The 71746-nt window shown below is 44.8% G+C and overlaps 1 protein-coding gene and 1 long non-coding RNA gene across 2 annotated transcripts; one reads left to right on the top strand and one right to left on the bottom strand.

The window, feature by feature from the left end:
• Nucleotides 1-19235: 19235 nt before the first annotated feature.
• sox21b (SRY-box transcription factor 21b) lies at nucleotides 19236-20387 on the bottom strand. Its single transcript, XM_078545914.1, has one exon. It carries the CDS (start codon nucleotides 20034-20036, stop codon nucleotides 19302-19304), a length of 735 nt encoding a protein of 244 aa, XP_078402040.1. The 5' UTR covers nucleotides 20037-20387; the 3' UTR covers nucleotides 19236-19301.
• Nucleotides 20388-20977: 590 nt separating this feature from the next.
• LOC144682983 (uncharacterized) lies at nucleotides 20978-26265 on the top strand. The gene is made up of 4 exons (XR_013577149.1): nucleotides 20978-21018; nucleotides 21256-21378; nucleotides 24320-24778; nucleotides 25003-26265. It is a non-coding gene; the product is annotated as an uncharacterized LOC144682983 (long non-coding RNA).
• The last annotated feature ends 45481 nt before the right edge of the window (nucleotides 26266-71746 follow it).

Consider the following 71746-nt stretch of genomic DNA (forward strand, 5'->3'; position numbering starts at 1 on the left):
CAAAGACCCATCAAGGACAATGACCCAGGGAATATGAGTGAACCATATCCTGTGCCCATTAGAAAGGCATCAGGGCAATCCTTCAGGTAGTCAACTGATGGAGACAAGCCATTAAACCTAATCAATGGGACCTTAGCTGATAGGGGTTTCCCAAACATTGACTCATCAAGCTACAATGGGAATGCTTTAAACCCAATCACTTGAACAACGGGACCCTGGCTGAGACGGGGAATTCCCAGACATGAACTGATTAAATTACAAGGGCGAATACACTAGTAATTACCATGTTTGAATCACTGGGTGACAGGTGTTTTGTCATATGTTCAAAGTCTAGGCAGAGTTCTTTGGGGCTTGTCTATTCTGCCAAAGTAAGTTGCTCAAGACTGTAGTTTGTTAAAATCATTACTCTACTACATTTACAGCTACTATGTACACATTCGGAACCCTGCATGAGACTGGAAGTTCTCCTCCCTCCAGATCTCTGTTACTCAGTCATGTGATGTTACATCATCATTACATCAGCATCATGTGCTTCTGAAATTAACCATTTTCTCTACATCTCCTTGCAAGTCTTTATCCCTATCATAATTACATTCTCCTACATCTCCCCCCAAAGTCTCAGACTTCACAGTGTTAGTCTCTGAGGTGCCTTGCACCAATCTCTCTGATCTTGTTCTGATCTCTATCTGAGGTTGGTATGAGTGTTCTTCTCCTGGGTGGGTGTGAAGTTTTGTCTTTCTTCTTCTTTCTCATCAGGATCTGAGTAGTAAGCCCAAGTTTCTATTGGTTTTCTTTCCAAGGATATAAAGGTGCTGCAGTTTCTCCCTATGGTACCCTGGTCTGTCACAATCCTGTACGATCTTGATTGTGGAGTTCTTTAGATGATTGTGCCTTCTTTCTGTTGGTCTCATACCCATACTCTTTCCACAGGCTTCAGCACTGATAACTCATGTGCTCTGTGCCTGTGGTTAAAGTTACAGTCTGTTTGTTTCTCTATTCTTCCTCACGCTGTTTTACCCTCTTCTGGTTGTTCGTGGTTATTAGGTTTAAGTTTCTATGTCAGAGATGGAAGTTGTTTTCTCAATCCCCTTCCCATCAATAACTCAGGTGGTGAGAAACCATTTTGTAGTTTTGAGTAGTAATAAATGACAATAAGGAATGTTTTCCCCTTAAAATCAAATAAGTCCTTTCCCAGGCGCTCCTTGATAGAAACGTAGAAGGTGATAGTGGTTCTTTTTACTCTTGGCTGCACGTTTCTTCTATAGACTGAGTAATGCATGGCTACCTGGCCACCAGACTGATTGCTGGGCTCTCACATGACAGTTTGCTAACCTTAAATGATCTTGGTGAAGCCTTCGAAGGATATCAAGCCAAAGTTCTCTCGATATGACTATTCTCTCATTGATGATTAGTAAATTGTCAATGTCTGTGAGGGCTTGTGCTGTTCAAAGCATTGGCATAGTGCTGAATTACTGTGGACCATCCTTCCAGACAATATTTTCTTATCTGGAGACATTTGTCATCCTGCGGCTATGCTTGTTTTGTTTCCTGTAACTTTTTTGCAGTAGCTCATAAGCATTGAATAATTAGGACTGTATATGCTTACACCCCCTCAATGAAGTGTAAATCCTCTTTGGTTCCTTCTGATGGTATCTGTGACAGTGTGTCTCTTGAACATACGCTGTTATGGAGTCATATCTCATTAAACTTAATCTGTACCATTGGATTCTGGGAGACATCTCCACAACTTCTTTCATGATCAGAAGAGTGACTAGTGGCTTATGGTCTGCTTAAATTTTGAACCTCAATCCCATCATACAAGAATTTTTCACATGCCCATGTTGCTGCCGACACTTGTTTTTCAATTGTGGCGTATCTTTTCTCTGTTTCTAATCATGACCTTGAGGCATAGTAAACTGGTCTACATTTGCTGTCCCTCTGCACTTGAAATAATACTGCCCCCAGACCTGTTGATGATGCATCTGCTGCCACTATGGCCTGAGTCATAATGTGCCAAAATTTCAGAATAAATTAAAAGTTGTTTAATCTCTTAAAAAGCATTTTGCTCATCCATGTTCCAACACCACTGTTGATCCTGTCTCAACAGCTGCCTTAAAGGTTCATTGACCTCTGCTAAATTTGACAGGAACTTGCTTACTTGGTTGACCATCCCGAGGAACCTTTGAAGCTCTGTTATGTCCCTGGGTTCTGGAAATTCTGATTACTTTCATTTTTTGTGGATCAACTGTGGTTCCAGTGTCTTGTACTATGTGACCTAGAAATTTAATCATAGATTTGGCAAATTAACATTTTTTATTCAATGTTGGCTTGCATCCTGTAAGACTTTCAGGACTGCTCTGACTCTGTGATCATGCTCTTCTCTTATGAAGCCAATCTATATGACATATTTCTCTTCTGGGGTTGGGACATGGTTTTCTGGAAACTGTCTGGAGCAGACACTATTCCAAATGGTAATCTATTGAAACAATAATGACTGAATGCCATTATAAATATGGTCAGCAATCTGGATTCTTTGTCCAGAGACAAATGCCAAAATCCGTTGTTTGCATCTAATTTGATGAATAGAGTACTCTTGGTGAGTTTGGCAAGATTCTCATCCACTGAGTTCATCAGGTGGGTCTCACATTCCACTGATTTGTTTTGTTGAGTTAAATCCATGCTGTTTCTAATTGAGCTGTTTGGCTTTGGGACTGCAACCATTCCTGAACACCATTTTGTTAGCATGGTGATCAGTGAGATAATTCTTCGCTGTTGCATACTCCCAATTTCGCCTTTGACTTTGTCCAAGAGTGGATGAGGGACTTTCCTTGGTGTAAAGTGGCAAATTGGTTTAGCATCAGCTCATAGGGTGATGTGACCCTTGACTTTTAGCTTCCCTAGGCCTGTAAATAATTTGGGAAATTCTCTCCTGAATGTCCTGCTGTAATGCTCATTAGCAACTTCATTCACTTTATAAAAACAAAAAACTACTGCGGATGCTGGAAATCCAAGACAAAAACAGAATTACCTGGAAAAACTCAGCAGGTCTGGCAGCATCGGCAGAGAAGAAAAGAGTTGACGTTTCGAGTCCTCATGACCCTTCAGCAGAACTGAGTAAAGTTAGGAGAGGGGTGAAATATAAGCTGGTTTAAGGTGGGGGGTGGGGTGGGGGGAGAGAAGTTTGGGGGGGATGTGGTAGTAGGGACAAGCAAGCAGTGATAGGAGCACATAATCAAAAGATGTCACAGACAAAGGAACAAAGACGTGTAAAAGGTGGTGATATTATCTAAGAAAATGTACTAATTAAGAATGGATGGCAGGACACTCAAGGTACAGCTCTAGTGGGAGTGCGGTGGAAAGACTGACAGGGCATTACAGTTATAGATTTAAAAATAATGGAAATAGGTGGGAAAAGAAAAATCTATATAAATTATTGGAAAAAACAAAAGGGAGGGGGAAGAAATGGAAAGGGGGTGGGGATGGGGGAGAGAGTTCAATTTCTAAAGTTGTTGAATTCAATATTCAGACCAGAAGGCTGTAAAGTGCCTAGTCGGAAGATGAGGTGCTGTTCCTCCAGTTTGCTTTGGGCTTCACTGGAACAATGCAGCAAGCCAAGGACAGACATGTGGGCAAGAGAGCAGGGTGGAGTGTTCTGCAAAGCGGTCGCCCAGTTTACGTTTGGTCTCTCCAATGTAGAGGAGACCGCAACTTTAGATCTTGAACTCCCTCCCCCATCCCCACCCCCTTTCCGTTTCTTCCCCCTCCCTTTTGTTTTTTCCAATAATTTATATAATTTTTTCTTTTCCCACCTATTTCCATTATTTTTAAATCTATACCTGTAATGCCCTGTCAGTCTTTCCACCCCACCCCCACTAGAGCTGTACCTTGAGTGTCCTGCCATCCATTCTTAATTAGTACATTTTCTTAGATAATATCACCACCTTTTACACGTCTTTGTTCCTTTGTCTGTGACATCTTTTGATTATCTGCTCCTATCACTGCTTGCTTGTCCCTACTACCACCCCAACCCCATCTTCTCTCCCCCCACCCCACCCCCTACCTTAAACAAGTTTATATTTCACCCCTCTCCTAACTTTACTCAGTTCTGCTGAAGGGTCATGAGGACTCGAAACGTCAACTCTGTTCTTCTCCGCCGATGCTGCCAGACCTGCTGAGTTTTTCATCACTTTATAGATTGGCTTCAATTTTAAGCATACCTTTCTTCTAAGTAGAGAACTTTCTTGATTTTGAATGGTATAGAGAGGTTTGATAATTTCACTATCTTTATAATTCAACTTTGCCATGAGTTGCCTCTGGCTTTTAACATAGTCCCACCAGGACCCTGTAATTTGATCGATGAGGGTTGCCATTTTACTTTTTCTGATAAAACACAAACTCCTGATCCTGTGTCTAATTTTAAGCTCTGGGGGGTGTTCATCCACTCTAAGTTGAATACTCCAGTATTTGTTTTCAGTATCATTTACCTCCCCTAGGAAGATTAATTCCTTTTTCTGTGGTTCTTCCACTTCTTGTATGTTCTTTTTAATTCATTCATGGGATGTCGGTTTCGCTGGCTGAGCCAGCATTTATCGCCCAGCCATAGTTGCCCTTAAGAAGGTGGTTGTGAGCTGCCTTCTTGAACCACTGCAGTCCATGTTGGGTAGGTGCACCCATAGTGCTGTTAGAAAGGGAGTTCCAGGATTTCGACCCAGTGACACAGTGAAGGAACGGTGATATATTTCCAAGTCAAGATGGTGAGTGACTTGGAGGGGAACTTCCAGGTTGTGGTGTTCCCATCTATCTGCTGCCCTTGTCCTTCTAGATGGTTGTGGTTGTGGATTTGGAAGGTGCAGTCTAAGGAGCCTTGGTGAATTCCTACAGTGCATCTTGCAGATGGTACACACTGCTGCTACTGTGCGTCGGTGGTGGAGGGAGTGAATGTTTGTGGATGTGGTGCTAATCAAGTGGACTGTTTTGTCCTGAACGGTGTCAAGCTTCTTGAGTGTTGTGGGAGGTGCACTCATCCAGGCAAGTGGCTCTGCTTTAATATTTTCTTTACCCTTTTTGCAGGTTGTCAGTGTTTTTGAGCAATAGACGGTTTTGAAGTGGCCTACTTTTCCACAGCTGTGGCACTCTGCTCCCCCTGCTGGATGTTGTTCTCGCTTGTGCGGTTTGTTTCCACCACACCAATGACATTTCAAGATGGAGAAATGATAGAAAAGGAAAAAAAGACAAGAAATCAATATAGCTTGAAAAGAATAGGGAACAAAGTTATCTGAGCCATACTGCCAACGGGAGACACAAAGACACAAAGGTCCCTTGCCAAAGGAAGAGGACAGGAGGAAAATTCAGCCTATGGCTTCATTGCACATGTCCAAATGATTAGTTTCTGAGTCATTTGTGTTACTGGGGAGGAGGTCACCCACTCTCCTCACGTTTTTGAAGAAGAGAAGGGATAAGTCCCAATTTTCTAGCCAACATTCCTACCTCAACCAATACCACCAAAATATATTAACTGGTCATCTCGCCATCATCTGTGGGACTTTACTATTCAAATTGGCTACTACATCCTTCTATATAACAACAGTAATTATGGGCTGAATTTTTACCTACCTGACCCTGCAAGGAGTGGATGGGTCAGAAAGTTACGGGAGCCCAGAAGTTGGGACTCCCCCATAAGCTGAGGAATTTCAACTCCACAGCATGGGCATGATGTTAACGATCCTCATCTGGAAGGCACTCACCTCTTAAATCTGCCATGTCCTCACCTGGGTGTAGCTGTCAGGATTCCTCACTTGGGAATCCTGGCCAAAAATGAAGTTCATAGCTTCATTTTCAAATTTAAAGTAACAACTCACTCCTTGGAGTGGTTTGGCTGCCCGTCCACCTTCCCGCCTCCATTAAAGCCAAAAGTGGGTGGGTTGGAGATGGGTTTGGGTAGGGAGTCTGATTTTTAAGACCTTAACCCTCCCAGCCCAGTCTAAGCATGCCTGTTTTTAGTTAAAATTCACCCCCAACCCCCAAATTTCAGAAACAATTCAGTGGCTATGAAGTGCTTTGGGATATCCTGAATTCATGTTTAAGTATTGTTAAATACAAGTTTTTTCTTTTAATTGTGGAGATAATATATCATGGAGAAATCAAAGCAGAAAGAAGGAAGAATGATTCTGCTCGTGACGGTTCACTAAAATTTATGAACTGAGAAAAATATACACTTTAAAAGATATAAAGGGTTTCCCTATAAGAAGTTAAACACACACACGCATATATATATTTAAAGCTGCACACATATAGACTGTTTTATATATGGCTAGATAAATAGAATTTGGCAGGGACCATTCATAGATTAATTTGTTCCAGCAGTTTATAGCATCATTTAAAAGCCTTGATTAGATTACTGCTTTGAAGTCACTCCCTGGTATCCACTATTATCTACATGGTAGTTGAAGGGTGTCATAATTGCTTTATCAGGACAAGAGCTTATAATATGGATTTATTATAAATATGACTGAAAATTGAGAGCAGAACTTCTACTATTTATTTTTTTTATTTGTCACTTTGCCGACACTGAGTCTACAGAGGACAATGCTACAAGAGAAGTTCAAGCCTGGGGACAGTATGATGCTGAAAGGTTAGCCATTGTTGTCAATTAAGTTAACTTGTTTCAGAAGTAAAATGATATTCCTAAAAACTACAAAGAGGAATGTGTGTTGCAATGACAATGTGTACCATTAGGCAACCTCCCACTCCTGTTTCAAAAAGGCTAGTGCTTCTAAAGCTATTCTGCTTTGCTTCTATATTATGAGCTTGGAGATTTGCCTGGAGCCAGATTTCCCAAACATGGCTACCTTCTAACATGGGTGTTAACAATCTACAATGAGCCAAGACAAATATAGCATGGTTTAATGTGTCATTAAAATTTCCATAATAGTGACTAGTTTCAACTAGTTGTAAAGCTAAGCATTGCAATAAAGAATAACATTTAAACAATATCATTTAACCATTTAAACTATATTCTCTATAGCTCTTATTTATAGTATGGATTGCTTGAAGGAATCTGTGTGAAATTAGGTTGTGAGTTGTATTAGAAAAGGGCCACCAGCTAAATATTTTTAACACTTAATGTCAATCACATTTTAAAATTATAGCTTGCACCATGCTTTATAACTTTTCAAAAGTGAATTAACAATAGCCTGTAAAAATGTAAGACAATTGTAAAAGATTGTAAAACTCCACTGGAAACCTGGGCTCTGGGTGTGAAAGACCTCTTCAGCAGAAGGTTAGGTGGAGATATTAGCAGAAGAAGATAATACATTTGCAGACATAAAAAGTAGATTCACTTGGTTATTCTTTTTAAGCACATTTAGTTTTTGGTCAAATATATACAGCCATGCTTGAATGCTTCAGTATAAAGACTGCTATATTTTGAGGAATTATTTATTTTATGCAAATGTAATAATAAAACAATTTAGAAATGCTTCTACTGGAAAAATATTTACATTGGCTACACCCGGAAGGACAACTTATATGTGACACATATGTACATATGATAGTAATGAATATTTCAATTCGGAGTTGTGTTAAGCAGCTGTGAAAATTAATGAAGGATTCTTCTCAGTATTTTGTGGGTGTTTTGATTTGCCTCTTTTTTGTATTTCATGTCAAATAAAATGTTGCATTAATGGACCTGCTGATGACTGGGGTGATTATAAGAAAATATAAAAAGCACATTAAAAAGCTGATCAGAGGAGCAAAAATAAACTGGGAATAACTGAAGATAAGACAGTTAAAAAAAAACTACTGCAATATCACAATAGCAGGAGGGCAGTTCAGAGGAGTGAAAACCACAAAAGGTGCCAATTAGCTAAAACCTGGGAATGCGCTCAAAATGGTAAATATTTGGAACCATTACTGCCTCCAAATATTAACAAAGAAAGACTTGAGCACCCTGTCACCCCAAAAAAGATATCCCAACTAAACTCAATGATTTTGTTGTAAATGAGGTGGAAGTATGAGACAAGCTAATTGGGCTCAATAAAATAATCCGCAGGTTTAGGTGATATTTATCCCAGAGTGCTGGAGAAGACTAGGGAGGAGATTTCTGATGCAGTGACAATATTCATAAGGGAATCAATGGGAGGTGCCAGTAGATTGGAAAAATACTAATGTGATGCCTATAATCAAATAAGGTGACAAAACAGATGCAGGCAACTACAGACCCATGAATTTTACTTCCATTCCATGCAAAATCATGGAATTGGTTATGAGGAGTAAATAAGAGAATTATCTGTACAATTATAACTTAGTAAACAGCAGTCAGCATGGCTTCAGAAAGGGAACAGTCTGCCTGACCAATTTTCTCAATGGCAACCAGAGTGAACTGTGGTAAGCCCTTTGATGAGGAATGTCTAAATTTTCAAAAGACTTTTGATAAACTTCCAGGCAAAAGGCATTGTATTCAGTTCAAAGTAGAGGAGATACAGGGTAAATTCTGAGAATGGATTAAAAAAAACTGGCTGCAGAGTAAAAAACAATAAACCAGAATTTACTGTAAAAATAATGGTGAAGCTAACAGTGCTTACTGTTATTTATGTATAAATCAGACAGTAATTTCAAATGAGCACAAGGGCAGTTAAACACAAAAATCCAGAATTTTCTGTCCAAATGCTCCACTGTTGACTGTGTGAACTGCACCTCACCATCTAGCTCCTCATTCAAATGTATTGATAAGTGTGTGGTTCCTGTACGTACGTTGCAGATACAAACTAACCTCATCACAGAAAGTTCAGTCTTGTACATTTTAGTCTAAGTACCCTTTTTAATGGCATGATAAGTCATGATTACTACTAAATAACTTCCCTGGCAATTAAGATTATCTTTTGCAAGTATGGATTCTCATTCTACCAGCTTTTAATTGTTGAAGTTTTTTTAATTGCATTTTTCTTTTTTTATCTTCGCTTTCTGTCCATGGTTCTCTCTCTCTTAATCCAATCTCACTTTCCCTCTCTTTATTTCATTTTCTGTACCTGATTTGACACTGAATTTAATATTCTAACTGGCATTTTCTGCTTTAGACTCTGTGCTGTGCATTCTCAATTCTGCAGCCTGATTGGCTAAGGACATGCATCATTGCTTGCCTTGGTCCGGGATGCCTTGTAGAGGGCACATCACCATTTTATCTCTGACATGCAGCAACTTGCTGTCCAAAGGTCATGGGGCAGAATATTTCCCTTGTCGCGACCCAAACAGGAGAAAAATAGTGCATGATGATGCCGGAAAAGCGTCCCGACATCATTGCACATTCTTGCAATATTTTGCTCAGTGGGCATGCCTGAGAGGTGGCAACGCACCCGCCGAAATTAAGAGGCCTATTACGACCGGCCCTTAATCAATTAGTTAAATGGAATCTTTGCATTTTTTGCAAAACCTCGTCGACGAGGTTTCGACCAGTGATTAAAAAAAAAACTTTTAAAACTCATTTTTAGTGATGGAGTCATATGAGCGGGGAGATGTTTTCCTTATTTTTCAATTGTTTATTTTTGATGTTAAAAATCTTCAGCTCCCTGAGGCAGCTCTGTGCCTTCAGGGAGCTTTTTGTAAGTGCACCCGCGTGTATGCACTGACTTACGCGCTTGCCCTCCTCCCCCTCCCACCCAGGCAGCCCTGAAATTTGCAGCGTGCGATTCATGCTGGCTGGCTGTTAATTGGCCAGTCAGTGTGAAATTGTGGTCAGGGCTTGATCGTGGGTGGCGGTCGGTTTCATGGCCACTCCCTGGCCTGCCCTCCGCGCCTGCCCAATGAGGTAAAAATCCTGCCCATGGAAATTTAACAGGCAAGCCCAACAAGTGATGATTGTTTTTTGCTCACAAATTCCGGTAGCCTTTGGCCCAATGAGTGCTCATTAGAGGAGTTACGTCAGAGTTGGGGAAGTACTTGATGGGATGCCTCCAGCTCAGCTGAGATTGTTGCTGCTTATCATTTGCATAAATGACCCAGACTAAGAATCTCCAGGGAAAGTAGGCAAATTTTGAGATGACACCAAATGAGGAGAGGCAATGAAGTCAGAGGAGGTTGCTCATAAAATGTAAAATGAATTGAACAAGATATGTTGTGGGCAGAACAAATGGTAAATGAAATTCAAAACAAACAAGTGCAAAGTGCTACCCATGGGAAGAAAAAGTAGATGACATAAGTTCTTCATGAGCGGTATTAAAATGGATGAAGTACAAAGAGATGTGAGAATTTTATTAGACTCAAAGCTAAACAAACCAATGGAGAGTAGCAATCAATAATGCCAATAGGATGTTGAACTATATAGCCAAAACAGTAGAATTTAAGTCAAATGAAGTCGTGATCAAACTTATTAATGTTCTGGTCAGAGTGCACTTTAAATGTTGCATTCAGCCTGGTTGCTAAGTCACAAAAAAAGCATTCAATTGCTGGAGATCCCACAAAGAGTCCCAAGATTGGTCCCTGGTGGCAGGATATTGGGTTATGAAGGAACCTATGCATTCATGCCTAGAAATATGACATCTAAGCAATGGTCTTATAGAGATACATAGAATTGTTGAAGTGTAGGAAAAAATAATCTAAAATATGACTTTAAATTAAAATGCAAGAGTAGAACTTGGGAGCTCATTTCAAACCAGTAAAAGGTAAATAAAAGACAGATAACAGGAAACTCTTCACAGTAAGTGACTAAACATCCAGATCGAGTAGTGAAGGCAAAAACTTTGGAATCTTCTAAAAAATAATTGGATGCAGCAATGGGGCGGTGGGAGGGTGGGGGGTTGGTGGTGACACAGGGATGGTATGTTGTAGTGTTAAGTTGTTTCTGATGGCTGGATTAATTCAGATTAACTTCATCCTTCTTCATCCGTCATTATCTTGTGACCTTGAGGGAGCAGGCACAACTTAAATCTGTGTCACCAATTTGTCTGCTAACATAAGTTCAGTAAAAGCACTGTTGACCTTAAAGAAAAATCAACACCTTGTTTTTTCCCAAAACATAACTTCAACTCCATGTTTAAGGCAAAGCTAAAGAATCTTAATCCTGTATGTATGCATGCAATATTTGATTTAGCAGTGTTCGATGCTGGCACTAAGAGCACAAAATTGAAAAAATATTTCCTCACTTTGAGAAATCTGGAAATTCATCAAAAATGTAAATAAATACATCTTTGAATGGAATATCTTTAAATCAAATGTGAAACTGTATTTACTGGTATTGCTCCATATAAACTTAGCTGAAATTTTGGCTGCTGACAAGCTTGCTGGAATGCTGATTCAGAAACCAAGTTTATAATCCAGCACTTTTCACTGAAAATATTCCTGATCCTCAGGCTACACTGTAGTAGAAAAATGACAAATCAACATCAGCTTTTACAGAACACTCTATGTGCTACAAAGCTACAAACTATAGCATGTAATTAAAGGGAATGTATATGTATATATATATATATATATATATATATAAGACGAATAAGCAGTGAACCTGAGGGAGGGGTTTTTCTCTCGAGAAAAAATCCACTTAAGGTGGATAGGAAATTATCCATGTAATTGTCACTTAAGTGAAACAGACACCCTTGACTCCCTACTTCTAGGAATGAATTGAAAACAACATTTGGGGGGGTTGGGGCAGGGGAGGTGGATTTGATGGAGCCTGCAAGAGTGGGAATCTTGGTGTGCTAGTGACTGAATTAAGCAGGAGCTAAAATTTTGATTTCCCGACGGTGGGTTGAGATGTAGAGTTTAAGTCAGCAGCATGTGTGCGGCGTGTTGGGCCTCATACTATCCTGTGGTGGGTCCCCACTTATAATACATTTGCATGTGATGACTACTCATTAACATTAATATTTTATTAAATTATGTCCTACCTTCAAGATAAAGTCAGAAGTGCACAAGAATCTCACGGCATCCAGTTCATGTTCGATCGAAGTCGGCGTTGTGCAGTTATGTCAGAGATCAGCGGTTTTCTTTGTTGAACTCTGCGGCACAGGAGGGGAGCAGGAGAATGATAACTTGCATGGGAGTTCAGGACCAGAAAGGGAGGGTCAGTGGTGAGGTGGAGGGGGGAGGAGTGTGAAGTGGGGGGCAGGGCATGAAGGAGTGGATGAGTGAAGGGCCTGGAATCTTAGATGTGGTGGGGGTTGTGGGAAGGTGGGAGGAACAGTCAGTCGAGGTTAGAAAATGAGGGGCCTAAAGGGCAGTGTCAATACTGCCCAAACGTGAGTCCATCTCAGGGCTGACTGAGTCCTCACAAGGCTTTGCGTTCACCTACATTTCAATTACCCTTACTAAGAGTGATCTCAGGAACTGTTCTTTATAATGCATAAAAGGGATGGCTAGATGAGCCTGCAAGTCCACCCATGTCCCACAACATTGTTTCTTCCACAATAAAGAAATGTTCCTACCTCCCCTGTAACCAATAATGTGTGCCAACCATGAAGCGTGCCAATACATTTAGCTCTCTGACCAAGCTAGTCTCAACAAATAATGATGATGCACACATGAATTAAGATGAAACCAGTATAATGTGTTATGTTTACGAGAGAAATTTAAATTTGTAAAACACCTGTGCCACCTTTGTGCTCTCAATAAGTCTTATGTTAATGGGAATGGAGTTGGACAGAAAATTTGTGGCCATGATGAAGAGCCTCCCTATTTGTCCAGGAGACTCTTTTATAGCCCATTCATACCTGCTATACTGTCAGCTGACAATGGGTTTCACCCCCACTGAAAAGCTTCCCCCACTGCATGATCACACATGTCTCCCATGCACGCTGCTGGCACTTTAAATTTTAATTAGAATTGCATGGGAACGGGCGAAAAGCAAGAGAGCAGATGTGGCGCCCACTTCCTGTTCCACCGTTGGGAATGGCATGCCACAGTTAAAATTCTACCCCAGATTACATTGTAGGTTTTAGAGATGGTGCAATGTGCATAAATGATATTATTAGTTTCATTAACATCACGAGGGCTAATGTGACTGGTTTAGTTAGTCATAAGCTTACTAGTGTCCAATTGAATATTGGCTCCCTATGCAATTCTAATAAAGGATACCTACAAGATTAACACAAATCCTTTAGGATTTTACTGCAGCAATATAAGGGATGGTAAGTCAAAATCCTATAATTTGAAAGCACAGACATTTAAATAGCCTTGTTGAAAATATTTTTAAAAGATGCATGTTATTGCACTGACAGCACTATTTTGCTCAGTCTACACCATACAATTGTGGGATCTGAACTGATTCTTAGTATAGTGTTTAACCTAAGTAAGGCAATTTGTAAAGAAAAATGTTGTCTACCCTTGCATCAATTTTCTCCCTCTTTCTCTTTTTCTGAAAATGTTGACTTCTTAATGTGGTGTAGATCCACAGATGTTGATTACATTCCAGCACCTTGCCTAAGTAGCCTTTTCTCTGTGTGAATGTGAATGACAGTGAATGTCTGTAACTTGTACAACTATATTGTGGGTGTGGGCGGGCAGCCGTGAGGACATTACAGCTGAACCTGATCCTACCCTCAAGTACTTCCAGAAGGTGACCCTAAATAGCAATCAGGAAAGGAAGCCATCTAACTCTGTACAGTGAGGCCTACCTCCACTCCAATGAAGATTAGATAACACAGCACAGATTGAGGATTAAATCTAGGAGCTTCCTGAACTTTATGGTTCAAGCACCAAGTGGATTATCAAGGGGACTATTGATAATTTAATAGTATCATTATGTATATATATATATATATATGTATATATATATAGAATATATATACAGACAGATGCTCAGCAAATATATTAACCACTATAAGTTTCAGTCCACTGCCTAAACATAGGGATATTTTACAGAAATGTCTATTAAAAATGCAAATGTTTAAGTTTTTTGCATCCACGTTTTTAATAGATACTTCTGTAAAATATCCCTGTGCTCAGGCCTATTGCTGAAACTTTTAGCAGTTAATATATTAAGATCAACATAATTGATTTCAATCAAATTAGGAAAACACAAAAGCCATATTCGAGTCATGCTGCCTTCAACGATAACAGGTGTAATATTGTAAATGATCTTTAGTTAACACAAACATGGTGCAAAATCCAGTCTCTGTATTAACATTCTATAATTAACTTGATAACTCTACAGGGATTAGAATACTTGAGTTTTGTCGCAATAGTTTTAATCTTACATTACCATTTTCCTATCACGATGGTGGTTTGACAAGCAATTTCAGATTTTGTAAAACAAAATGGAAGTGTTTCCAGAAAGTTATATTGAGATTGCATGTCACACTAAGCTCACTGTTTAAATCAATGTGGTTGAACTAAGGGCAGCTAGTCAGTTTACATTTCTGATTCATAACAGTGGGCAAACTGATTATAATTTATATGCAATTTATGAGAAATTGCAATATTTTGTATTAAATTTAACATTTAAATGTTACAGTTAAACAGGTAACAGGTGAATGCAGCAAGCAATATGGAAAAATTGCAAGAAAAGATCATGCTACACTGTCATGTATCCAAATGCGCACGGATATAAAACCAACCCCCAAAATGCTTCTCTTTACACTGAAATGGATCACATTCATCACTGAGAGTTAAAATAAATGTGTTCAATCCAACTAGCATAAAACGGGATAATTATATAAGAGAATATGTGTGAGGTCTCCAAATAATGTATTCTCTTTCACTAAGATCATCAATATCCGTTTTATAGACAACCTGGATTGCAAGGCTGAATGAAGGATCCGGCTAACATTTTAACCACGGGTCTAGATTGTAATAAACCAATTGTCTGAATGTTAATATGAGATCTGACTTTGAAATTACTGAAGTCCATTCATTATTACTTGTCACATATTTAAAAAGTATATTACATGCAATTTTATTGTACTTTTACAATGTTAAGAAATTTGTGTGCTGAATATGTGATCAAATGTTATGATAGCCGTTATCATCGATTTACTTTAGTATGCGGCACTTCCTTCGTTTTTATTCTATTTTTGAAATTCAGTTGTTTTATGAATGTAAGTAATGAACTGATAATTGAAAACTAAAAGATGGTGATAGAAACATGTTAGGAAGTATTTGTGAGATAATAATTGGACTTATAAAGAGATATGGTTTGAAATTGCTTACAGAGAAATTATAGTTCCATTTTATATAATTTTGTAAGTTTGGAAATTTAGATACAGAAAAGCTATAGGTACTGAAATTCATACAGAAGTAGGACATCAGATGCATCAGGTCAAAGGAGTGAAAAAGACATGCTGATAGACCTGACACTTATAAGCAGCATTTTCTGTTTTTGGTTTGGGTAGATATAGAGAAGCTTCAGAACAGTATTACAATAAAATATTTATAACATTTTCTGTTTCCAGACAAGCCTAACAAATATGAAACATGAGCAAAAATAATACTTGGGAAATATAACGAAGAATGATCATCAAAACCTACATGTAACAACTCCTGCTCTTTTATCAGCTAATTTAATTACATTTGTAATTTTCAGTCAATATGAAATAAAGGCGTTGTACATAGTAAATGGTTTAAGTAAACGACATGTTGATGAAATGGGTCAATGTTTGATGCTATGAAACGCCATGCACGCATTTTGCTGTTTATAGCTACACCTACCCCATGTAACAGAAAATACTGCAAAGGAATAAACTGCAAGGGTTATAATGAGGGCGGACGAAAATCCAGGTTACAGGTTTTTAGATTTATTTTTTGTGTAATCATCCAGCCATCTGTCAAAACGTTTATTTTTAGTTTAAAGAAGAATTCTTCACCTTATCTGGCAACGGCCATTGTAATGGTGCTGTTCAAGTGAAATAAGCTTTCATGAACGAGGCGACTGTTTCTCTGAATAAAAGAGAAGCATTTATCTTGCTGTTAATGCTTAATTAATTTTGAAAATGTATATTACACTGAAATAAAAGAGAAAAGACCAAGGTAGACAATGAAGTTAAAATGTCCCTTCACAGAACGAGTTCCATTTAGTTCTTCCAATGTCATTCAAAACACAGATAACTTTTCTTACATGAATTGTTCTCATGAATGATTTATACGTGTCGTGTTATCTGAAGCTTTTTCGACGTCCCCTTGTGGATTCAGACAGACATTGGTTGCATAATTGTTAATTTTAACACCATAATAGCTTTTGATGAAGAAAAGATTAGACGATTGTGGCAGAATTAATTGAAATGTATCTTCCAATCACAAGGGTTCCATGATTACTTACCTCCTTAATAAAAAAGAGACCTACATTATATTCCATACAAAAGGATGAGAAATAGATTTTCATTACTAGCGCTGAGCTTTATGAGACTTTCCATTTGATTTTTTTCAACTGAAATTAATTGTTCTCTTCAAGTCACGTAGCTTTTTGTCTGAAATTAAAATGTGGTACTATGAATGATTATTTAATCATTTTTTCATTATCATATTTGGCCTTAGTAATAGCTGCTTTGAGGTATGTTCCTCCAATATACACAAGCTGACCAGCATAGCACCCATTACTAATGAAACAGTGAGTCATTCAGGCAAGAGTGATGGTGGATACATCCAGCATTGTACTTATTTCGCTACTGGTAATGCTGCAATCAAATATAATGATATACACGCGTTTTAGAATTATACACTCAATGAACTAATATTAAAATACTTATATGGATCTTTCCTATTCTCAAAAGTAAACACATCAGCATGCCCTTTCTCTTTTCGGATATCGGCGAACTTGTCGCCTATGCCCAGTAAAACATTCTCACTATTTTGTTTTAATATCTTAGGGTTCCAACATTAGCAGTTTTCTGCACCTTCATAGTAAAGAACTTTCCCTAAAAGTGCGGTGCTGAAGGGTTCCTTACTCTGCATAAGTTATAAAAAGGTGCCTTGAGTGAAAGGGAATGTCCATCTCTCGTCTCCCCACAATCACGTATTAACTAGTGAATAGAGTCGAGAAGGAAAAACACAAAGGTGTAAATGAGAAGTACCCCTCGGGCAGTCGAAAGAATTACAAGGATTTAACTAGTGAAACTACACCAACAGATCGACTCGATAGGCAAATTCAGCTTTTAAATGTTACTTGAATCAATGAACTATCTGTTCTCCTGAACAGCAGCGTTGTATTCAGCTCGGCTACCCTTTACGAATCGTGAATGTTTTTAAAAGACAACGAAATGGTTTTATCTTCTTTCCTATTCAGTATAAAAAATGTGATAAATCAGGTTTCTGCTCTGTGTAACAATGGCTTGATTTAGATTTCCGAGTAATTCTATTCAAAGCACGAACAAAGACACCCTTTGGAGGATACCTTACACTTCACCTGGACCAAGTACGTAAGGGCAATTCAGATACAAATCGCGTTACCAATACAAGAATTAGATTTTTCAGTGGTCTCTTCTTTATTAAAACGCTGTGTTCAACAAATGAACAGGGTAGTAATCAGACCCTAAAATGTACAAGAATGTTCAGCGTCTACTATTAAATTAAAAACAAAAATACCACACTGTTTAAAACTTCATAAAGATTCGCAAAACGCGTACTTTAAAAATGCTTTGTATGTTACAGAAACGCCAACATTTTATGAAATAATAACATGCTGGGACCACGCAACACTTGAATTACACATAACAGCAAACAACATAACAGGTATACTGAAATCATGTGGATTTTTAAATCAAGAAAATAATTTTACGGCAATGATCTTATTGCTGCTTTAAAATGAGCAGCGATGAGAATTCAACTGTTAGACTGTGCACCAAAGGATTCACAGATGTTAACTAACACTTCTATGTTTAAAAAGAAAATATTGCCGACGTCTGCATATTTTGTGCTGCTGAAGATCAAATTCTGTTCAGACAGATATTTGTCAAGAATTTTGCAAGACTTTAGCTAGCAATCGTCAGTGTTGGTTGTTGTTTTCAATCCGAGAAAAGTCAACAGATTCAGCAATTGTCATGACTCGGAAGTTGCTTTGTTCCTCCAATAATACTAAATACTAATAAACAATAACAAGAGTAGCACTAGATGGCAGTGTCAGAGGTCATTCCGGTGTGGTCCACACAGTACTCCCATGAAGAACTTCGAACAACTGTAGCGGCTATTCTAGTAACTATAGTGCACGTGGTATTTTATGTATTTTTCTATTTATTTGCACTTTTTTTGTTTGACCGTTACATTATATTGACCGCTGAGGTCTAATATTACCTTTTTAATGTGCAAACGTTACTCGAAAGGACTAAAAAATAGTCCAGTATCCGAGGGGTAAAATGCAAAAATAATTAGTCTAACTAAGCAATAAATACAAATATCAGCCAGTCAGAATAGTGACTGCTTCACACTGAAAGAGTGCCTTCGCCTGTTCCTTTTTGTTTGATGCTCTGGAGATAGGTCACGTTCTCAGGTAAGTTTACATTAAACCCAAGAAGTCAAGTATGCGAGACCAGGACCGGCTCGTGTGAGGGAAAATTATACAAAATGAGAACTAATCATGCAACAACAAACATCGAAATATACACATTTACAATCTATTTTTTAGCTTTCTTTTCCGTAATCTGCAACAGTGCCTTGAAGTAGTTAGGATGCAGTACAGTTCCACAGCTTCCATCTCTTGGGAAATTGGATGGTGGAGAAACCAGGTAACAAGTCGCAGGTTAAAAGCTACATTTACAAAATGTACAGTTCTTTCTTGTTGCCTGTACAGTTTGTTCAGGTCTCCATTTACACATTTCACCATATACGCACAGCTATAGACAAAGCAATCGTGCTTCTTTTTACAGATTTACAATTTGATTGAAAGTCTTATATTTAGGTCCTGTCGCAGTACAATGCAAAAAAGGATAGCAATTTACTTCCACTGATGCAAATATTGATGTGCAATATTCAGGAATCCGGCCATTGCGATTCTTTTTACACATTTACAATACTCCCTTCGACATTTCGCCCAATCGTAATGTGACTGCAGAAATTTAGCAGTTGTCTCTCTGGTTCATCCAAGTTTATGATTGGAAATATATTTATACACGCGCACACACACACACACACACACACACAGGTTTTAACAATCGATTAGAATTGGCGGTTTGTTTTCCTTTTACAAGCAATTACAGTCGTTCCCCGTCCCCCCCCCAAAAAAGTTTTTGTTCGCCCATAATCTGAGAACAATTTTCTGGTAAGCAGTTCATTCCAAGTGATCGCGTCACACAACAGAGTGTCTGTTTAGTTTTTTTAAAAAAAAAAATTCCTTTACAAACAACATGTGCGGTCTTGTTTTCCAATCAAATGAAACTTTTTGCCTCCTGTCATAATGCAGCTGCATAGGCAGGGTAAGGTTCTAGTGTAGGTTTGCTCATACCCGGGAGGAGGATATACGCGAGGGGAGGCTGCAGTCCTGAAGCCGGCCAGGCGGTGCAATTGCAGGGCAGCATGTAGCCTGGGTTGCCGGGTGACGGGTGTGTGTGAGTGTGAGCCCCGCTGAAAGCCGCAGCAGCAGCAGCAGCGGCCGCCGCTGCAGCGCTCGCCCCGCTCTGGTAAGCCAGCGGAGAGGCATACTGCAAGGAAGACAGGGAGCTCGGTGAGATCTCGCTCATTTTGGAGCCCAGGTGGCTCGCCTCGAAAAGTGAGTACGGGCTGGCTGTGGCATGCGGGAAAAAGAGCCTGGCTTTCTCTGTCGAGGTGAGCAGGGAGTCCGGCAGGACGCTGGCGGACAGGCCGGCTGACTTGATCCCGTCTTGATCCGCCAGGTAAGGCATGGGGAAAGCGAATTTGTCTTTCTTCAGCAAAGTCTTGGGCTTGCGCCTGGGTCGGTACTTGTAATCCGGGTGCTCCTTCATGTGCAGTGCTCTGAGCCGTTTGGCCTCGTCGATGAAAGGTCGCTTTTCAGATTCTGTTAAAAGTTTCCACTCGGCTCCCAGCCTCTTGCTGATTTCGGAGTTGTGCATTTTGGGGTTTTCCTGAGCCATTTTTCTCCTCTGCGCCCTGGACCAGACCATGAAAGCGTTCATGGGGCGCTTAACGTGATCCGCAGGCTTCGACATAGTGACAGCAAAACAAGTAAAATCAAATCACCCGCAGGTGCTTCCACTTCCCAAACTTCAGCGTAAACTTTTTGATCACTTGAGTGTTTTCGTCCTTTGTCAACAGATCAAAGTCATAACAATTCCTTTTCAAATCTGAGCAGCTAGATTTTAAGCAAGGGTAGATTCCCACGCCAGGTGTGTGCGAGTCTTTTAGTCGCGGCTGCTTGAAGTGGACTCGGTGAACTCAGTGAACAAGCTTCCTCAACGTTCCCGAGTAGTTCTTCCGTTGTCTGTTAAACCTGGCTGGCTTCTAAGTGGAGGATCTAGTTAGTTAGGAATGAGGAAAGTCTGCTGATCGCAGGAGACCATGTGAACCTAACTTCAAAGCAGGTAGACTCCGGGACATGCGCAGTCTTTCGCACGCAAGCTCTCATAATCACTAAGGCGTTGTTAATTAAATGTTTATCCAATCGCGAGCAGGTCAAGCACATCGCCAGGATTCTTTTAAATATGTATACATACATAATTATTTTTAATGGTCATATTTCTTTTATTTTTAAGGCTGGCCTGACACAATCTCGGCACTTTTTGCCTTTGTTTTATTGCTTTACATGTTTGTGCTCCTAATTTAATTGTTAACCGCCTTGTTGTTAAGCAGAGTTATCACAGTACCTGATTTCAAACTGATAAGTCTTATCGGAAGCTATTATTTAACAAACCAGCCCCAGTCATGTAGGAATCGGAGATCAACAGTAACGATTTTAAAAAAAAATTAATATCGATGGATTTTAAAATTCCAGGTGCAGCCTCTAAACTAAAGGATGGTTTATCAAGAAATCGCCATTGACAGGATTTGACAGATGTTCATATAAATCTGGGAAATGTTGATAGCAAAACAGTTAATGTTGAAGGGTGAGTTACTAATGATGAATGCGGAAGTAGTTTACAAAAGGGGAAAGTATACCAAACGCTTAAGTGTACAGACGCTTGATTGGAAAGTGTAACAGGATTAATTAGATGTGATAAAAAAAATCCTTTTGCTGGAACATGCATTCAAAATATTTTTAAAAATGTTTTAAAAAGGCTCTGTATCAATGTCCAATAATTGTCAGCCTTTCTTTTACAAAGCAAACATATCCTTCATTACTTTGCAAATTGCTTCAACATTGCAATCTGAAATTTTATTGATAGAAAGAATTAAGTTTTATTTTGTGTTAATTAAACTCTCAAGAATTAGATACAAGATGTACCCGCTGCACTCAGCACTAAATGATGCTTCCTAACAAGCAGAAGAAATCTGACCCCATCTCGTCTGAACGTGTTTATCTCTGTATGAACCAATTGGCAGTGCCAACAGGAGGTAAATATACTTTTGGCATAGAACAGAATCATGGTGTCCTGTCCATCACTGGGGACGTTCTAATCCAATTAGGAGCCTTAAAGAGAATTGTTACATCGGGGAAACGATGCTATTATGAAAAGTGTCGAGCGTACAACCAAGGAGGGGAGTGTACACTCTCCCAGTTAATTCCAGATATGAGTAAGTATAAAATTCGGTTCCTGAAACGTTTCACCCTATTTCAAAGAGTAACTAGGCCAGTCAGGTTTACACGTGTCTCCTTCGTATTATTTTTGGCATCAACACGCAGTAGGCCCTTACCCCATGAAATAATTTACCATTTAAAATCACCCATGACAATTGTGCTTGTACACAGTATCAGACATAGAATGCAGAATTTCATCTAATGGAGATTTAAAAGCTGTTGTTGTTCCTGTTTACTGACGAAGAAATGTCATGTAAATTTGACCTCCCAAATATGCTTAAGTAATTGCAATTTAGAAACATGTACAAACATGAGCTGTGTTTAGTCATTTGGCGACTATAATAATGCAGAAAACATGTAAAGTATGTCAACAGCATATAAGACGTGCTTACATAGGTGGAATAGTCGCCGCATTATATAAATAATATGTACATTCCTCAACATATGGAATTAGACGGTGGTATTGCGGAAATGTTTTGAACACTGTTTTAGATAAGCTGCTTTATATATTTTAAAATACTGAATTAAAGCAGCTACAATTTGTTTGCGAAGGGCATGATAAAACATGGAGGCCCATCACCTATCCACAGTGTCACTTCTCAATACATCGTTGTCAGGAAATGCGAATCTGAAAGTAATTCCTCTTGCTCAATTCCATTGTTTTAATTCTCATAGTGAGTATGTATAGTGTATTGTCAATTCTTCGCAATCTAGATATCTCGCAGCCCGGTATTCCACAGATATTAATTTCAATTGTTCAACCTGTAAAAATAATTCCGCAGCACGGATAGGTGACTTGTTATTTTGACAGTTTATTTCTGCGACCCGTCTTTGCTCTGGGCATTAAATACTTGCTCACATCTTGAGAAGATTAGGCTTTTGCTTTTCTTATTTTACTTTGTATTCAAAGCGTCTCCATGCAGTCTATGTATTATCTGACAATCCATCCATTGTATAGATCCGCAGCACCACTCCCACAGCACATTTTAACTATCTAATGTTGCCAAGTGCCAGGCTGCATTGTACCTTCAACCAGTTGATTTATGATAATCTCTATCTATTTTCTCGCCTGTCAGCTTTATAAGTAATATATAAATCTGTGTAATTTTAGACAATACACAGAAGGATTATCATAGAAGCCAACGTCACCAGGCGTGCATTACAGTACCTGTAACTTTTTGGGTTTCGTGTTTTAGTCTATGACTGTGTCTGCCTGTCAAAGGGAAGGGAAAATATTTGAAACCTTCAATTAATTCAGCTGTGTGAGTGGGGCTGACCTTTCGCGTGTCGTGGTGACGGGACGAGGGTTTGGGGTTTGGAGGAGAGCTGGTATTGAGGTATCCGGAATAGGTGAGCAGACGCAGAGGTTAGAGGCGGCGATGCCTGTGGACAGGGTTGCGGCGGGCGGTATCCCACAGTGATGGCAGAGCGTTGGTTTCGGGATGCGAGGTTCCCACCTCCCCGCCTACACCATCACAGCATTCAATAAATTCCTAAATCATAAGCTCCTTAAGACATGTGCACTCAAATCCTGCCGCTTTAAAATCAAAATCAGCTTTGAAACCTACCCCTCCATGAGGATACAAGATACATTTTGCACCGCCCCCCTTTTGAGTCCATGCACTTCACTATAGTATGACCAGGTCTGTGAAACGTTTTACTGACGAGCACATTCGGTGGTTGTATATTTCATCTGCAGTTACATAACACACAACCCATGGCAACACCACACGCTTTTTTTTATCCTGGCACCGATTCCCAGTCAGAACTTTATTTTCTGCACTTTGCTCCCCTCCATCAGGAGACGCACATGGCATCAACCATCTGAGAAGTTCATTACCTTTGAGGAGACTGGAATTTTAATAGCTCTGTCGGATATTTTGTCAATATTTGATTAAAAAAATTAAGGCGGGGCGAAGTATTTTGAAAAGCAAAAGGGAGAAGATAAGTTCTCTGTTGAATTTTAGAAGTGAGGATATACCAGCTCCATCGAAAATAAGGAGACAAATTCGAAATTAAACAACCCGACAGCGTCTTATTAATGCTGGAATTACATTTCGCGTAATCTTATAAGCTGCCATTTATTTGTAAACTATTATTGCAAAAATGCTACTTTATCTCGGGTTAGAGAATGAACTCCAAGTACATGCCTCGTGGATTAGCTTCATACTGATTTTAAAGCTCCATTTTCATCAAGATTTGATTTAAATATATTTCAAATAAAGATAATCGGCATATATCCTTTTGATTTTGCCAAATGTGGTTTAAAAATTTGTATCCATCGGGAATTTTAGACATTTTTCCTGCTTCTCTTTCTAGTATTAACGCTCGTCATCAACTGTCATGGAATGAAATGAAATGACCCCTGACCTGTTTAATATGGAGTTGGGCGATCATAGCGAACTAATTTCTGTGTCCAGAGTAATTATCTCCGACATGGTTAATTAAACCTATCAATTCCTCGCCACTTTGCAGTTGTCATACACAAGCACTTCGCCGCACGGAACTTCCTCTTTCATGGTGGCAATAAGACTCCCGGAAAAGGGGAGGGAAGCGAGCACTCGCTTTAAGTGGCGACTGTATACAGTATGAGAATGTGCTAAGAACATGTGGGAGAGAGCATTCGCCTCAAAACCCTGTCGGGGACAACAGCAAATCCTGTAAAAGGAAGTTATCTATTTGAAATACGCCTCCAACAAAGAACAAAATAAAACGTACTGAATCTGAGAACTAACAACAATCTTTTTTTTAAACCAGGAATTCCCATAATAGCAATACAGGGAAGAAGCCACGAACACATGAATTAAGATAGGACATCAACTAATGGGTTGTTGGGAAGGAAGTCGAAATGAGGGCAAGCCCCAATCACTTTTCGAAAGTTTCACAGTCCACTCTTTTTTTTGACTCACATTCTGTCTGACGCCCAGTGTTTGAAAATACTGCATGGCATTAAGCGAATCTGGGAAAGGATTTACTGGAACGCTCCCGCACTGCAAAGTTTGGACGTGCCCGGAGCCATTCGCCAGCAGTTGAGAAAACAGCGAGTTTGCAGCTATGTGTATGTGTGGACAGTAAACTCAAGACACCATCCTGCTCCCACCAGCCAGAGTAACTGGAGACTGCACTCCTAAAACTATAGCTTATTGTTATGACGGGTTGTTTTTTTGTTTTGACTTAGAGAGGGACAGAAGTAATAAACCGAGAAAACCCAATCAGGTTGGTTTAATATGAATATTGTTGCTTTTACATATGTTGGACATGGAAACAACCTGTTTCACTGAATATGGGTGAATACCAAAATAACTGTCTCATTGCTGCTGTCCCTTTTCTAAAACAAAAGTGCAGGGGTCAGCGAGAGTATAAAGGACCGATATTAATTCACCGTTTATTTCCCTCGTTTTCCCCTTCTCTCACTCTCTCCTTTTCTTTCTTTTCTACAGCAGACGTAGAAAACGGATCTGAAAAGAACTTTCGTTTGGCGCGTTTATCCAGTCGAGGAGGTTTTGTGGCTGAACAAAACCCTGGGTTGGGAGGTTTTGTGAGAGTGTTGTTTGTTGAAGTGGAGAAAGAAAACCCGGCGGCTTTTGCCTCATTGTGTGGAAACCAATCAGTGGTATTTGGAAAACTGTTAGCATTGTGCAGTTATTCTTGTCTTTTGTGAGAGGATTCTTTTCACAAGGTTTTTTTTCAGCCGATCCAGCTGGCCAGAATGAATAGCAGTGCAATGTGTACACGCTTTGTCCCGGTAGCCCTTCAAGTAGCCCTTATTGAATAGACTAAGTTGACACTGCATGACAGTGAAACAACATAATAAAAAATACATGAGCCACTGAATAGAAGCAGGCGCATAAATAAATAAATGGGTGACCAAAACTGGATAAACTGAATAACAAAACGGTGAAAGGAGAACAAAAAGATATTTAACACGCTAGATTAGCATTAGAATGCAATCTACAAGGCAGAACAATTGATGAATAGGTTTACCGGCCGAGAAAGAAATGGACTAAATGCCTTCTGAATAGATATGCTTTGCTGGATTGAATGGGAAAAGGTGGAGTTCGAGTTATGCAAATGAATGAGAGAGTGAGGGAAGTTTTTGAAAAGATAGAAAAGCTCCAGTTCAGGATGTTTACTAAAGCAACGCTAGCGTCCGAGCTATTTTCTTACTGCCATGCGCTAGCGAGGAACCAACCGAATGTACGTGTTGGAAGTTTAGTATTCTCAAGCCTCTGCCAATCTTTCATCAACATATCATTTAACGATCCCAGTTTTTAGTGGAAGGTAAATAGCATTTACTCCCATGGATATAAGAAAGTTGTAGCTAACTCTATTAAACTCAATGAAAATATTGTTACCTTGGTGTTCAAAAAGCGATGGCAAATGCCACCAGAGTTGAATCGTCTTATCACTGCCACTGATTTGATTTAAATTTCAGTCACAAAAGGACATGATGGTGAACAAATGCAAAGTGCAAGTGTGTGAATCGTACTGTATTCATGAAGACAAACGCTTGAATGCTGACGTTGAGATTTGTAGGAGTATGTTATATAAAGTTAATGGACCGTTTTTTTAACAGGTGGAGCACATTCACTTCTTTTGCAATTTATGATATACATTTGCGACCAACTTGCGCCACTGAAGTTTGAAATTTGTGAAATTATAATTCAAATTTACCAGCGAATAAAATATTAAAACAAAGGAAATAGCACAATTGTACCTAAACAATTTTTCACTTAGATTCATGGGGCATTGCTAACAGCTTTGCTGTTAGGAACAGTGAAAGAGGGTTGTTCTTACACCTGTGAGAAAGACCAATACAACAGTGACCGAATATCTCGCTTAACCATGGTGATTTTATACAAAAGCTGCTGGATGATATTTTTGTGTTGGAATGAAATGTTATGATATGACTTCCCTATCTTTCGCAATGTTTAGTCAAGTTTGAAGTAGTCAGAAGAAAGTTTGCCAGAAGCCTTTTGATGATACCTGTACAGCTCCTTTGAGGTTTTCTTAACAAAACAAAAAATCTTGACGAAGCCATTAACCTTCCTCTTTAAACAAAAGCAGCATGCAGTGTAAATCATAAAGTACACCGAGAAGGGATTGGTAACTATTACAGAAGAAAGGAAGTTTATATATAAATATATATGGACATGTTCATCAACACCTGGAAAGTGAAAGGGCAACTTATAGGGTGATTCAATATCTTCCGGTTTCAGTTCTCCGAATGGTCTATACCCAAAACATTACATTAAAATTAAGAAAAAAAACTCCAGTTTTTCTATTACTTCCCTCGTTAACTAAGTTAGGGTTGAAATTATTGTTTTTGCTAATTTTGGCAAGAAATCAGATAGATCAGATCAGTTATATTGGCTTCAATCCTGTGGTTAGACTCATGTACAACTTAACACAGATTTGTTTGGTACACATGGATGACTCAATCTCCAGGCTCAAGAAATGGAGGTCATATATTAGCCAACACCGGGAAAACCTTATAGTTTGGGTCATTTGCCACTTTAAAGACCGATTTATTCTCGTAAATTGATGCACTTCATTCTGCTAGTACAATTAAAAATGTATCTTCTCATGTGAATCGAACTTCCATGTGCTGGACACGTTCCCCAGTCTGCCTTCAGAACTTTGTCAATGCCAGAATGAGGTCAATCGAGGCGGAGGTATGGGGGTTGGAAGAATGTTTGTTCACTGCAATTAGGAACTTGTGGGAGAATTATGGGTGCAAAACTATATTGCACTTTTTTAACATACATCATTGAAAGATATTTGCAGATATGTAAGTTAAGAGAACATTGGTATCATTAAGCAATTAGCTATAGTCCGCAAAGGGCCATAGCTTTCATTATGGCTTGAGGGGCACCACTCTGTATCAAGCATGGTGACCAGGATCATCTCTTACACTCTGAACCACCTGACATAGGTGTGTTGGAAGGATTAGCAGGATGGTTATCAACCTTTTTGGCCAAGTCATGAACACTCCTTCCATGGTCAACAAGCCCCGGAGTAGGATTTAAACCTGCAGCTTCCAGCGCAGAGGCAAGGGCAAGACCCTCCTGAGCCACAAGACCTCTCAACTTGAATATATGTATTTACCAAGGTAACAGAAGACTGGACTGCTTTTAGCAGTTGATTCATATTAGAGGTGCATGGTCACGATATAACCACCTGATAACACCAGCACACCAAATTAGTGAGGGCAATGAGCTCACCATCAGACTTAAGAAAATGGCACTGGGAAAATCTTACAGGAACAGAAAGAAGCCATTCAGCTCATAAAGCCTGCTTGATCATTTTCTTAGCTATGGCAGCTCTCTATAATCCAATTGCTTGCCTTTTTACCAGATAACTTAATGGTGTTACTTATCAGGTAAGTATCCATTTCGCTTTTAAATAGCCCGGTACATTTATTCGTCCCAGTTACTCCCATTTCACACTTCAGCATCCACTCCACCCTGTACTCCATCTTATTCCTTACCGATGGCATAGAATTATGATTCAATTCACCCATTTGGGAAATTTGCTTTCTAGCAATGTAATTGATCAGGAAGTATGGGCCCATCTCAAAGAAGGTCTCATCAAATGGACAGCTACATGAGCATGAGTGGAGTCAGTATGTCATCATCTTGAAGACCACACTGAAATTCTTTAATGCAGTAAGAACATAAGAAATAGGAACAGCACTAGGCCATACACCCTCTTCATCCTCTCGATAAGATAATGGCTGACCTTCTACCTTAACCAGACCTTCCTGCACCATATCCCTTGATTCCCTTTGTATCTAAAGACCTGTCAATGTCTGACTTGAACATAATCGATGGCTAAGCATTCATGACTCTCTGCAGTAGAGAATTCAAAGACTCACAACCCTTTGCATAAAGAAATGTCCAACTGCTATTTTCAAGACTATGGCCCCCAGCTCAAGACTGCGAATCAGGGAAAACACCCTGTGAAGCCCCTTAAGAGATTTCACTGTAATCCTGATGCCAGTCCAGAAGGCACCTTTATGCATGTGCACATTTGTGTACATGCACCCATACTCTATTGCATCTGCCCATCCATGCTGTTTTTAAAATCAATAATGTCTTCAAAAGGTGCCTCTCAGCCCATCCACTGGTGCGAGTATCATTTTGCACAGGCACAATCAATTTGTAGGCATGTGTGGTAACGTTACCATGAACTATTATTCACTGGATATTCACTCAGCATGACTTCTGAAACTTTTGAGTTGCAGACTTTGCCAGAAAGTTATTGAAGATTTCAGATTTATTGTGAAACCATTACATTTTTTCAGGTGTGTGTACTTTTGAGCACTCATCTACAATTTATTTATCAGAGCTTTTAGTAAAATGCAATGCTATCTGTGAGAAGTTCCATCATTCTGGGGTTGGTGTACTTGTTTTCTGTGAATACAAATCCATGCCTTTCCATTCCTATGCTTCACTTCTTCCCTTGCCGATCACCTCTCTGCCATTGTCAAAGTCCCTCAGCCTTTCATGGCATATTGTAGCCATATTTAGTACTTTAATGTTACTTCCACCAGCCATGCCTCCATGAGGGTTCACCATTGCCCATTCCCCAGCATGTCCTGCTGGTTTATCAGTTTTATCTTCCAACAGTTTGTTTCATGGTTAAGAATTGACTTTCCAATGCTGATCGTCTGCTTATATTGACCACAAAATTCTGTACCATTTTTATCCCCTATAATTATTCCTGCATACCTCCTGGATCCACTAAGTGACACATTCTCAAATGCTTTATAAGAGATTTATGAAAAGTGAGAAATGATGAATGATTAGGTGCTTGTGTGCCTACAATTCATTGTCACACCCCACTCACCCTGTCTGTGAAACACCTTCTGCTTTCCTTCATTTGATGCTTCCCTTGTGATCCATTTGCAGCCTTCATGAGTTGCTGTCATGATGTCCATGATGGCAAATGCAATTGATACAACAAAGCAATTACTTGTTATTTTTACATTCCTGGAGTGCTTTTGTTTTATTTCTTCATGAGATGTGAGGGTGGCTGGCGAGGTCAACATTTGCTGCCCTTGAGAAAATGGTGCTGAGCCATCTTTTTGAGCCGTCACTGTCCATGTGGTGTAGGTACACCCACAGAGCTGTTAAGGAGAGAGTCCCAGGCAGTTGACCCAGTACCAATGAAGGAACAGTGATATAATTCCAACTCAGGATAGTTTGTGCTTTGGAGAGGAGCTTCCAGGTGCTGGAGTTCTCATGCATCAATCAAATTGTCTGAATTCTGGCATCTGTGATGCTGGGGCCCTCAAGAACAGGCCAAGAAAGATCATCCATTTAACACTCCTAGCTGAAGATAAGGGCACATGGTGTAGGAGGTAACATAGCATCAATAAAGATTGGTTAGCGAACAGGAAGCAGAGAGTAGGGATAAGTGGGTTGGCAAGCTGTAACTGGTGGAGTGCTGCAGGGATCAGTGCTAGGGCCTCAATTATTTACAATCTACATCAATGACGTGGATGAAGGAAGCGAGTGAAAGGTAGGCAAATTTGCCAATGACAGCACGATAAGTAGGAAAGTAAGTTGTCAAGAAGAAATAGAGAGTTTGCAAAGGGATATAGACAGGTTAAGTGAATGGCCAAAGATTTGGCAGATGGAGTATAATGTGGGAAAATATGAACTTGTCCACTTTGGCAGGAGGAACAGAAAAATAGTATACTATTTAAATGGAGCGGTGGTACACAGGGATCTGGGTATCTTGGTACATCAATCACAAAAACTTAGTAATGCAGGTACAGCAAGTGATTAGGAAGGCAAATGGAACGTTGGCGTTTATTGCAAGAGGAATGGAATATAAAAGTAGGGAAGTTTTACTGCAGCCATACAGGACCTTGGTGAGACCACATCTGGAGTACTGTGTACAGTTTTGGTCTCCTTATTTGAAAAAAATAATTGCATAAGGTTTACTTGACTTATTCCTACAATGAAGGGCTTCTGAAGAAAGATTTTTTTGTTGTTCTTTCACGGGATGTGGGCATCACTGGCTGGCCAGCATTTATTTCCCATCCCTAGTTGCCCTTGAGAAGGTGGTGGTGAGCTGCCTTCTTGAACCACTGCAGTCCATGTGGTGTAGATACACCCACAGTGCTGTTAGGGGGGGTGTTCCTGGATTGGAACAGGTTGGCCCTATGCCAATTAGAGTTTAGAGGAGTGAGAGGTGACTTATTGAAACATATAAAATCCTGAGGGGACTTGACAGGGTGGACACGGCTTGAAAATAAAATGGTCTCCCTTTTAAGACAGGGATGAGGGGAATTTTTTCTCTCAGAAGGTCGTCCGTATGCGGAATGCTCCTCCCCAGTAGTTGGAGGCAGAAAGCAGGAAACTATGGACCCCTCAAAGACTGTCATTGAATTTATTCAAGGCTGAGTTTGATAGATTTTTGATAGACAAGGGATTCAAGGGTTAGAGGGGGAACACAGTGAAAGTGAAACCACAACTAGATCAGCCATGAGTTTATTGAATGGCGGAGCAGGCTCAAATGGCCAAATGGCCTATTCCTGCTCCTAAATCCTATGTTCCTACATCCAAAATGGAACAACCGTGCTACTCCTGAAGTCTCATTGAAGTCTCTCACCCAGAGTATGTTTTGTGCCTTTGCTAGCCTCTGTCTCTTCCAAGTGGTGTTCAACATGGAGCATTCATCAGTTAAGGGAGGGCGGTAGGTGGTAATCATCAGGAGGTTTCCTTACCGTAACACTTCATGGGGACCAGAGGCAACGTTGAGCATTTCCAGGTCCGCTCCCTCCAGATTGTATGCCCTGTGCTGCCACCTCAGGGATGGTGATGGAAGAGTCTGGAACATTGGCTGTAAAATATGTTTTGGTGACTATGACTATATCTGGCCGTTGTTTAACTAGTCTGTGGAACAGCTCCCTCAATTTTGGCACAAGATCCCAGATGCTTGAGGAGGACTCTGCAGGGTTTACAGGGTAGAGTATGTCTTTGTTGTTTCCGGTGCTTAGGTCGATGCCAGGTCCACTGTCCGGTTTTATTCTTTGAATTTTTCGTTGTAGTTTATAGAACTGATTGGTTTACTAAGCCATTTCTTGCTAGGCCATTTCAGAGGGTAGCTAAGAGTCAGCCACATTGCTATGGGTCTGCAGTCACATGTCGGCCAGACCAGGTAAAGATGACAGATTTCCTTCCCTAAAGGAGATTAGTGAGCCAGATGGGATTTTACTATAATCCGGTAGTTTCATGGTCGCCATTACTGGAAGTAGCATTTTTTTTTCAAATCCAGATTTGTTAATTGAGTTTAAATTCCACTAGCTGCTCTAGTAGGATTTGAACTCATGCCTCTGGAGCACTGGTCTGGGCTTTTGGATACCTAGTTTAATAACATTACTACTATACTATCATTCCCAATTTGACAGGACAATTTCAGCAGTAAACCGGAGAAGATTCAACAAGTGGTCTGTAGGCATACCCTTGAAGTTCCTTTGGACATTTTGATATATCAAAGGCACCATTTAAATGCAAGTTGCTTTTACAACTATGGCGAGTCTATTTAAGAAGCTCAACAGCCACACGTTTGAGAAGGAGAACAAGAAATGGAGGACCCAGATTCCTAACCACTTCAAGCATACCTCACTGAATTTGTGCTGTGTCCTCGAGGAGCAGCCATGGATCTGTTATACTGGGTGAGGCTGAATCAGCAGTAGTGCTGCAGTTGTATATTCCTAATAGTACAGTGTGTAATCCTTCTAGCACTATGGGAAGAATTTTCCCAGAATTTCAATAAGTGCGGGCAAAATGGAGTCCTACCCACCGATGAAAATGGCAGGTGTTCATGCCGTATCGTCCTGAGCCCGCCTCATTATCTATTCACTCTCGCGAAACACGCCATTTCCATGGCGAGAGAGCTCTCATTTGCCCACCCAGCATCACCCCACTATTGCATCACACCGGCCGCCATCTTTAAAAAGCAGCCACCAGCAATGCTCTCATTGCCACCAGCTCACCACTGCTGCCCGGGAGACATGGTCAGTAAAGGAGAAAAGACTGCAGCCCCATGCTTAAATGAAGGGTCGCTTGAGCGACAGCTGGAAGCCATGGAGGCCCGTCGGGATGTGCTGTAACCCCGCTCTGGCCTCAGGGTGGGCAGCAAAGTCGCCAACCTGGCTTGGGAGGCGGTGGCAGTAGTAGTTAGTGCTAACACCTTGCAGAGGAGGACAGCCACCCAGTGCACAAAAGGATGAATTATCTCCTCCGTTCCATCAGGGTAAGTTACTCTTTTCATCACTCCCAACTCACACACTCATCACACATCCACAGGGCCCTCACTCATTGCCATGGCAAGGGACATCACCATTCACTCTTTCTAACGCACTATCATTGACCTCATCCCGCCCATGGAACCACTCACCACCCACAAAGGCCAGGCACGCTTATCATCTGGCCCGGCAGGCATCCTTATACACTCTCCCCATCTCTATCCATGCAGGACAAACTGGCTCCCAACAGGAGGGAAAGGTTGCAAACAGGTGGAGGGATGCTGGAGATCAAAATTCTGACAGAATTCGAAAACAGGGCTATCCAACTAGCAGGCGATGACCGGGACCGGTCCTGTGCTGATGGTGAGGCCAGCGCTGCTCTACCAAGTGAGAATCAAGCAGTGCAACATCATCAGACAATCATGCCGTGAGTGATGTGTCCTCTTTCACAGGCCACTGCCATGCAGTAATTATCTCCCTTTGCTTCCGCAGGCACATCTGCCATAAAGCCGACAGAGTCCATGACCCAGGGCCTCTAATCAGGCTCTGAAGGAACCTCCAAAGAGGAATCTGAAGGCACCCTCCCTGAAGTCCCATCACAGCGCTCACCCACACCCTCCACCAGCGTAGAGACACACACCTCAGTGGGACCTAGCTTTAGAGTAGCCTTGGGATTATAATCTGGTGAGCACATAGCACTTTCTGATCCACAGCAGGTGGAGGCACCTCAGGTCCCTGGCACCGGGGGACTGCTGGGGGCCAGGACGTTGCTGAGTCCGAGTCAGATGATGAGCCTCTGGACTCGGTCATGTCGCAGTTGCTGGAGCTGCAAAGGCAAGCTAGGGAACGACAGGAAGGGATGTCCGCTGCACTCCTCAGATTGCAAAGTTGGAGTAGTCTGTCCATCTTCAGGCGGAGGTGATAGCACCAGCATTGCAACGCACCGAGGTCAACACTGGCAGGATGGCGGCCGCCATGGAGACCTTGGTCCTGGACGTCACTCCTGCACTGCTGCGCAGGCTTAAGTCCATCGCTGATGCCATAGTTGGCGTCCAACAGTGTGTACATGAGAGGGGTGCTGGGCAGCTCGATCTCAGTCCAGCTACCCCTTCCGCTCACGGAGTCAGCCAGGAGCCCTCAGGCACCCATAGGGAGGAGGATCAGCAGGTGCACACTTCAGTGCCATCCACCCAGGTGACTCTGGGAATGACTGGCCCATCCGAATCCCATCTTCCTGTGACCTCCGCAGCTCCAGCTTCATAGGCCGAGGTGGGTGCCACTGCCGCACAACAAAATCCGGAAAGCAGGCCGCGGCTGTCCACATCTCGGCCCTCCGGAGGATGCCCACCAAAGTCATCACAGGCAGGGTGTCCCAGTCAGTAGGCTGCCTCCACCTCTGCTGTGGATGTCCGGGGAACACCAAGATGTAGCAGCAGGGTTAGCAAAGTTTGGCAAAAGTCGTTGCACAGCCTGGGCACGGGTGTTGATCACTTGTACAGACTGTTCACTATTGTCAATAAATTCCTAAGAATGTCTCCCTGCCCGTGACTCTTTGTTCTAATGAGCAGTGTTCTTGTCACTCAGACGTGGAACCTTTCTGCACAGGATAAAAGGCAGGTGTCTTAATCCAGGGCCTAGTCCCTGTGCCCTGTACAGCCTTCAGGCCACATTGATGGTCCAGCCTCACACGCCCTGGAAACGTTACTGATGCTTGCACCTTGGCAGTGCTGGTCATTGCTGCTAGAATGTAGTAGGCAGGTGCCACAGAGTTCTCTCATTCTCTCTATGTGCTCTCAGCAGCTTTAAGGTGGGGCTGGCCCCCATCACACCAGCATTTGTAACCAGTGATGCTGTGCACCAGCTCCTGAAGGGCTGAGGTGTTGAAGGCAGGCACAGCATCAGATGCTTCTAAAGTTTCATGGTTGCGTCTCTGAGTTGGCTCTGATCATGGAGCGCAAGCGAGCTGCCCTCGGCTAGACAGGAGTCAGACATTCTATGAAGATCTATGGAGTGTCCTCACTGCATGTTGTCATCATCCTCCTTCGATCGAGTGACTATTAGGGCCTCCACTGCATCTCCATGACAGGAGCATTTTCACAGAGGGCATTGGTGCTGCTATAAGCCAGACTGGAGTCAAACGTTCACAACTGCGATGTGAGGACCTATGAGGACACCTCACTGCACGTCGTCATCATCCTCCACAAATCTGGAAGCAACGAGGGCCTCCCGAGTGCGCCTGCCTCGTCTAGCCAGTGCGAGATCATCACCGTCATCGTCACCACCGAGGACCCCCATACCCTCATGCCCGTCGGCGTCATCCTCATTCAAGGAGACGTGCAGCTCCTCCATCTCCTCCTCAGCCAGCTCCTCTCCCTGTTGCAGCGCCAGGATGTAAAGGGTGCAGCAGACAATGATGATGCGTAACACCCTCTGCGGACTGTATTGCAGGGCTCCACCAGACCGGTCCAGGCACGGGAACCGCATCTTCAGCTTTCCGATGGTCTGTTCCACCAAGTTACGAGCTGTTGCATGAGCCACGTTATACCAGCACTCTGCTGCAGCTTGAATCTGCCCCACGGGTGTCATCAGCCATGGCCTCTGTAGGTAGCCCTTGTCCCCAAGGAGCCAACCCTGCAGCCTCTGTGGATCCTGGGAGACTGCAGGGACCTGCGAGTGACTCAGGGTGTAGGCGTCGTGCACACTCCCTGGAAACTGTGTCCACACTTGCAGGATGCATTTCTGGTGGTCACGTACCAGCTGCACGTTCGGTGAGTGGAAGTCCTTGTTGTTGAATAAGTCCACCGAGTGTAGTGACGGAGACCTGAGCACCACATGAGTGCAGTTAATCTGCACCTGTGGGAATCCCAAGATCAGGGCAAATCCAATGGCCCTTGCATCCTGGCTGTCCCGGTCCCAGGCAAAATGCACCAAGTTGTGTGCCACGGAGAAGATGGCATCCATGACCTCATGGATGCATTCGTGGGTGGCAGATTGTGAAATCCCACAGAGGTCACCTGTGGAACCCCGAAAGGAGCCACTGGCTTAGAAATTAAGTGGCACAGTCACTTTCACAGCCAATGGCAGTGGATGCTCTCCATGTCCCCTTGGCACCAAGTCCTGCAGTAAGTGGCAAATGTGAGCCACCCGGTCCCTAGTCATGAGCAGTCATTGGCGACACTGGTTCTCAGTCATCTGCAGGAATGGCAGGCGGCATCTACAGACCCTGGGTGTCGCTAGGCACTGACCAGCCATGGCTCGCTGTCGCTCCTGGGCAGCATGTGCGGGAGCCCCTGGTGCCTCGTTTTCATGAGGTTACTGCTCCTGCCTTTGTACCGCCAGACACCTCAGTTGCTCTCTCCTCCATCTTCTACAGTCTCTGTAGGCCATCAGGCATACAGCCAGGTCACCAGGATCCATGACCTTGACATGGTCCACCTGCAGCATGAAAAAGAGAGGGACATGGTTATCATGGCTGTACTTAGCACCTTTCCTGGCCCTGTGTGACCGCCCCTTAATGCCTCCTGGAGAGTGCTGGTCACCCCTCGGTTGGCCAGAGTTGAGTGTGCTGCATGGCTGCCCTGTTAACCTGTGACACGGGTGACACTGGTCCAAACCGGGATGCTGAGCTAGCAAGGGGCTGTGAGCACCTCCAGCAGTGACTGCTACATGTCCAGCGTTGGCGAGGAGATTGTACAATGTGTGCAGTCCAACTGCTCCGCGGTCCAGTAAAGTGGTGGTGAACTCAAAATCTGTGCAGGGGAGTTGGGGGGTTGGGGCGAGAGGTTGGTAAGGTATGGAGCGCTTGTTGGCCTTTTGGTGCTTCTCTGTTGCTTGCGTGGACGGTCAGGCTAGAAGCCAGACCCCAATCATATCACTGTGGCTGCGCCTGATCTGTCTCAGTTGCGGAGGCATGGCCAGTTTATACAGATGCCCCTAATACGTGGCCATTTCCCTTGCTTACCCTGCCCCCGACCTTGATTGCCTGTGTGTGGGATGCAGCGCCAGGGCAGCACTTGACCACCCTCCCCGCCCGCCCTAACGAAAAGTCACTTCCGAGGCTGGCCAGCACTTGCCCCCAGCAGTCATCTCTGGGGCTAGGCATCAGTTGTCCCCGTGCCCCAGAGGCTTGTAAACAACAGGTGAGCTGTGGAGGACGCTGCTGCTCACTCACTTCAGTTCCCCCAAGTGAAGGTTGTCAAGTGCACGTCGTCTGCCTGCTGTTGTGAAACACATCAGTGTGCTTTCCCGCCGATGTGGACGGACGATATGGCGGGGTTCCAAGAGCCTGGCGGGATGGCCTTTTAATTATATGCTGATGTATTACAATTAGCTCCCCACTGACTGATGGCGGGAAACGTGGCCCGCCATTGGCGGGGCTGAGTGGACGATCGCGACCTGCCTTCACGCTGTCGTGAAGCAGGTCGCGCCATGTTTTCCATGCACGCCACCTATCACATCTGCCACCAGCGGGCTTGGAAAATTCTTATTTTTTATTTTGACACTAAAGTAAGTCAACAGCAAAACTTACCTTTCTATAGTGCTTGAATATAATTAAAACATCCCAAGGCGCTTCACAGAGTATGACACCAAGCCACACAAGGAGATATTAGGTGGGATGAGCAAAACGTGGGCAAAGAGGTATGTTTTAAGGAGTGCCTTAGGGGAGAAAAATGAGGTAGAGAGATGGAGAGGTGTAGGACGAGGTATTCCAGAGCTTGGGGCCTAGGCCACTGAAGGCACAGCAATTAAAATCAGGATTCACAGAAGGCCAGAATTAGAGCAATATTATCCAATAGGATTTCAATACCTTCCGCTATCTGGGGTCACCCATCATGGAAGATGCAGAGTCTATCAAAGAAATTTGGGTAGACTTAACAAGGGTCATGGCACTGTGGACTCACTTAAAAGAGTATCGAATAGCCACAGCGTCACGATTACAACAAAAATTTGTCTCCTGAAAGCCCTTGTGTAACCGGTGGCAATGTATGGCTGTGAAAGCTGGACCACCAAGAAGAGTGACGAGTCTCAAATTTTAATATTAATACTTTGCTTGACTGGGAGCCACTGCAGGTTTGCGAACACAGGGGCGATAGAGGACTTGCTGCGAAGCAAGCGCAGGAGCAGAGTTTTGGACGACCTCAAGTTTACAGAGGGTAGAATGTGGGAGTCCAGACAGGAATACATTGGAATAGTCAAATGTACAGGTAATGAAGATATAAATGAGGGGCCAGAATTTTTGCCTTGGCGAGTTGGAGGCGGGGCCCGCTCGCCGACGCGAAAATTATGTGGGATGACGTTGGGGGGAACCCGCCCCATTTTTCAGGAAGACGGGCGGACAGTGAAATCAGCTGTCCGCCCGCCAACTTATCAATGGCCAATTGAGGCCATTGACAGGATAATTAAGGCAATTAAAGGCCCTGCCCGTCCAACCTTAAAGTTGGTGGGCAGGCCAGGAGCCCCAGTGGGCTTCTGAAAAAACATGAAACCTCATCCACTGGCGGGATGAGGTTTCATGTCAGTTTTTAAAAAGTTTAATAAAGTTTTAGTCATATTCATTAACATGTCCCATCTCGTGTGACATTGTCACATGAGGGGAAATGTTAATTTTTTAATTTTTCTACTTTTTAAGTTTATTAAACTGTCAGCCCTCTCCCTGAGACAGCACTTAGTCTCAGGGAGCAGTGTGCTCTTTTGCGCGCATGCGTGACAGAGCGCACTTTGACAGTTGGAGAATCCCTCCCCCGCCCTCGCCCCCGCCCCAGCACAGGAAGCGCATAGTGCTTCCCATCGGGTGGCCTGCTGGGCGGGCCTTAATTGGCCCACCCACTCAAAATGGCGGTGGGGCCCGTTTCGCAGGCGGAGCTCGGCTGCCCGCCCGCCGCCAAGCCGGTGGGGCCCACCCGCCCATCGAGGGCTAAATTCTGCCCAGGGTTTCAGCAGTTGATGAGCTGAGATAGGGACAAAGTCAGGCAATAGAGGTGGAAATAGGCAGTCTTAGTGATGACACAAATATAAGGTTGGAAGCGCCTATCGGGGACACCAAGGTTGTGAACAGACGTGCTTAATCTCATGTTCCACATATCATCCGCCACCATTTCTGCCAGAGCGATGTCACCATCAAGCACATCTTCTCTTCCCTTTTCAGCATTCCAGAGGGACCATTCCCTCTGTGACACCCTGGACCACTCTATCATTACCCACAATGTTCACTCTTCTTCCCATGGCACTTACCCATGCAAGTGCAGGGATGTAACACCTGCCCTTTTACCTTCTCCTTCCAACCTTGCAGGGCCACAAACACTCCTAGTTGGAACAACAATTTTCTTACTTCTTCCAATGTAATATACTATGTTGACTGCTCACAAAGCAGCCTTTTCTACACTGGGGAGACAAAACTCATATTGGAAGATCGCATTGCTGAACACTTTTGTTTGGGCTGCAAGCGTGACCAAGTTTTTGGTTGCTTGTCATTTCAATGCTCCACCCTGCTCCCAATCTGACCTCTTGTCCTCAGTCACCTACACTGTTCTAATGAACTTCAGGGAAAAATAGCTTTTGATGAGATACTTACCAACCTTCCGAACTCAATATCGAGTTCTATAATTTCACATCATAACCACAGCACTTATTTTCTCAGGCAGCAGGTTCTAGTAATGATTCAGCTATTTATTTAATCACTCCTGCCTTTGACGCCATCACAGACCCTTCCTTTTGTTCTGTCTTCCATTTCCATGCCTCTGTACTTCTTTAAAACTTGTTACATCTCTAACTCCCCATCCTGTTCTGACAAAAGACATCAGCCGGAAGTGTTAGCACTTTTTCTTCATACATGCTGCATGACCTGCTGAGTATTTCCTGTAAAATCTGTTTTCATAATAGAAAATCTCTGCCCATATCTGGCCTGATTCCATGAGACTTCATAGGGGCTCAAATTAATGTAGAGAGCTCCCAGGGATACCGACTGTATACTGTCAACTCCAATGGATCTCTCTGCTGGTGGGACAGGACATACCCAGGGATGGCATTGGAGAAGTCTGGGATGTTGGATCATAGCCATGATTCTGTGAGTATGACTATGTTGGGCTGTTGCTTCACTTATCCATGGGGCAGCTCTCCTAATTTTTGTATAACTCTCTAGGTGTTAGCAAGGAGGACTTTGTAGCATTGCACTCATTAGCTGTTGATGCTCTTAGCTCTGGAATTCCCTCCTGAAACCTTTCAGTAACTCTACCTCTCTTAACACGCTCCTTAAGACCTACCTGTTTGAACAACCTTTCGATCATCTGCCCTATGTGGCTCAGTGTCAAATTGTGCTTCATAACATTCCTGTGAGTTGCCTTGCAACATTAAAATTTTATATAAATGCAAGCTGTTTCTGTGAATTTGCATGCAACAATGGAATGGTATCTTTGTCCTTAATGTTGCTGTGGGGATTTACATTTGGGGCAGTTTGCAATATGAGCATAATCAATAGCCAAACAATCTTAAAAACTTAAATTATTCTCAGTTATCTGAACAGGAGTACTGTCAAACCATTTCAATCAAACTGACCTGGTAAAGGAGACATGGGTAATCTTCCTGCAGAAAAATGGCTGAATGGACAAATGACCATGTAGTTTCCTGCAATGATCTTATCATATTAATGTTGAGAGTGTTTTGTCCTGCATTCGGGGTCTAGATGGGGTTTCTTTAGGGTTTTACTGTTACCCTAAGAGTGCTTTCGTAGACTGTTATTCATAAAAATCGTTCTTGATTATTTACAAATCTATATGCATCCTGGTACTATGCACAAGGTTGTACCTCTGCTTCCCACCAGATTGGTGTCTTAGTCATGTGACATTGCAACCAAGTTACATCAGTATCAGGTGCTTTTGATGTTAACCCTTTACTCTAAATCTCCCTCCAAGTCTTTATCTCAACTATGTACATACTCCTACATCATCCCCAAAGCCTCAGACTTCATAGGTTAGTCCCTGTGGTGCCTTGACCAATCTCCCTGATTTGGTCCTGATTTCATTTCGAGATTGAGGAAGAACTGCACTCTCTCATCGCTTGATAGGAGTGTTTTCCACCTGGGTGGTTGTAGAGTCTCTACTTGTTTCTGGTTCCTTGTCTCCTTCTGGATCTAAATAGTATGTCCAAGGATCCATTGGTTTCCTTCCCAATGATATCAAGGCTCTTTGATTCCTTCTGATATTTCCCTGGTCCTTCTCAAGATTTCGACTGTGGAGCTTTTTTATTACAATGACTTCTTTCTGTTGATCTTGTATCCACGTCTCTCCCTGGGCTGTAGCACTCTTAAGTTTTGTGCTCTCTGCCTGAAGTTGAAATTATGAGCTTGGCTGTCTCTTTGTTGCTCCTCATGCTTCCCAACTTTCTCACAATCATCTGAGGTAATGTTAGGTTGTATTGTTTGTCATAGAGCTGGAATCTGCGTTCATAGCCGTCTTCCCGTCAATAGTTCTGATGGCAAGAACCCATTTTTGAGCAGTGAGGTTCTGTAGTTAAGAAAGGCTAAGTCAATATCTTCATTCTTTTTCATCAATAACTTAGTTGTTCAAACTCTTCTTTTTGCTTCTCTGTTCAACTGAGGATACCAGGCAAAGTAGTCACATGCATGAAACCATATTCCTGTGCAAAGTTGTAGAACAGCTCATTAGCAAACCGAGGACTGTTGTCTGACACCACAACGCCCGGGATACCATGCGTTGTGAAGATTCTTTGTAGTGAAGTAATGACTGCCTCCACTGTGGTACTGTGTAATTTCTACTCACTTCAAACCATTTGGAGCAGTAATCAATGACAATGATGAAAACTTTGCCTTTAAACTCAAATAAATCCTTTCCCAGGCACTGCCATGACCTTGAAGGAAAAGTGGAGTACGCCAGTAGTTTGCTCCCCTGTTGGTTATTCATTCCACACGTCAGGCAATTCATGATGAACATTTCAATGGAGTGACTAGTGTGCGGCCAACAGGCAGACTGTTGGGCTCTTGCTCGGCATTCCGCTATTCCCAAGTGATTGTGATGGATTGGAGAATGTCAACTTGAAGTGTTTTAGGGATGACCAGTCTGTCATTAACAACTAAGAAGTCATTGATGATTGTGAAATGTCTTCTCTGTTCAAAATATTGGCGAAGATGGGTTTTTAAGAGTATAATCCAGCCATCTGTTCTGGCAATACTTTTTTATTTTGAATATAAAAATACTTTTTTATTATCCTGCTGTTGTGCCAGCTTAATTTCTTATAATCTCTTCTCAGTGGTTGGTAAATATTTGGTAATGAGCAAAGTATATGCTTCTACTTGCTCAATAAAATTTAACTCTTCCAGTTTAACTCCTTCTGCTGGTATTCTGCATTATGCTGTGTCTGGTATTTCCCTTGAACTTACTCAATAACTGAATCGTATCTCATGAGTCTCAGTTTAAGACATTGAATTATAGGTGACATTTTTGAAATTTTCTTTAGATTAAGACAAGTAACCAGAGGTTTGTGATCAGTTTCAATTTTAAACCTTAATCCCATGATGTAATCAAAGGACTTCTCACAGGCAAATGTGGCTGTTAATGCTTCTTTCTCAATGGTTACATACCTCTTCTCTGTGTCCATGAGAGATCTTGAGGCATAATAAACTGGTATTCTTTGTCCATCTTTCTGAATTTAAAACAACACTGCGCCCAACCCTGTAGATGATGCTTCTGCTGCTATATGTTGTCAACTTTGGCTCGTAGTGCACTAGAATTTCTGGTGAAATGAGATTTTTAATCATGTCAAAAGCATTTTGCTGATCCAAGTTCCAGCACCACTGTTGTTGACCTTGACTCAACAGGTGTAATAACAGCTTGTTGATTTCCCCCAAGTTTGGTAGGAACTTGCCTACTTGATTGACCATCTCAAGGAATCTTTGTAATGCTGTGATACATTTAGGTTGTGGCAACTCTCTAATTGTCTTTGTTTTCTATGGGTCAACAGTAACTCCTGAAGCTTGCAGAATTTTATCATAGGCTTTGCAAATTCACATTTGTCATTTAGTGTCAAACCTGCTTCTTGTAGGACTGTGGGGGCTGTTGTCACATGACGGTCATGTTCTTCCCTCGATGAACCGTGTATGAGAATGCTGTCCATATGGCATATTACTCCTTCCATGCTTCCAGGGTCTGAGACATCGTTCTTTGGAATTTCTCAGGTGCAGAAGCAATTCTGAATTTTAAAAAAACAACCAAATGGGGTGATAAAAGTAGTTAACAATCTGGATTCTTTGTCCAGAGGCAACTGTCAAAAACTGCTGTTAGCATCCAATTTTGTGAAGAGGCTGCTTTTTGCTAATTTGGAAAGACTTTCATCCATTGGGTGGATCTCACGCTCTACTTGTTTATTTGAGTCAAGTCCACGCAGATTCTAATTGAACCATTAGACTTTGGTACTGTGACCATTCCAGAACACCATTTGTTCGTATGGTTCCTGGAGAAATGACCCCTTGTATTCAGTTTCGCTTTTAATTTTGTCTAAGAGTGGGTAAGTTAACTTCTCGCTGGGAAGAGACATATAGGCTTAGCGTCCGCCCTTAGGGTTGCATGATATTCTATCTTCAGATTTCCAGAGCTTGAAAATAGTGTTAGGAAGTCATTTCTGAATACAGTACTGGACTGCTCATCAGCAATTTCATCAACCTTGTAAATCAGCCTCAATGGTAAGCATGCTGTTCTGCTCAATAATAATGATTCCTGGTTCTGTATAGCATATAGGAGTTCAATAATTTCTTTATCCTTGTGTCTTAATCTTATCAAGTGTTGGCCTATTACTTTTAGTCTAGTCCCTCCTGGACCATGCAACTGGATGGCTGTAACATGATATTTTAAGCCGATAAATCCCCAGGGCCTGATAATCTACACGCCAGGGCACTAAAGGAGGTGGCCATGGAAATAGTGGATGCATTGGTTGTCATCTTTCAAAATTCTGTAGATTCTGGAACAGTCCCGGCAGATTGGAGGGTGGCAAATGTAACCCCACTCTTTAAAAAAGGAGGAGAAAAACAGGGAATTACAGACCGGTTAGCCTAATATCAGTGGTAGGGAAAATGCGAGAGACTATTATAAAGGATGCGATAACAAGACACTTAGAAAATATCAACGGGTTTGAAAAAGTCAACATGGATTTATGAAAGGAAAATCATGTTTGACAAACCTACTGGGCTTTTTTGAAGATGTAATGAATAGATAAGGGAGAACCAGTGGATGTGGTGTATTTAGATTTTCAGAAAGCTTTTGATAAAGCCCCACATAAGAGGTTAGTGTGCAAAATTAAAAGACAAGTGATTGGGGTTAATGTATTGACATGGATTGAGAATTGGTTAGAAAACAGGAGCATAGAGTAGGAATAAATGGGTCTCTTTTGGAATGGTAAGCAGTGACTAATGGGGTACCACAGGCATCAGTGCTTGGGCCCCAGCTATTCACAATATATATCAATGATTTGGATGAGGAAACCAAATGTATTATTTCCAAGTTGGCTGATGACACAAAACTTGGTGGGAATGTGAGTAGTGAGGAGGATGTTAAGAGGCTTCAAGGTAATTTAGACAAGTTGAGTGAGTGGGCAAATACATGGCAGATGCTGTATAATGTGGATAAGTGTAAATTACTTTGGTAGGAAAAGCAGAATGGCAGAGTGTTATTTAAATGGTGACAGATTGGGAAATGTTGATGTGCAAAGGGGTTTGGGTGTCCTTGTACACCAATCACTGGAAGCAAGCATGCAGGTGCAGCAAGCAGTGAAGAAGGCAATGGTATGTTGGCTTTCATTGCGAGAGGACTTGAGTACAGGAGCAAGGATGTCTTACTGCAGCTACAGAGGGCCTTGGTGAGGCCACACCTGGAATATTGTAGTTTTGGTCTCCTTACCTTAGAAAGGATATACTTGCCATAGAGGGAGTGCAGCAAAGGTTCACTAGACTGATTACTGGGATGGCAGGATTGTCCTATAAGGAGAGATTGGGCTGACTAGGTCTGCATTCACTGGAGTTTAGAAGAATGAGCGGGGATCTCATTGAAATGTATAAAATTATGACAGGGTTGGACAGACTGGATGTAGGGATGATGTTTCCTCTGGCTGCGGAGTCCAGAACAAGGGGTCATAAGCTCAGGATATGGGGTACGGCATTTAGGACTGAGATGAGGAGAAACTCTTCACTCAGAGGGTGGTGAATCTGTGGAAGTCTCTACCACAGTGGGCTGTGGAGACCAAATCATTGAATATATTTAGAAGGAAATAGATAGATTTCTGCACTCTAAAGGCATTAAGGAGCATGGGCAGAGAGCAGGAATACTGGCTTTGAGATAGAGGATCAACCGTGATCATATTTAATGGTGGAGCAGGCTCGAAGGGCCAAATGACTTACTCCTGCTTCTATTTTCTATGTTTCAATGTGTCACCAGATAATACTGAAACTCTTGCGCCAGTATCTAGCTTGAATTCTGTGGGCTGACCATCAACTACAAAAATGCTCCAATAATTATTTTCTGTTTCATTAACTTCTCCAAAGAAGGTTATTTGTTTTTTCTGTGGCTCTTTCCCTTTTTGGATTTTACTTGGTTTTCCTGTTGTCTTTTTCTTCCTATGAGCTACAGGAGCTTTGGATCTGCAGGCTATTTTATAATGTCCGAACTTCCCACAGTTGTGGCAGACAACTTGCCCTGCTGGTATTCTTCCCATTTGTGTAGGGTTGTCCCACCGCACCGAGAGCATCTCAAGATGGTGGTTGGCACGCTTTTTCCCAATTCCATGGGCTTCTGCTACACTGAGCTTTTGCTTTTTTGTCCAACATATTCAATGGCTTCACTCATTTTTTTCCAAGGGGTATTACGTTCCTCGCGGACAACTGCTCTGTTTTGCTTACTAAGCTCAGTCTGCCATGCTATTTGTACTGCCTTTATGAGAATTCTGATAGAGTTTCATCTAAGACCCAGCCACTCTATGATCATGTATTTATTCGTCTTTGAGGGTCTCATAGTCACAATTCTCTACAGGTAATTTATAAATGAGTCTATGGATTCACCCAGTTTTTGCCTCTTCCTATTAAATTTCACTCACTCAATGATCAAATATTTCTGAACACTGAAGTATGAATTGAATGCCTGGAGGACTTCCTCATATCAGCTCGAAACCTCATCAATGCCCTGTCTTTCAATAACATTGTTTGCTATGGCCGCTATTGCGTAGAATAAAGTACTGGCCTGGTCCTTCTGTTCCTTCTTATGCAAACCTGAAACTGTTCTGTACCTGGAGAAGCTCTTCTTCCAGTTGTTCTAGTGTAGATTCTGTGGTAAGCCTACAGCACTTTAGAACAGTTATAGGAGTAGCAATGCAGACTCCATGCTTACCCTAAGTTCTGGAGCTGCTGCTGCTTTAGTAGTTTGGCATATAAATTGTGATCTGTTCTCACTGCTCTCTGGACTCCGGGTCTGTGTGTCTGCTTGCAATGCAGCGCCCACAATGCACCATTGTCGGGTGAGTCTTCAATCTTTTTCTTCCAGGCATTTTTCCAAGGATCCGTAGCTCCTTCAGGTCTGCAGTCTTCTCTAGAAATTTTTCTGAGTCTATACGCTCTGTCCGCTGCCACCATGTTTCATCTTGAGTTTGAGGTTGATATGGGGTTTCTTTAGGAATTGCCTGTTACCCTAAGAATGAAAAAAAATCGTTTTTTGTAAAAAAAACATTCTTATTTATTTATGCATCCATGTACATCTCGGTATTCTGAATGAGGTAGTACTTCCGCTTCTGAACAGATCTCAGTCTCTTGGTCATATGACATTTCAGCATAGTTACATAAGTAGTTACAAGAAAATTAGGTGCGCCTGCTGTTGGCCCTTTACTCAACAGAGTTGTAGTCACTCTCTGGTCCACAACAAGAGCTGCAGTCAGACTCTGTTTGCTCATGAGAGCTGAAGTCACACTATGTTCATCAGTGAGAGTTGTGGTCACTCTCTGTTCCCGAGTGAGAGCTGTAGTCACTCTTTGCACTCATGTAAGAGCTGTGGTAACTCTCTGTTCCTGAGTGAGAGCTGCAGTGATTCTCTGATCCAGAGTGAGAGCAGTAGTCACTCTTTGTTCCAAAGTGAAGCCTCTAGTCACCCTCTGTTCTGAGCGAGGACTGTAGTCACTCTCTCTTCCTGAATGAGAGCAGTAGTTACTTTCTGTTGCCCAGTGAGAGCTGCAGTCATACTCTGTTGCAAAGTGCAAGCTGTAGTCACCCTCTGTTCCAGAGTGAGAGCTCTAGTCATTCTCTCTTTCCTCATGAGAGTTGTAGTCACTATCTTTCCCTGAGAGAGCTGTAGGTCACTCTCTGTTTCAAAGTTACAGCTGCAGGCACCCTCTATTCCCGAGTGAGCGTTTCTGTCACTGTTCACAAATGAGAGCTGTGGTTATTCTCTGTTCGAGTGAGCGCTGTCATCACTCTCTGTTCCAAAGTGAGAACCAAAGTCATCCCCTGTTCCAGAGTGAGAGCTGTAGTCACTCACTGTTCCTGAGTGAGAGCTGTAGTCACTCCCTGTTCCCAAGTGAAAACTTTAGTAACTCTCTGTTCCAGAGTGAGGCCGTGAGTCAGCCTCTTCCAGCATAACTGCTGCAGTCATTCTCTGCTCTCTGCTGTAGTCACATTCTGTTCATGGGTGAGACCTGTACTCAGTCTCTGTTCCAGGGTGAGAACTGTCATCACTCTCTGTTCCAGACTGCGATCTCTAGTACCTGCTCCTCGGAGAGAACTGTAATCACTGTCTGTTCCAGTGTGAGGGTTTAGTCACTCTCTGTTCCCGAGCGAGAGCTGTGGCCACTTTCTATTCCTGGGAGAGAGCTGTAATTACTCTCAGTTCCCGAATGGGCGCTGTAGTCACTGGTTTCCAGATTGCGAGCTGTAGTCACTCTATGTTTGAAAGTGAGAGCTTTAGTCACTCTCTATTCTGGAGTCAGGGCTGTCTTCACTCCTGGTCCCAGAGTGAGAGCTGTAGCCACTCTCTCTTACTGAGTGAGAGCTATAGTCACTCTTTGTTCCAGAGTGAGACCCATAGTGAATCTCTATGCCAGAGTAGGAGCTCTAGACACTCTTTGTCCCTGAGTGGGAGCTGCAATCACTCTATTCCAGTGAGAGCTGTAGTCACTCTCTGTTCCAGAGTGAGAGCTGTAGTCACTCTCTGTTCCAGAGTGAGAGCTATAGTCACTCTCTGTTCCTGAGTGAGAGCTGTAGTCACTCTCTGTTCCAGAGTGAGAGCTGTAGTCACTCTCTGTTCCTGAGTGAGAGCTGTAGTCACTCTCTGTTCCTGAGTGAGAGCTGTAGTCACTCTCTGTTCCTGAGTGAGAGCTGTAGTCATTCTCTGTTCCTGAGTGAGAGCTGTAGTCACTCTCTGTTCCTGAGGGAGAGCTGTAGTCACTTTCTGTTCCAGAGTGAGAGCTGTAGTCATTCTCTGTTCCTGAGTGAGAGCTGTAGTCACTCTCTGTTCCTGAGTGAGAGCTGTAGTCACTCTCTGTTCCAGAGTGAGAGCTGTAGTTACTCTTTGTACCTAATTGAGAGCTGTAGTCACTTTCTGATCCTAAGAGAGAACTGTAGTCACTGGGTACTCACTGGTGACAGCTGTCATCACTCCCTGTTCCAGAGTGAGTCGTGTAGTCACTCTCTGTTCCAGGGTGAGAGCTATAGTGACTCTCTGTTCCCGAGTGAGAGCCGAGGTCACTCTCTCTTCCAGAGTAACAGTGGTAGTCACAATTTGTTCCAGAGTGAGACCTCTGGATACCTTCTGTACTCAAGCGAGAACTGTAGTCACTCTCTCTTCCAGAATGAGAGTAGTAGTCTCCCAATGAGAGCTGTGTCATGTTCTGTTGGAAAATGTGAGCTGTAGTCACCCTCTGTTCCCTAGTGGGAGCTGTAGTCATTATCTGTTCCCTGGTGAGAGCATCAGTCAGTCACTGTTCCAGGGTAAAAGCTGTGGCCACACTCGGTTTCCTAGCTAGCACTGAAGTCAATCTCAGTTCACAAATGAGTGTTGTAGTAACTTTGTTCCAGAGTGAGCGAGCTGTAGTCACTGTCTGATCCTGAGAGACAGCTGTAATCACTCTCTGTTCCCAAGTGAGAGCTGTATTCATGAGTGACAGTTGTAGTCCAGGTCTGTTCCTGGGAGAGAGTTGTAGTCACTCTCATTCCTGCGTGGGAACTGTAGTCACTGTATTGCGGAGTCAAAGATGTAGTCACTCTCTGTTCCAGAGTGAGAGCTGGACACTCTCTGTTCCAGAGTGAGAGCTGTAGTCACTCTCTGTTCCTGAGGGAGAGCTGTAGTCACTCTCTGTTCCAGAGTGAGAGCTGTAGTCACTCTCTGTTCCTGAGGGAGAGCTGTAGTCACTCTCTGTTCCAGAGTGAGAGCTGTAGTCACTCTCTGTTCCTGAGTGAGAGCTGTAGTCACTCTCTGTTCCAGAGTGAGAGCTGTAGTCACTCTTTGTTCCTGAGTGAGAGCTGTAGACACTCTCTGTTCCAGAGTGAGAGCTGTAGTCACTCTCTGTTCCAGAGTGAGAGCTGTAGTCACTCTCTGTTCCTGAGTGAGAGCTGTAGTCACTCTCTGTTCCAGAGTGAGAGCTGTAGTCACTCTTTGTTCCTGAGTGAGAGCTGTAGACACTCTCTGTTCCAGAGTGAGAGCTGTAGACACTCTCTGTTCCAGAGTGAGAGCTGTAGTCACTCTCTGTTCCTGAGTGAGAGCTGTAGTCACTCTCTGTTCATGACTGAGAGCTGTAGTCACTCTTTGTTCCTGAGTGAGAGCTGTAGACACTCTCTGTTCCAGAGTGAGAGCTGTAGTCACTCTCTGTTCCTGAGTGAGAGCTGTAGTCACTCTCTGTTCCAGAGTGAGAGCTGTAGTCACTCTCTGTTCCAGAGTGAGATCTTTAGTCACTCTCTGTTCATGAATGAGAGCTATAGTCACTCTCTGTTCATGAACGAGAGCTATAGTCACTCTCAGCATCAGGGAGAGAGCTGTACTCAATGTTCCGGAGTGAGAGCTGTAGTCATCCTCCGTTCACGAGTGAGAGCTGCGGTCATTCTCTGTTCCTGAGTGATTGCTGTAGTCACTCTCTGTTGCCAAGTGAGAGCTGTACTCACTCTCTGCTCCCTAGTGTTGTATTCACTCTTTTTTGCTGGGAGAGAGCTGTCACTCTCTGTTCCTGAGCAACAGTTGTACCCACTCTCTATTCCTGAGTGAGAACCTCTGCTTGAATGAGAGCTGTAGTCACTCTTTGTTCCAAAGTGAGAGCTGTAGTGACTCTCTTTTCCAGAGTGTGAGCTGTAGCCACTCTATCTTCCAGACAGAGAGCTGTGGCCACTCTTTGTTCCTTATTCAGAGCTGTGGACACTCTATGTGGCAGAGAGCTGTAGTCACCCTCTGTAACTCAGTCAAACTGTCATCATTCTCTGCTCCAGAGTGAGGGCCGTAGTGACTCTCTGTTCCAGAGTGAGAGCAGTAGTCACCCTCTGTTCCATACTGAGAGCTGTCTTCACTCTCTGTTCCTGAGTGAAAGCAGTTGTCACTCCATGTTCCAGAGTGAGAACTGTAGTTACTCTCCCTTCTGGAGTGAGAGCTGTACACACACTCTGTTCCAGTGTGAGTACTGCAGTCACACTCTATTGCAGAGTGACAGCAGCAGACACTCTTCATTCTCTAGAGAGAGCTGCCATCATTCTCTGCTTCAGAATGAGAGCTGTCATCAGTCCTTACTCCTGAGTGAGAGATATAGTAATTTCTTATTCCTGAGTGCGCACTGTAGTCACTCTGTTCCAGAGTGAGAGCTGTGGACATTCTCGTTCCCTGGTGAGAGCTTTAGTCACTCTCTCTTGGAAAGTGTGAGCTATAGTCAATCTCTGTCCAGAGTGAAACCTATAGTCACTCTTTGTTCCAGAATGAGAGCTGTAGTCGCTTTCTTTTCTTGAGAGAGAACTATAGTCACTGGTTCCCTGGTGAGTGCTGTGGTGACTCTCTGTTCCAGAGTGTTCTAGTGTGAGAACAGTCATCACCCTCTGTTCCAGAGTGTAAGGTCTATTAACTCTTGGTTCCAGAGTGAGATCTTTACTCACTCTCTGTTCATGAATGAGAGCTATAGTCATCCTCTGTACCTGGGAGAGAGCTGTACTGAGAGTTGTAGTCACTCTCTGTGCCCTATTGAAAGCTGTAGTCACTCTCTGTTCCAAAGTGAGAGCAGCAGTCACTCTCTGTTACCTTGTGAGAGCTGTCGTCACTTTCTCTTCCATTCTAAGTGCTGCAGTCTGTCTCTGATCGAGAGTTAGCACTGTCATCACTCTCCGTTCCAGAGTGAGAGCTGTAGTCACTCTCTGTTTCCCAATGAGATCTATATTCATGCTTTGTTCCTGATTGAGAGCTGCTGTCACTTTCTGTTCCAGAGTAAACCCCATAGTCATTCTCTTTCCAGATTGCAACCTGTAGTCACTTTCTGTTCCAGAATCAGAGCTGCAGCCATTCTCTGTTCCAGAGTGAGAGCCATAGGCATCCTCTGTTTCAGAGTGTGAACTGTAGTCACTCTCTGTTCTCAGTGAGAGCTGTAGTCACTCACTGTTCCCGGCTGAGAGCTGTGGTCATTCTCTGTTCCAGTCAGAGAGCTGTAATCACTCCCTGTTATCACATGAAAGCTTTAATCACTCTTTGTTCCAGAGTTAGGCTGTGAGTTAGTCTCTTCCAGCATAACTGCTGTAGTGACTCTCTGTTCCCTGGTGAGTGTCGTAGTCATACTCTATTCATGGATGAGAGCCGTATTCAGTCTCTGTTCCAGAGTGGGAACTGTCATCACTCTCTGTTCCAGAGTGAGATCTTTAGTCACTCTCTGTTCATGAACGAGAGCTATAGTCACTCTCAGCATCAGGGAGAGAGCTGTACTCAATGTTCCGGAGTGAGAGCTGTAGTCACCCTCCGTTCACGAGTGAGAGCTGCGGTCATTCTCTGTTCCTGAGTGATTGCTGTAGTCACTCTCTGTTGCCAAGTGAGAGCTGTACTCACTCTCTGCTCCCTAGTGTTGTATTCACTCTTTTTTGCTGGGAGAGAGCTGTCACTCTCTGTTCCTGAGCAACAGTTGTACCCACTCTCTATTCCTGAGTGAGAACCTCTGCTTGAATGAGAGCTGTAGTCACTCTTTGTTCCTGAGTGAGAGCTGTAGTCACTCTCTGTTCCTGAGTGAGAGCTGTAGTCACTCTCTGTTCCAGAGGGAGAGCTGTAGTCACTCTCTGTTCCAGAGTGAGAGCTGTAGTCACTCTCTGTTCCTGAGTGAGAGCTGTAGTCACTCTCTGTTCCTGAGTGAGAGCTGTAGTCACTCTATGTTCCTGAGGGAGAGCTGTAGTCACTCTCTGTTCCTGAGTGAGAGCTGTAGTCACTCTCTGTTCCAGAGTGAGAGCTGTAGTCACTCTCTGTTCCTGAGTGAGAGCTGTAGTCACTCTCTGTTCCTGAGTGAGAGCTGTAGTCACTCTCTGTTCCAGAGTGAGAGCTGTAGTCACTCTCTGTTCCAGAGTGAGAGCTGTAGTCACTCTCTGTTCATGACTGAGAGCTGTAGTCACTCTATGTTCCTGAGTGAGAGCTGTAGTCACTCTATGTTCCTGAGTGAGAGCTGTAGTCACTCTATGTTCCTGAGTGAGAGCTGTAGTCACTCTATGTTCCACAGTGAGAGCTGTAGTCACTCTCTGTTCCAGAGTGAGAGCTGTAGTCACTCTCTGTTCCAGAGTGAGAGCTGTAGTCACTCTCTGTTCCAGAGTGAGAGCTGTAGTCACTCTCTGTTCCAGAGTGAGAGCTGTAGTCACTCTCTGTTCCAGAGTGAGAGCTGTAGTCACTCTCTGTTCCTGAGTGAGAGCTGTAGTCACTCTCTGTTCCTGAGTGAGAGCTGTAGTCACTCTCTGTTCCAAAGTGAGAGCTGTAGTCACTCTCTGTTCCTGAGTGAGAGCTGTAGTCACTCTCTGTTCCAAAGTGAGAGCTGTAGACACTCTCTGTTCCTGAGTGAGAGCTGTAGTCACTCTCTGTTCCTGAGTGAGAGCTGTAGTCACTCTCTGTTCCTGAGTGAGAGCTGTAGTCACTCTCTGTTCCAAAGTGAGAGCTGTAGTCACTCTCTATTCCAGAGTGAGAGCTGTAGTCACTCTCTGTTCCCGAGTGAGAGCTGTAGTCACTCTCTGTTCCAGAGTGAGAGCTGTAGTCACTCTCTGTTCCAGAGTGAGAGCTGTAGTCACTCTCTGTTCCTGAGTGAGAGCTGTAGTCACTCTCTGTTCCTGAGTGAGAGCTGTAGTCACTCTCTGTTCCCGAGTGAGAGCTGTAGTCACTCTCTGTTCCAGAGTGAGAGCTGTAGTCACTCTCTGTTCCCGAGTGAGAGCTGTAGTCACTCTCTGTTCCTGAGTGAGAGCTGTAATCACTCTCTGTTCCAGAGTGAGAGCTGTAGTCACTCTCTGTTCCTGAGTGAGAGCTGTAGTCACTCTCTGTTCTGGAGTGAGAGCTGTAGTCACTCTCTGTTCCTGAGTGAGAGCTGTAGTCACTCTCTGTTCCTGAGTGAGAGCTGCAGTCACTCTCTGTTCCAGAGTGAGAGCTGCAGTCACTCTCTGTTCCAGAGTGAGAGCTATAGTCACTCTCTGTTCCAGAGTGAGAGCTGTAGTCACTCTCTGTTCCACAGTGAGAGCTGTAGTCACTCTCTGTTCCTGAGTAAGAGCTGTAGTCACTCTCTGTTCCAGAGTGAGAGCTGTAGTCACTCTCTGTTCCGGAGTGAGAGCTGCCGTCACTCTTTGTTCTGGAGTGAGAGCTGTAGTCACTCTCTGTTCCAGAGTGAGAGCTGTAGTCACTCTCTGTTCCTGAGTGGGAGCTGTAGTCACTCTCTGTTCCAGAGTGAGAGCTGTAGTCACTCTCTGTTCCAGAGTGAGAGCTGTAGTCACTCTCTGTTCCTGAGTGAGAGCTGTAGTCACTCTCTGTTCCTGAGTGAGAGCTGTAGTCACTCTCTGTTCCCGAGTGAGAGCTGTAGTCACTCTCTGTTCCAGAGTGAGAGCTGTAGTCACTCTCTGTTCCTGAGTGAGAGCTGTAGTCACTCTCTGTTCCTGAGTGAGAGCTGTAATCACTCTCTGTTCCAGAGTGAGAGCTGTAGTCACTCTCTGTTCCTGAGTGAGAGCTGTAGTCACTCTCTGTTCTGGAGTGAGAGCTGTAGTCACTCTCTGTTCCAGAGTGAGAGCTGTAGTCACTCTCTGTTCCTGAGTGAGAGCTGCAGTCACTCTCTGTTCCAGAGTGAGAGCTGCAGTCACTCTCTGTTCCAGAGTGAGAGCTGTAGTCACTCTCTGTTCCAGAGTGAGAGCTGTAGTCACTCTCTGTTCCACAGTGAGAGCTGTAGTCACTCTCTGTTCCTGAGTGAGAGCTGTAGTCACTCTCTGTTCCAGAGTGAGAGCTGTAGTCACTCTCTGTTCCAGAGTGAGAGCTGTAGTCACTCTCTGTTCCGGAGTGAGAGCTGTCGTCACTCTTTGTTCTGGAGTGAGAGCTGTAGTCACTCTCTGTTCCTGAGTGAGAGCTGTAGTCACTCTCTGTTCCTGAGTGAGAGCTGTAGACACTCTCTGTTCCAGAGTGAGAGCTGTAGTCACTCTCTGTTCCTGAGTGAGAGCTGTAGTCACTCTCTGTTCCTGAGTGAGAGCTGTAGACACTCTCTGTTCCAGAGTGAGAGCTGTAGTCACTCTCTGTTCCTGAGTGAGAGCTGTAGACACTCTCTGTTCCAGAGTGAGAGCTGTAGTCACTCTCTGTTCCGGAGGGAGAGCTGTAGTCACTCTCTGTTCCTGAGTGAGAGCTGTAGACACTCTCTGTTCCAGAGTGAGAGCTGTAGACACTCTCTGTTCCAGAGTGAGAGCTGTAGTCACTCTCTGTTCCTGAGTGAGAGCTGTAGTCACTCTCTGTTCCAGAGTGAGAGCTGTAGTCACTCTCTGTTCCTGAGGGAGAACTGTAGTCACTCTCTGTTCCTGAGTGAGAGCTGTAGTCACTCTCTGTTCCAGAGTGAGAGCTGTAGTCACTCTCTGTTCCTGAGTGAGAGCTGTAGTCACTCTCTGTTCCCGAGTGAGAGCTGTAGTCACTCTCTGTTCCTGAGTGAGAGCTGTAGTCACTCTCTGTTCCAGAGTGAGAGCTGTAGTCACTCTCTGTTCCAGAGTGAGAGCTGTCGTCACTCTCTGTTCCTGAGTGAGAGCTGTAGTCACTCTCTGTTCCTGAGTGAGAGCTGTAGTCACTCTCTGTTCCAGAGGGAGAGCTGTAGTCACTCTCTGTTCCACAGTGAGAGCTGTAGTCACTCTCTGTTCCAGAGTGAGAGCTGTAGTCACTCTCTGTTCCTGAGTGAGAGCTGTAGTCACTCTCTGTTCCAGAGGGAGAGCTGTAGTCACTCTCTGTTCCACAGTGAGAGCTGTAGTCACTCTCTGTTCCTGAGTGAGAGCTGTAGTCACTCTCTGTTCCAGAGTGAGAGCTGTAGTCACTCTCTGTTCCTGAGTGAGAGCTGTACTCACTCTCTGTTCCAGAGTGAGAGCTGTAGTCACTCTCTGTTCCTGAGTGAGAGCTGTAGTCACTCTTTGTTCCTGAGTGAGAGCTGTAGTCACTCTCTGTTCCAGAGGGAGAGCTGTAGTCACTCTCTGTTCCAGAGTGAGAGCTGTAGTCACAGTCGGTTCCTGAGTGAGAGCTGTAGTCACTCTCTGTTCCCAAGTGAGAGCTGCAGACTCTCTGTTCCAGGCTCAAAGGTGTACAGACTCTCTGTTCCTGAGTGAGAGCTGTAGTCACTCTCTGTTCCAGAGTGAGAGCTGTAGTCACTCTCTGTTCCAGAGTGAGAGCTGTAGTCACTCTCTGTTCCTGAGTGAGAGCTGTAGTCACTCTCTGTTCCAGAGTGAGAGCTGTAGTCACTCTCTGTTCCGGAGTGAGAGCTGTCGTCACTCTCTGTTCCAGAGGGAGAGCTGTAGTCACTCTCTGTTCCAGAGTGAGAGCTGTAGTCACTCTCTGTTCCTGTGTGAGAGCTGTAGTCACTCTCTGTTCCAGAGTGAGAGCTGTAGTCACTCTCTGTTCCCGAGTGAGAGCTGTAGTCACTCTCTGTTCCCGAGTGAGATCTGTAGTCACTCTCTGTTCCCGAGTGAGAGCTGTAGTCACTCTCTGCACCTGGAAGAGAGCTGTAGTCACTCTCTGTTCATGACTGAGAGCTGTAGTCACTCTCTGTTCCCGAGTGAGAGCTGTAGTCACTCTCTGTTCCCGAGTGAGATCTGTAGTCACTCTCTGTTCCCGAGTGAGAGCTGTAGTCACTCTCTGCACCTGGAAGAGAGCTGTAGTCACTCTCTGTTCATGACTGAGAGCTGTAGTCACTCTCTGTTCCTGAGTGAGAGCTGTAGTCACTCTCTGTTCATGACTGAGAGCTGTAGTCACTCTCTGTTCCAGAGTGAGAGCTGTAGTCACTCTCTGTTCATGACTGAGAGCTGTAGTCACTCTCTGTTCATGACTGAGAGCTATAGTCACCCTAAGTACCATACTGTGATATGCTGTCACTCTCTGTTCCTGAGTGAAAGATGCTGTCACTCTCTGTTTGCGAGTGAGAGCTTCACTAACTCTCTATTCCCAACTGAGCACTGCAGTTACTCTTTGTTCCCAAGTGAGAGTTGTAGTTACTCTCTGTTCCCAAATGAGAGCTGAAGTCAATCATTGTTGCAATGAGGGATGAGGTCACTCCCTGTTTCAGGATGAGGAATAATCACTCTGTTCCAGAGTGAGAGCTGCAGTCACTCTATCTTCCCAAGTGAGGGTTGTAGTCACTCTGTTTCAGAGTGAGAGCTATAATCCCTGTCTGATAAAAAATGAGAGCTGTAGTCACCCTCTGTTCCTGAGTGAGAGCAGCAGTCACTCTCTGTTCCTGAGTGAGAGCTGCAGACTCTCTGTTCCAGGGTCAAAGGTGTACAGACTCTCTGTTCCTGAGTGAGAGCTGTAGTCACTCTCTGTTCCTGAGTGAGAGCTGTAGTCACTCTCTGTTCATGTGAGAGCTGTAGTCACTCTCTGTTCCCAAGTGAGAACTGTAATTATTCTCTATTCCAGGCTGAGAGTCGCTCTCACTCTCTATTCCTGAGTGAGGGCTGCAGTAGTTCTCTGTGGCTGTGAGCTTTACTCAGTCTCTGATCCAGAGCGGCTGCTGTAGTCACTCTCTACTCCCAGGTAAGAGCTGTAGTCATCTGCAGTTCCAGACTGAAAGCTGTAGTCACTCTGTTCCCAAGTTGAAGCTGTAGTCACCCTCTGTTCATGAGTGAAAGCTGTAGTCATTCGCTCTTCCTGATTCAGAGCTCTGGTCACTCTCTCTTCCTGCGAGTGAGTTTTGAAGTTGTTCTGTTCCTGAAGGAGAGCTGTAGTCAGTCCTTATTCCCAAGTGAGAGCTGTAGTCACGCTCTCTTCCAGAGTGAGAGCTGTGGTCACTCTGTTCCAGTGTGAGACTTGTGGTCCCTTTCTGTTCCAGAGCGAGGGCTGAAATCACTGTCTGTTTCAGAGTGAGAGCTGTAGTCACTGTCTGTTTCAGAGTGAGAGCTGTAGTCACTCTCTGTTCCCAAGTGAGAGCTGTAGTCAGTGTTCCAGAGTGAGAGCCGTAGTCAGTGTTCCAGAGTGAGAGCTGTAGTCAGTGTTCCAGAGTGAGAGCCGTAGTCAGTGTTCCAGAGTGAGAGCTGAAATCACTGTCTGTTTCAGAGTGAGAGCTGTAGTCAGTGTTCCAGAGTGAGAGCTGTAGTCAGTGTTCCAGAGTGAGAGCTGTAGTCAGTGTTCCAGAGTGAGAGCCGTAGTCACTCTCTCTTCCAGAGTGAGAGCTGTAGTCAGTGTTCCAGAGTGAGAGCTGCAGTCAGTGTTCCAGAGTGAGAGCTGTAGTCACTCTCTCTTCCAGAGTGAGAGCTGAAATCACTGTCTGTTTCAGAGTGAGAGCTGTAGTCACTCTCTCTTCCAGAGTGAGAGCTGTAGTCAGTGTTCCAGAGTGAGAGCTGTAGTCAGTGTTCCAGAGTGAGAGCCGTAGTCACTCTCTCTTCCAGAGTGAGAGCTGTAGTCAGTGTTCCAGAGTGAGAGCTGCAGTCAGTGTTCCAGAGTGAGAGCTGTAGTCACTCTCTCTTCCAGAGTGAGAGCTGTAGTCAGTGTTCCAGAGTGAGAGCTGTAGTCAGTGTTCCAGAGTGAGAGCCGTAGTCACTCTCTCTTCCAGAGCGAGAGCTGTAGTCAGTGTTCCAGAGTGAGAGCTGTAGTCAGTGTTCCAGAGTGAGAGCCGTAGTCACTCTCTCTTCCAGAGTGAGAGCTGTAGTCAGTGTTCCAGAGTGAGAGCTGTAGTCAGTGTTCCAGAGTGAGAGCCGTAGTCACTCTCTCTTCCAGAGTGAGAGCCGTAGTCAGTGTTCCAGAGTGAGAGCTGTAGTCAGTGTTCCAGAGTGAGAGCTGTAGTCAGTGTTCCAGAGTGGGAGCCGTAGTCAGTGTTCCAGAGTGAGAGCTGTAGTCAGTGTTCCAGAGTGAGAGCTGTAGTCAGTGTTTCAGAGTGAGAGCCGTAGTCAGTGTTCCAGAGTGAGAGCTGTAGTCAGTGTTCCAGAGTGAGAGCTGTAGTCACTCCCTGTTCCTGAGTCAGGCCTGCAGACACCCTCCGTTCCTGAGTGAGAACAATAGTCATTCTCTGCTCCAGAATGAGCACTGTAGTCACTTGTTGTTCCTGAGTGAGAGCTGTAGTCATTCTCTTTTCCCCAAGTGAAAGCTGTAGTCCCTCTCTTTTCCCAAGCGAGAGCTGTGGTTACACTCTGTTCCCGTGTGAGAGCTGAATTCATTCTCTGTTCCCAACCGACTACTGTAGCCACTCTCTGTTCCCAAGTGAGGGCTGGATACTCTGTGTCCAGAGTGAGAGCTGTAGTAACTCTCTGTCATTCTCTGTTCCAGATTGTTATTTTCATTCCCTATTCCCAAGTGACAGCTGTAGTAAATCTCTGTTGCTGAGCTGTTCTCATTCTCTGCTCCGGTGTGACTGCTGTACCCAGTCTCTGTTCATGAGTGAGAGCTGTAATTGCCCTCTGTTCCAGACTGAGGGCTGTAATCAGTCTCTACTCCCGAGTCACAGCTCTGGTCATTCTCTCTCCCCCAGTGAGTTTTGTGGTCACTATGATCCAGAATGAGAACTGAAGTTATCCTTATTCCCAAGTGAGAGCTGCAGTCACTCTTCCAGAGTGTGATCCGTGGTCCCTCTCTGTTCCAGAGTGCTAGTTGTAGTCAATCCTTATTCCCAAGTGAGAGCTGTAGTCACTCTCTGTTCCTGAGTGAGAGCTGTAGACACTCTCTGTTCCGGAGTGAGAGCTGTAGTCACTCTCTGTTCCAGAGGGAGAGCTGTAGTCACTCTCTGTTCCTGAGTGAGAGCTGTAGACACTCTCTGTTCCGGAGTGAGAGCTGTAGTCACTCTCTGTTCCTGAGTGAGAGCTGTAGACACTCTCTGTTCCGGAGTGAGAGCTGTAGTCACTCTCTGTTCCAGAGTGAGAGCTGTAGTCACTCTCTGTTCCGGAGTGAGAGCTGTAGTCACTCTCTGTTCCAGAGTGAGAGCTGTAGACACTCTCTGTTCCGGAGTGAGAGCTGTAGTCACTCTCTGTTCCAGAGTGAGAGCTGTAGACACTCTCTGTTCTGGAGTGAGAGCTGTAGACACTCTCTGTTCCTGAGGGAGAGCTGTAGTCACTCTCTGTTCCAGAGTGAGAGCTGTAGACACTCTCTGTTCCGGAGTGAGAGCTGTAGTCACTCTCTGTTCCTGAGTGAGAGCTGTAGTCACTCTCTGTTCCAGAGTGAGAGCTGTAGTCACTCTCTGTTCCAGAATGAGAGCTGTAGTCACTCTCTGTTCCAGAGTGAGAGCTGTAGTCACTCTCTGTTCCGGAGTGAGAGCTGTAGTCACTCTCTGTTCCCGAGTGAGAGCTGTAGTCACTCTCTGTTCCAGAGTGAGAGCTGTAGTCACTCTCTGTTCCACAGTGAGAGCTGTAGTCACTCTCTGTTCCGGAGTGAGAGCTGTAGTCACTCTCTGTTCTGGAGTGAGAGCTGTAGTCACTCTCTGTTCCAGAGTGAGAGCTGTAGTCACTCTCTGTTACAGAGTGAAAGCTGTAGTCACCAACTCTTCCCCAGTCAGAGCTCTTGTCATTCTCTCTTCCTGAGTCATAGCTGTGGTCACTCTCTGCTCCCAAGTTAGTTTTCAAGTAACTCTGCATTCCTGAATGAGAGCTATTGTCACTGTTCCCGAGTAGGAGCTGTATTCATGCTCTTTGGTTGGGTGAGAACTGCAGACACTTTGTCTGTGTGAGAGGTGCAGTCACTCTCTTTTCCCTTGTGAGAGCTGCTGTCACTCTCTTTTCTAGAGTGAGAGCTGTAGACTCTCTCTTTTCCAGAGTGTCAGCTGTAATCATTTTTCAGTTCTGGAGTGAAAGCTGTTGTCCCTTTATGTTCCCGAGTGAGAACTGTAGTCACTTTCTGTTCCAGATTTAGAACTCATCACTCTCTGTTCCAGAGTGAGAGCTGTAGTAATTCTCTGTGGCTGTGAGCTGTACTCACCCTCTGTTCCAGAGTGGCTTCTATAGTCACTCTGCTCCCAAGTGAGAGCTGTAGTCACTCTCTGCTCCAGAGTTACTGATGTAGTTAATCTCTGTTCATGAGTGAGAGCTGTAGTCGCCCTCTGTTCCAGAGTAAAAGCTGCAGTCACTCTCTCTTCCGCAGTCAGAGCTGTTGTCTTTCTCTCTTCCTGATTCTCAGCTGTGGTCAGTCTCTGCTTCCAAATTAGTTTTCAAGTCACGCTGTGTTCCTGAACGAGAGCTGTTGTCACTGTTCCCGAGTACAAACTGTATTCATGCTCTTTAGTTAGGTAAGAACTGCAAACACTCTCTGCCCATGTGAGAGCTGCAGTCACTCTTTTCCCATGTGAGAGCTGTTGTAACTCTCTGCTCCCAAATGAAAGCTGTAGTAATTCTCTGTGGCTGTGAGCTCTACTCACTCTCTGTTCCGGAGTGGCTGCTGTAGTCACTCTCTGCTCCAAAATGAGAGCTGTAGTCATCCTCTGTTCACAAGTGAAACCTGCAGTCATTCGTTCTTCCTGATTCAGAGCTCTGGTCACTCTCTCTTCTTCAGTCAGAGCTCTGGTCACTCTCTCTTCTTCAGTCAGAGCTCTGGTCACTCTCTCTTCTTCAGTCAGAGCTCTGGTCACTCTCTCTTCTTCAGTCAGAGCTCTGGTCACTCTCTCTTCCTGAGTGAGTTTTGAAGTCTTGAATGAGAGCTGTGGTCAGTCCTTATTCCCAAGTGGGAGCTATAGTTACTCTTCATTCCAGAGTGAGAGCTGTAGACACTCCTTATTCTGAGGTGAGAGCTGCAGTCACTCCCTGCTCCTGAGTGAAATCTGCAATCACACTTTGTTCCTGAGTGAGAGCCGCAGTCACTGTGTTCCAGAGTGAGAGTTGTATTCACGCTCTGTTCCAGGGTGAGGACTCTTAGTCACTCTCTGTTCCTGAGTGAGAGTTGTAGTCTCTCTCTGTTCCAGAGTGAGAGCTGTAGTCACTCTCTGTTCCTGAGTGAGAACTGTAGTCACTCTCTGTTCTTGAGCGAGAACTGTATTCACTCTCTGTTGCTGAGTGAGAGCCGTGGTCACTCTCTGACACAGAGTTGGAGCTGTAGTCACCAGAGTGAAAGCTGTAGTCAGTCTCTCTTCCCAAGTCACAGCTCTGGTCACTCTCTCTTTCCCCTTGAGTTTTGTAGTCACTCTGTTCCTGAATGAGAGCTGTAGTCAGTGCTTATTCACAAGTGAGAGCTGCAGTCACCCTCTGTTACTAAGTGAGAGCTGTAGTCACTCCCTGCTCCTGAGTCAGAGCTGCAGTCACTCTCTGTTCCAGGGTGACAGCTGTAGTCACTTTCTCTTCCTGAGTCAAGGCTTTGCTCACTCACTCTTCTCGAGTGAGTTTTCTGGTCACTCAGTTCCTGAATGAGAGCTGTAGTCAGTCCTTATTCCCAAGTAAGAGCTATAGTAACTCTCCATTCCAGAGAGCTGTAGATGCTCCTTATTCCCCAGTGAGAGTTGCAATCACTCTCCCTTCCAGAGTGAGAGCTGTGGTCACTATCTATTCCAGTGTGAGAGTTGTAGTCCCTCTTTGTTCCTGAGTGAGGGCTGTAATCACTATATGTTCCAGAGTGAGAGCTCTGGTCACTCTCTGTTCCCCAGTGAGAGTTCTGGTCACTATCTGTTCCCCAGTGAGAGTTCTGGTCACTATCTGTTCCAGAGTGAGAGCTGTAGTCAATGTATTTTCCAGAGTGAGAGCTGAAGTCACCCTGTTCCTGAGTGAGAGCTGTAGTCAATGTCTTTTCCAGAGTGAGAGCTGAAGTCACCCTCTGTTCCTGAGTGAGCTGTACTCTCTCTGTTCCCGAGTGAGAACTGTAGTTACTCCCTTTCCAGAGTGAGAGCTGTAGTCAATCTCTGCTCCACAGTGGGAGCTGTAGTCTCTCTCTGTTCCTGAGTGAGAGCTGTAGTCACTCTCTGTTCCAGAGTGGGAGCTGTAGTCACTCTCTGTTCCTGAGTGAGAGCTGTAGTCTCTGTTCACGAGTGAGATCTGTACTCACTCCTTGTTCCAGAGTGAGAGCTGTAGTCACTCTCTGTTCCTGAGTGTGAGCTGTAGTCTCTGTTCACGAGTGAGATCTGTACTCACTCCCTGTTCCAGAGTGAGAGCTGTAGTCAATCTCTGCTCCAGAGTGGGAGCTGTAGTCTCTCTCTGTTCCAGAGTGTGAACTGTAGTCATGCCTTGTTCCCAAATGAGAGCTGTAGTCACTCTCTGTTCCTGAGTGAGAGCTGTAATCATTCCCTGTTCCTGAATGAGAGCTGTGGTTACACTCTGTTCCTGAGTGAGAGCTGTAATCATTCCCTGTTCCTGAATGAGAGCTGTAGTCACTCTCTGTTCCTGAGTGAGATCTGTAATCACTCCCTGTTCCTGTATGAGAGCTGTGGTTACACTCTGTTCCTGAGTGAGAGCTGTAATCACTCCCTGTTCCTGTATGAGAGCTGTGGTTACACTCTGTTCCTGAGTGAGAGCTGTAATCATTCCCTGTTCCTGAGTGAGAGCTGTAGTCACTCTCTGTTCCTGAGTGAGAGCTGTAATCACTCTCTGTTCCTGAGTGAGAGCTGTAGTCACTCTCTGTTCCTGAGTGAGAGCTGTAATCACTCCCTGTCCCTGTATGAGAGCTGTGGTTACACTCTGTTCCCGCATGAGAGCTGAATTCACTCTGTTCTCAACCGATTACTGTAGCCACTCTCTATTCTCGAGTGAGGGCTGGATACTCTGTGTCCAGAGTGAGAGCTGTAGTAACTCTCTATCATTCTCTGTTCCGGACTGAGAGTTTTCATTCCCTATTCCCAAGTGACAGCTGTAGCAAATCTCTGTGGTTGAGAGCTGTACTCATTCTCTGCTCCGGTGTGACTGCTGTACTCAGTCTCTGTTCATGAAAGTGTAGTCACTCTCTGTGCATGAATGATAACTGTAGTCACCCTCTGTTCCAAAGTGAAGGCTTTGATCAGTCTCTATACCCGAGTCACAGCTCTGGTCACTCTCTCTTCCTGAGTTACAGCTGTGATCACTCTCTCTCCCCGGTGAGTTTTGTGGTCACTCTGTTCCTGAATGAGAGCTGTAGTCAATCTTTATTCCCAAGTGAGAGCTGAAGTCACTCCCTGTTCCTGAGTGAGAGCTGCAGTCACACTCTGTTTCCAAGTGAGAACGGTAGTCACTCTCTGCTCCTGAGAGCTGTATTCACTCCCGGTTCCTGAGCAAGAGCTGCAGTCACACTCTGTTCCCGAGTGAGAACGATAGTCACCCTGTTCCTGAGTGAGAGCTGTAGTCCTTCTCTGTTTCCAAGTGAGAGCTGTATTCACTCTCTGTCCCCAAGTGAGAGATATAGCCACTCTCCGTTCCTGAGTGACAGCAATACTCACTCTCCAGAATGAGAGCTGTAGGGCGGAATTTTTCGTGCCCACTGGCAGCGGGTGAGATAGGTGGCGAGCGTGGACAATATAGCGTGATCTTGTTCACGACGGTGGGAATGATGGTCGCAATCGTCCACTCAGCCTGCCGATGGCGGGCCATGTTTCCTGCCAACGGTCGGCGGGGAGCTCATTGTAATACATTTGCATCTCATTAAAAGGCCAACCTGCCAAGTTCTAGATCCCCGCCAGATCGTCCATCCATGTCGGTGGGAAAACACGTTGACATGTTTCACAACAGCAGACAGGCGACGTGCACTTGGCAGCCTTCACTTTGGGGAACTGAGGTGAGCGAACAGCATTGTTTTTTGCAGCTCACCAGGGTAACCTGTTGCTCTACAGGCTCTTTTCCCAGAAGCGATCTGCTGTCACTCTCTGTTCTGGAGTACAATGTGCAATCACTCTGTTCCAGATTGAGAGCTGCAGTCATTCTCTGTTCCAGACTAAAAGTCATTCTCCCTCTCTATTCCTTAATGAGAGCTGTAGGAATTCTCTGTTCCAGAGTGATTGCTATAGTCAGTCTCTGTTCATGAGAGAGAGCTGTAGTCACTCTCTGTGTGTGCGTGAGAGCTCCAGTCACCCTGAATTCCAGACTGAAAGCTGTAGTCACTCTCTCTTCCTGAGTTAGAGCCGTGGTCACTCTCTCTTCCTGGGTGAGTCTTATAGCCACTCTGTTCCTGAATCATAGCTGTAATCAGTTCTTATTCCCAGGTGAGAGCTGTAGTCACTCTCTCTCTTACAGAGTGGGAGCTGTGGCACTCTCACTAGACTTCAGTGAGGGCTGTAGTCCCTATCAGTTCTAGAGTGAGAGCTGTAGTCACTCTATGTTCCTAGGTGAAATTTTCCCAGAACTGCACTAAGTGCAGTAGAGGGCGGGTGAAATGGAGTCCTACACACCGACAAAAATGGCGAGTCTTCACACCGTATCATCCCGAGCCCACCTCATTATTTATTCACTCCTGCAAAACACACCATTTCCATGGTAAGCGGGGTCTCATTCACCTGCCCGCCATTAACCCACTGTTGCATCACGCTGGCCACCATCTTTAAAAGGCAGCCACCAGCAAAGCGCTCATCACCACCAGCTCACCACCGCTGCCTGGGAGACATGGCCAGCAAAGGAAAAAAGACTGCTGTCCCCCCCCACTTCAACAATGAGTCCCTCATGCGACTGCCGGATACCATGGAGGCCAGCCGGGATGTGCTCCACCCACGCTCTGGCTGCAGGATGGGCAGCAAAGTCACCAACACAGCTTGGGAGGAGGCAGCAGCGGTGGTCAGTGCAAATGGCCTGCAGATGAGGACAGCCATCCAGTGCCGCAAAAGGATGAATGATCTCCTCCGTTCCAGGGTAAGTTACTCCTTTAATCACTCCCAACTCATAAACTCATCACACATCCACAGGGCCCTCACTCACTCCCAATTCAAGGGACATCACCATTCAATCTTTCACATACACCGTCATTGTCCTCGTCCCGTCAATAGGACCATTCACCACCCACACAGGCCAGGCATACTTATCATCTGGCCTGGCAGGTGTCCTGATACACTCTCTCATCTCTATCCATGCAGAACAAACTGGCTCACAACAGGGGGGAAAGATCACAGACAGGTGGAGGGATGCCGGATATCAAAGCTCTGATAGAATTCGAAAACAGAGCCATCCAGCTGGCCGGCGATGACCAGGACCAGTCCTGTGCTGACGGTAAGGTTGGCGCTGCTCTATCAAGTGAGGATCCAGCAGTGCAACGTCCATCAGATAACCATGCTGTGAGTGCTGTGTCCCCTTTCACAGGCCACTGCCATGCACTTACAATCTCCCCTTGCTCTTGAAGGCACATCTGCCAAACAGCCGACAGAGTCCATGACTCAGGGCCTCCAATCAAGCCCCAAAGAAACCTCTGAAGAGGAATCTGGAGCCACCCTCCCGGAAGACCCATCACAGTGCTCACCCACACTCCCCGCCAGTGCAAACACACACACCTTGGTGGGACCTAGCTTTAGGACAGCCTCGGGATAACGATCTGGTGAGCACATCGCACTTTCCGATCTACATAAGGCGGAGGCAGGGACTTCCCAGGTCCCCAGCACTCGGCGGACTGCTGGATACCAGAACGTTGCTGAGTCCGACTCACATGACGAGCCTCTAGACTCAGTCATGTCACAGTTGCTGGAGCTGCAAAGGCAAGCTAGGGAACATCAGGAAGGGATGTCCGCTGCACTCCTCAGATTGCAAGGCACAATGGAGGAGTCCGCCCATCTTCAGGCTGAGGTGATAGTGCCGGCATTGCAATGCACCAAGGTCAACACTGGCAGGATGGCGGCCGCCATGGAGATCTTGGTCCGGGATGTTACTCCTGCACTGCTGCACGGGATTAATTCCATCGCTGATGCCATAGTTGGTCTCCAACACTCTGTATGTGAGAGGGGTGCTGGGCCGCTCGATCTCACTCCAGTTATCCCTTACACTCACGGAGTCAGCTAGGGGCCCTTGGGCACCCTTAGGGAGGAGGATCAGCAGGTGCACACTCCGGGCCATCAACCCAGGTGACTCTGGAAGTGACCGGCCCATCCAAATACCCTCTTGCTGTGTCCTCCACAGATCCAGCTTCACAGGCCGAGGAGTGTGCCCCTGCTGCACAGCAGGACCCCAAAAGCAGGGCGGGGTCCTCCGAGTCTCGGCTCTCCAGAGGACGCCGCCAAAGTCATCACAGGCAGGGCGTCACAGTCAGCAGGCTGCCTCCAACTCTGCTGTGGGGTCCATGGAGCACCAAGACGTAGCGGCAGTGTTAGGACAGTTAAGGGAAAGTAGTTGCACAGCCTGGGCTGGGTGTTGATCACTTGTACACACTGTTCACTATTGTCACTCCTAAGAATGTCTCCCTGCCTGTGGCTCCTTGTTCTGATGAGCAGTGTTCTTGTCACTCAGATGTGAAAACTTTCTGCACAAGATAAAAGACAGGTGTCTCAGTCAAGGGCCTCTTCCCTGTGCTCTGTGCAGCCTTCAAACCACAGTGCTGGTTCAGCCTCACACTCCATGGGAACATTTCCAATGCCTGCACCTCAGTGGTACTGGTCATTACTGCCAGAATGTAGTGGGCAGGCGCCACATACTCTCTGTGTGTTCTCAGCACCTTTAAGATGGAGCTGGCCACCATTACACCAGCATCTGCGACCAGAGATGATGTGCACCAGCTCCTGATGGGCTGAGGTGCTGAATGTGGACACAGCATCAGATGCATCTAAAGTTTCATGGCTGCGTCTCTGAGACGGCCCTGATCATGGAGCGCAAGCGAGCTGCCCTCGGCCAGACAGGAGTCAGGCATTCTCAGAGGCTATGTGAAGATCTGAGTGTCCTCACTGCATGTTGTCATCATTCTCCTGCGATCGAGCGACTATTATGGCCTCCACTGCATCTCCATGACAGGAGCATTCTCTCAGAGGGTATTGGCGCTGCCATAAGCCAGACTGGAATCAAACGTTCACAATTGCAATGTGAGGATCTATGGGGGCACCTCACTGCATCATCCTCCACAAAGCTGCCAGCTACTGGGGCCTCCCGAGCGCACCTGCCTCATTTAGCCAGTGCGAGAGCCTCACCTCCCTCATCATCACCCCCTCACTCTCATCCCCATCGGCATCCTCCTCATCAGAGGAATCGTGCAGCTCCTCAATGTCCTCCTCAGCCAGCTTCTCTCCTTGTTGCAGCGACAGGTTATAAAGGGCACAGCAGATGACAACGATACGTGACAGCCTCTATTGCAGGGCTCCACCAGGCTGGTCAAGGCAATGGAACTGCATCTTCGGCATCCCGATGGTCTGCTCCACCAAGTTGCAAGCTGCAGCATGAGCCTCATTATAGCATCACTCTGCTGCAGTCTGAGGCCGGCACACAGGTGTCATCAGCCACAGCTTCTGCAGGTAGCCCTTGTCCCCAAGGAGCCAACCCAGCAGCTTCTGTGGGCCCTGGAAGACTGCAGGGATCTGCGAGTGACTCATGATATAGATGTCGTGCACACTCCCTGGAAACCGTGCGTGCACCTGCAGGATGTGTTTCTGGTGGTCACATACCAGCTGCACGTTCAGTGAGTGGAAGCCCTTGCGGCTGATGAAGTTCACTGAGTGTAGCGACACAGACCTGAGTGCCACATGAGTGCAGTCAGTCATACCCTGCACCTGTGGGAATCCCAAGATCAGGACAAATCCAATGGCCCTTGCATCCTGGCTGTCCCGGTCCTGGGCAAAATGCACAAAGCTGTGTGCCCTCGAGAAGATGGCATCCGTGACCTCATGGATGCGTTTGTGGTTGTTGGATTGTGAAATCCAACAGAGGTCACCTGTGAGCCCTGAAAGGAGCCACTGGCATAGAAATTGAGCGCTGTGGTCACTTTCACAGCCACTGGCAGTGGATGCCCTCCATGTCGCCAAGTCCTGCAGTAAGTGGCAGATATGAGCCACCAGCTCCCTAAACATGCGCAATCATCAGCAACACTGGTTCTCAGTCATCTGCAGTAATGGCAGGCAGCATCTATAGACCCTGGGCGTCGCGAGGCTGTCGCTCCTGGGCAGCATGTGCGGGAGCACCTTCTGCCCCTTCTTCACGAGGCTGCTGCTCCTGCCTTTGAGCAGCCAGGAGCCTCAGTCGCTCTCTCAATCCTCTACGGTCTCTGTAGGCCATAAGCATACAACTAGATTACCAGGATCCATGATCCTGACACGGTCTTCCTGCAGCATGAAAGAGCGAGAGACGTGGTTATCATGACTGTACTTAGCACCTTTCTTGTCCCTGTGTGACTGCCCTTTAACGCTTCCCAGAGAGTGCTGGTCACCCCTTGGGTGGCCAGGGATGTGTGTGTTGCATGGCTCTGCTGTCAATCTGTGACATGGGGGCCAGTGGTCCAAACTGGGATGCTGAGATTGCAAGGGGTTGTGAGCACCTCCAGCAGTGACTGCTACATGGCCAGCGTTGGAGACGAGATTGTACAACGTGTGCAATCCAACTGCTCCGCAGTCCTATACAGTGGTGGCAGACTCGAAATCTGTGCCAGGATGTTGGGGGGGGGAAGGTATATAGCGCTTGGTGGTCCTTTGTTGCCTCCACATTGCTTGCGTGGGTAGGCAGGCTAGCAGCCCAACCCCAATCATATCACTGTGGCTGCGCCTGATCTCTCGGTCATTTGTGCATTGAAGTTTAAATTCCTCGTATTCTGTGCCTTGTGAATCAGGAACAATAAGGTGTCTGTCGTATTTAAAAATAACCCAATTGACATCATTGTTATCATCCTGGACGAGGTTATACGACTCTCTGCACGCTTCTTTATCGATCTTCGTAGCCATTAGTTGCAGAGGCATTGTCAGCTTATACAGATGTGCCTAATGCGTGGCCACTTCCCTCGCTTACCCTGCCCCCACCTCGATTGTCCGTGCGTGCGATGCAACACCAGGGCAGCATTTGACCCACCCCCACAACGACAACTCCGAGGCTGGCCGGCACTTTCCACCAGACACCCACCCCTCTCAGCAAGTCGCCTCCAAGGCTGGACAGCACTTGTGCCCACTCCCTGGGACCGCTGAGGCCTGTAAACAACAGACGAGCTGTGAAGAACACTGCTGCTCACTCACATCAATTCCCCTAAAGTGAAGGATGCCAAGAGCATGTCGCCTCCATGCTGTTGTAAAACACGTCGGAGGGAAAGCACATGGCGGGGTTCCAAGAGCCTGGCGGGATGGCCTTTTAATTATATGCTGATCTATTGGAGTTAGCTCCCGCCAGCCAATGGAAGGCTGAGCGGATAATCATCGTGAAGCAAGTTGCGCCACATTTTCCGCGTGCGCCACCTATCACGCCTGCTGGGCTCGGAAAATTCCACCCCCAGAGTGACAGCTGTAGTCACTCCCTCTTCCAGAGAGAGAGCTGTAGTCATTTTCAGTTCCAGACTGTTGGCTGTAGTCATTCCCTTTTCCAGACTCTCTATTACCAATTCAGAGCTGTAGTCACTCTCTGTTCCAGAGTGAGAGCTGTAGTCACTCTCTGTTCCTGAGTGAGAGCTGTAATCACATTCTGTTCCTGAGTGAGAGCTGTAATCACATTCTGTTCCTGAGTGGGAGCTGTAATCACATTCTGTTCCTGAGTGGGAGCTGTAGTCACTCTCTGTTCCTGAGTGGGAGCTGTAATCACTCTCTGTTCCTGAGTGAGAGCTGTAGTCACATTCTGTTCCTGAGTGGGAGCTGTAGTCACTCTCTGTTCCTGAGTGAGAGCTGTAGTCACTCTCTGTTCCTGAGTGAGAGCTGTAGTCACTCTCTGTTCCTGAGTGGGAGCTGTAGTCACTCTCTGTTCCTGAGTGAGAGCTGTAGTCACTCTCTGTTCCTGAGTGAGAGCTGTAGTCACTCTCTGTTCCTGAGTGAGAGCTGTAATCACATTCTGTTCCTGAGTGAGAGCTGTAATCACATTCTGTTCCTGAGTGGGAGCTGTAGTCACTCTCTGTTCCTGAGTGAGAGCTGTAGTCACTCTCTGTTCCTGAGTGGGAGCTGTAATCACATTCTGTTCCTGAGTGGGAGCTGTAGTCACTCTCTGTTCCTGAGTGGGAGCTGTAATCACATTCTGTTCCTGAGTGAGAGCTGTAGTCACATTCTGTTCCTGAGTGGGAGCTGTAGTCACTCTCTGTTCCTGAGTGAGAGCTGTAATCACATTCTGTTCCTGAGTGGGAGCTGTAGTCACTCTCTGTTCCAGAGTGAGAGCTGTAGTCACTTTCTGTTCCTGAGTGAGAGCTGTAATCACATTCTGTTCCTGAGTGGGAGCTGTAGTCACTCTCTGTTCCAGAGTGAGAGCTGTAATCACATTCTGTTCCTGAGTGAGAGCTGTAGTCACTCTCTGTTCCTGAGTGGGAGCTGTAGTCACTCTCTGTTCCAGAGTGAGAGCTGTAATCACATTCTGTTCCTGAGTGAGAGCTGTAGTCACTCTCTGTTCCTGAGTGGGAGCTGTAGTCACTCTCTGTTCCAGAGTGAGAGCTGTAATCACATTCTGTTCCTGAGTGGGAGCTGTAGTCACTCTCTGTTCCTGAGTGAGAGCTGTAGTCACTCTCTGTTCCAGAGTGAGAGCTGTAGTCACTCTCTGTTCCAGAGTGAGAGCTGTAGACACTCTCTGTTCCTGAGTGAGAGCTGTAGTCACTCTCTGTTCCTGAGTGGGAGCTGTAGTCACAGTCGGTTCCTGAGTGAGAGCTGTAGTCACAGTCGGTTCCTGAGTGAGAGCTGTAGTCACAGTCGGTTCCTGAGTGAGAGCTGTAATCACACTCTGTTCCTGAGTGAGAGCTGTAATCACACTCTGTTCCCGAGTGAAAGCTGTAGTCACTCTCCATGCCAAAGTGAGAGCTCTGGTCACACTTTGTCCAGAGTGAGAGCTGCTGTAAGTCTGTGTCCAGAGTGAGAGCAGTAGTCACTCTCTGTTCCAAGGTGAAAGCTGTCGTCACTCTGTTCCCAAAATAAGAACATAAGTAGGAACAGGAGGAGACTATTCAGCCCCTCTAGCCTGCTCCGCCATTCAATAAGCTTATGGCTGTACTTCTTGAGTTTCCATTTCCATGTTCCCATCTAACCTCGATAACCTTTGATTCCCTTGCCTAACAAGAAGCTATCTGCCGCTGCCTTAAAAATATTCAATGACTCCGTCTCCACCAACTTCTGAGGCAGAGAATTCCAAAGTCACACAACCTTCTGAGATTTCTCCTCATCTCTGTCCTAAAAGGATGGCACCTAATTTTAAAACAGTGCCCGCTAGTTCTGGACTCACCCACAAGGGGAATTATCCTTTCCACGTCCACCTTGTCAAGGCCGTTCAATCAAATCACCCCTCACTCTTCTAAACTCCAGCGGAAATAAGCCCAGTCCGTCCAACCTTTCCTCAAAGG

Source organism: Cetorhinus maximus, chromosome 7 (genome assembly GCF_964194155.1).
Source record: "Cetorhinus maximus chromosome 7, sCetMax3.hap1.1, whole genome shotgun sequence".
NCBI classification, from domain to species: domain Eukaryota; kingdom Metazoa; phylum Chordata; class Chondrichthyes; order Lamniformes; family Cetorhinidae; genus Cetorhinus; species Cetorhinus maximus.

Coding starts and splice junctions, on each gene's coding strand:
- sox21b (XM_078545914.1), bottom strand. CDS start 20,036: ATGTCGAAGCCTGCGGATCACGTTAAGCGCCCCATGAACGCTTTCATG.